At 32.6% G+C, this 72,089-nt stretch overlaps 4 protein-coding genes across 4 annotated transcripts; 2 read left to right on the forward strand and 2 right to left on the reverse strand.

Moving 5' to 3' along the window:
* Positions 1–4,876: 4,876 nt before the first annotated feature.
* LOC132742202 (TNF receptor-associated factor 2-like) lies at positions 4,877–19,320 on the forward strand. Its single transcript, XM_060730534.1, has 6 exons — positions 4,877–5,006; positions 9,344–9,372; positions 15,367–15,537; positions 15,896–15,962; positions 16,253–16,351; positions 17,173–19,320. The coding sequence occupies exons 3-6, from the start codon at positions 15,368–15,370 to the stop codon at positions 17,191–17,193; spliced, it is 357 nt and encodes a 118-aa protein (XP_060586517.1). The 5' UTR covers positions 4,877–5,006; positions 9,344–9,372; position 15,367; the 3' UTR covers positions 17,194–19,320.
* Positions 19,321–20,362: 1,042 nt separating this feature from the next.
* On the reverse strand, positions 20,363–38,700 carry LOC132742183 (arginine-hydroxylase NDUFAF5, mitochondrial-like). Its single transcript, XM_060730509.1, has 11 exons — positions 38,362–38,700; positions 32,941–32,981; positions 31,813–31,924; positions 30,590–30,696; positions 29,402–29,441; positions 28,336–28,479; positions 27,742–27,748; positions 27,043–27,096; positions 24,419–24,502; positions 22,617–22,696; positions 20,363–20,858 (listed from the first exon to the last, which is right to left on the reverse strand). Exons 1-11 carry the CDS (start codon positions 38,566–38,568, stop codon positions 20,694–20,696), a joined length of 1,041 nt encoding a protein of 346 aa, XP_060586492.1. The 5' UTR covers positions 38,569–38,700; the 3' UTR covers positions 20,363–20,693.
* Positions 38,701–43,594: 4,894 nt separating this feature from the next.
* LOC132742184 (retinol dehydrogenase 13-like) lies at positions 43,595–54,414 on the reverse strand. The gene is made up of 8 exons (XM_060730510.1): positions 54,283–54,414; positions 53,780–53,898; positions 49,539–49,694; positions 47,726–47,830; positions 46,326–46,535; positions 45,682–45,764; positions 44,690–44,898; positions 43,595–43,731 (listed from the first exon to the last, which is right to left on the reverse strand). Exons 1-8 carry the CDS (start codon positions 54,351–54,353, stop codon positions 43,632–43,634), a joined length of 1,053 nt encoding a protein of 350 aa, XP_060586493.1. The 5' UTR covers positions 54,354–54,414; the 3' UTR covers positions 43,595–43,631.
* A 764-nt stretch (positions 54,415–55,178) lies between these two features.
* On the forward strand, positions 55,179–63,932 carry LOC132742185 (retinol dehydrogenase 13-like). Its single transcript, XM_060730511.1, has 6 exons — positions 55,179–55,483; positions 58,988–59,106; positions 60,057–60,206; positions 60,929–61,033; positions 62,844–63,062; positions 63,721–63,932. Exons 1-6 carry the CDS (start codon positions 55,365–55,367, stop codon positions 63,930–63,932), a joined length of 924 nt encoding a protein of 307 aa, XP_060586494.1. The 5' UTR covers positions 55,179–55,364.
* The last annotated feature ends 8,157 nt before the right edge of the window (positions 63,933–72,089 follow it).

The following is a 72,089-nucleotide window of genomic DNA, read 5'->3' on the forward strand; positions in this document are numbered from 1 at the left end:
TCTCTGTCTTTCGTAGAACGGTATACCACTTGGACCACATACCCCCCGCAATTAACCTACTCCCTACCACAGATCGAGGAGTTCAGTGCAGCCATAGCTTGCATTAATTAATATTAATTAAGGTATGGATGGATAAGATAGGTGGATGGATGGATTGATTGTACCTCAGGTAAATAATTCCATTGATAATGTCATTGGTTATACGTATTTAATTCCCTTAGATTTTCACTGTGAGAGTCAATATACATGTATACTTTACTTCTGGTGTCATGGTATAGTTAGACCGACTGCTTAAACTGATCTATAATTAAGGTATGAATGAGTTTGTACTACACCTCTAGCTGATTCGTTTGGATGGCTTGGCAGTTATTAATTGGGGTCGCTTTATAACTGAAATACTATTGAAACGCGATATCAAACCCAAACTTTTCATTAAATCTACATTATGTGTTGCAAGAACGATATAAAAGATCAGCCTAAGACTCGAATTAAGCAACAACTGCTTGCACTCTACCTCTACACCACCGGGGTCGGTCTATTTACCCCAAGACACCCCAAGACTACCCCAAGAATCTTCTTTGGGTAGTCTTGGGGTGTCTTGGGGAAGTCTTGGGGTGTCTTGGGGTAAATAGACCGACCGACCGTGTATTAAGAAAATTATATATTAATAAAACAATTAAGTTAATGTGGCCATACCACGTGACTTTTCGGGTACGGAGCACGCCGATATTTCACCCGATTCAGGTATGTTTTTTATTCATAACTTATTTATTACTCAACCGACTTTGATCCGATAAGGCGCAGAGTACCCGTAATTATTTCAGCTTTCCACGGTTTATCAAAATTATGAAAACCCCTGAATGGTTTTTGAGAACATTCGAGTACAGTTTTCTTCTCATAGCCGTGGCCGAGGGGAACAATACACACTCAGTTGTCATAACAAGTCATATGTTTTTTGTTACTATTTCATAGCAAAATACATGTTAAATCTGATATGTTTACTATGCCCAATGTATCGAGTGAATGCAGTGATGTTTTAGCATATTTTGATACAATTATGTTGTAATGGTACGGAGCACACTGTTATTTCAAAAGATACAGTACACACACAATTTCTGTCTTTGAAATAATTCTAAAATAAAATGTATGAAAATTTAATTTAAATTATAATGTGAGTGATTTTTTTACATAGTTATATATTTTATCAATTTAAACGAGAACCCTGGGACCTGTTTTGCAATGTATCATTATGCTTACAGTTTGATGTAAACAGGATTATTCAAAAAAGAAAAGAACATTTTGAGAGTACATCGCGCAGAATTCGATTTTAAATGTTGAGCAATTAATATTTGGCTATAAAATGTAAATATTTTAGGGAGGGAAACGGAAGACATTCAAAATTTTGTTTTGTTTTGTTTTTCACTTGAAATAATTATGTATATTTTTTTTCGGATTATAAACGTCATGGACATCTATTATGTGCGATTATTCTTCCATTTAAGTTATTTGATCGAATATATAAATGACTGTCTAAACCTAGCATGAATATAAAAAACAAACAAGAAGTAAGGAGTAAGATGGAAATATATGTTCCTTGCAAACTGTTGTTTAAATAATCGAATTTGGAGAAAAAACGCTGGTTTCGATGCAAGTGGATTTTTTAAATCACGGAAAGTTTAAAGTAATTTTCTGCCACATGATATAGTTGGTATGAATCATCTGCCAGGGTCCTAAACTAACTGCATGTAATTATCTACATGATATGGACAAAGATAGTCCACAGTAACTATTTTGTAAACATGCAATTAAAATTAAAAGCCGGATAATTTGAAGAATCCATATGGGAACAAGGCCGTATATATAACGTAACGTAGTAACCTTGTTACATATACATGTAAGAAATTTTGGTAAAATTATGCCTATCTTGGACTTTCATTTAAAGATGCTTAAAAACATGAGTTCATGGATATGTGTGCATGCGTGTTTGTGTTAAAAATAAAATTTTATTTTAATAATACCCATTTCGTCAATCAAATGCTATGGATTTTGGAGGCTGCGTTCTGTTTTATATACTACATGAAGTAGGTACGAGACCACAAGTGACTTCAATGTTTCGATTTTTTATGTGAGAAAGTTTTCTAACTTCCGTACAGAACATCGGTCGTTCTACTCATGTGCCCGTTCGTACCTTTATTTATACCCTAAGGGGCACTTGTAAAACTGGAAAGTCGCCACATAATCATGTCAGTTTTGGTGAGCCGTGAAACCAAACCAAAAATGACATATATATTACCTGAATTATTAGTTATTTTTAAAGCTTCATGTCTTTAACATTAAAAATTTAAGCCATGGCAACTACATTTTTATTTGTTTGGTTCGTCAGACCAAACAAATAATGGTAGCGAAACTTCGGACTCTGGTATGCTTATTTGCTAAATCAGAAAGTAGTTCGAACTCCTCGCAGCGGTTACTTGCCTTTCTAAGTACTCTAACGCCAAAAAATAAGGGGAGATCACTGCGAAAGATTGTCAAATGACAGGCGCATTAATTTTCAAGCTTTCTCGGGGAAGATAAAGTAGTTCCCGATTGGTCAAAGATTTAAAATATTGTGTAATTCTTTACAGATATACATGTATATACTTTAAGCTTCATGATTATTTACATCAGTGTTAAACGAAATTAATAAGGGTTACAAACCCTAATTTAGATTGATATGGTTTTCTCCAGGCTGTTATCTTATAACTTCCCCGTGGTCGAGGGGTTACACGCTCGTTTAGGAAGAGAGATGTCCTGAGTTCAAATCCCAGTTAAGGCAGCTCATATGTTTTTCGTTTTTGTTTTATTTTAGTTGTTTAAACCAAATAAACATTGAATTGAATATCAGTGTTGCAATAAGCCTAATTGCCAATTTACTACAGTTATAACACTGGAAAAAGCATTGGTGGAACTATACAAAAAGAAATTGGTTTATAATCTCACAACCTTCACCTTTCTGACATTCTGAGACCCAAACAAATTCGGCGCCTTCTGTGCTTTGATTTAATTAAACATGACCATGATATTGCAAAATTGTACCTAGTGACTTACTTATTATTGACGAAATATAAATATATATAATGTTATCAAGTAATGATATTTTCAGCGATTTAGGTCATGACCTTGTTTTATTTTATCAGGATGAAGCAAAAAGACATATCTTACACTTCACTAAAACTAAAAGAAATAAAAACAACTACAAAAACAACAACAATAAACAACAATAAACACAGCATTATAACAACATTTGTTTTCTCTATAGAACAATCATTTAAACTACCTGATTCTGTGAAGATCGAAGTGTTTAACATACCCGAGATGATTTTAATTAAGGACAATTACATGGAGGTTGTAAATGTTAAGGTGATCTCTTGAAATACAATGCACAAATGCATATTAACATTTAAAGTAAGCATAACGATACATTGCAAAGCAGGTCCTAGGGTTTTCGTTTAAATTAATAAAATGTATAACTATGAAAAAAAAATCACTCACATTATAATTTAAATTAAATTTTCATATATCTTATTTTAGAATGATTTAAAAGACAGAAATTGTGTGTGTACCGTATCTTTTGAAATAACAGTGTGCTCCGTACCATTACAGCATAACTGTATGAAAATATGCTAAAACATCACTGCATTCACTCGATACATTGGACATAGTATATATATCAGATTTAACATGTATTTTTCTATGAAATAGTGACATGAAACATATGACTTGCTAGAAATCGCTTTTTATGACAAATGAGTGTGTACCGTTCCCCTCGACCCCGGCTCTGAGAAGAAAACTGTACTCGAATGTTCTCAAAAACCATTCAGGGGTTTTTAGAATTTCGATATATCGTGGAAAGCTGATATAATAACGGATACTCTGCGCCTTATCTTATCAAAATCATTTGAGTAATAAATAATTTATGAATAAAAAACAAACCTGAATCGGGTGAAAAATCGGCGTGCTCCGTACCCGAAAAGTCACGTGGTATGGTCACATTGTAAATGGTTCTTCCTCTTCGATTAGGAATAACCCATGTAATTCATTCATGGGTGCTGTGACGAAAAATAGTATATTTTTCAAAAAATTAGATGTATATATTTGGTTCCAAATGGGTTTAAGTTAACAAGAGGGCCATGAAAGCCCTAGATCTCTCACCTGACACATCGAACTCATCCGAACAATTACCTAGACAACCATTCTGACCAAGTTTCATGACTGGTGAGTCAAAAATGTGACCACTAAAGTGTGTTTAAGGATTATCCATATTTGAGCAGTGTGACCTAGTTTAAAACCTAGGTGACCAATATGCGAACTTGACCTAGAAATCATTAAAACAAACTTTCAGACCAATTTCCAGGATACTTGGATCAAAACAGTAGCCACTAGAGTGTTAACAATATTTTACTATTTTAAGCAGCTGCTCCGGTGACCTAGTTTTTTATCCGAGATTACCCATGTTCGAACTTGACCTAGTAATCATCAAAACAAACTTTCAGACCAATTTACAGGATATTTGGATCAAAATAGTAGCCACTAGAGTGTTGACAAGATTTTTCTATTTTTAGCTCCTGTGACCTAGTTTTCATCCGAGATGACCCATGTTCAAACTCATCCGAGCAATAACCTAGACAAGCATCCTAACCAAGTTTGATGACAATTGAGTCAAAAATGTGACCAGTGGAGTGTTAACAAGGTTTTTCTATTTTTTAGCTCCTGTGACCTAGTTTTACATCCGAGATGGTCCATGTTCGAACTCATTCGAGCTATCAACTAGACAAGCATCCTGACAAAGTTAGATGATGATTGTGTCAAAAATGTGACCACTAGAGTGTTAACAAGGTTTTTTATTTTTAGCTCCAGTGACCTAGTTTTTCATCCGAGATGACCCATGTTCGAACTCATCCGAGCTATCAATGAGATAAGCATCCTGATGATTGAGGCAAAAATGTGACCAGTGGAGTGTTAACAAGGTTTTTCTATTTTTAGCTCACCTGTCACAAAGTGACAGGGTGAGCTTTTGTGATCGCTTTTCGTCCGGCGTCCGTCCGTCGTCCGTCCGTAAACTTTTACTTTAAATGACATCTCCTCATAAACCACTAGGCCAATTTCATCCAAACTTCACAGGAATGTTCCTTTGGTGGTCACCTTTTAAAATTGTTCAAAGAATTTAATTCCATGCAGAACTCTGGTTGCCATGCCAACCGAAAGAAAAAACTTTAGATATCTTCTTTTAAAAAACCCTAAGAGCTAGACCTTAGATATTTTGCATGAAACATCCATTAGTGAGTGTCTACCAAGTTTGTTCAACTGAAAGCCATGGGGTTCAAAATTGGCCCCACCCAGGGGGTCATTGATTTTCCCTATATGCATATAGAAAAAACTTAAAAAATCTTCTTTTAAAGAACCCAAAGAGCTAGAGCTAAGATATTTAGCATGAAACATCTTCTAATGAGTGTCTACCAATTTTGTTCAAATAAAAGCCCTGGGGTCAAAATTGGCCCCGCCCCAGGGGGTCATTGATTTTCCCTATATGCATATAGTAAAAACTTAAAAAATCTTCTTTTAAAGAACTCAAAGAGCTAGAGCTAAGATATTTAGCATCAAACATGTTCTAATAGGTGTCTACCAAGTTTGTTCAAATAAAAGCCCTGGGGTCAAAATTGGCCCTACCCTGGGGGTCATTGATTTTCCTTATATGTGTATAGCAAAAACTTTAAAAAATCTTCATTGAAAAAACCCAAATAGCTAGAGTTTAGATATTAAGCATGAAACATCTTCTACTGAGTGTCACAAAGTTTGTTCAAATAAAAGACCTGGGGTCAAAATTGGCCCCGCCTCGGGGGTCATTGATTTTCCTTATATGTGTATAGCAAAAACTTAAAATCTTTAAAAAAACCCAAATAGCTAGAGTTTAGATGTTAAGCATGAAACATCTTCTAGTAAGTGTCTACAAAGTTTGCTCAAATACAAGCCCTGGGGTCAAAATTGGCCCCGCCTCGGGGGTCATTGATTTTCCTTATATGTGTATAGCAAAAACTTAAAATCTTCTTTGAAAAAACCCAAATAGCTAGAGTTTAGATATTAAGCATGAAACATCTTCTAGTAAGTGTCTACAAAGTTTGTTCAAATAAAAGCCCTGGGGACAAAACTGGCCCCGCCCCAGGGGTGTCATTGTTTTTAACTATATGTGTATAGTAAAAACTTTAAAAAGCCCAATGAGCTAGAGCTTAGATGTTTAGCATGAAACATCTTCTTATGGGTGTGGGGGGGGGGAGGGGGCTATATACAGGTGAGCCACCTCAGGGCCATCATGGCCCTCTTGTTATCTCCTGTGACCTAGTTTTACATCCGAGATGACCCATGTTCGAACTCATTCGAGCTATCAACTAGACAATCATCCTGACAAAGTTTGATGATGATTGTGTCAAAAATGTGACCACTAGAGTGTTAACAAGGTTTTTTTTTATTTTTAGCTCCAGTGACCTAGTTTTTCATCCGAGATGACCCATGTTCGAACTCATCCGAGCTATCAGTTAGATAAGCATCGTGATGATTGAGGCAAAAATGTGACCGCTAGAGTGTTAACAAACAAATGTGGACGGATGACGGAAATTCAACGATCCTAAAAGCTCACCCTGAGCTAGCTCAGGTGAGCTAAAATACCAGAAAACCCTGAATTTAGTATCAGCTAGCTCAGGTGAGCTAAAAATACCAGAAAACCCTGAATTTAGTATCATTTCAATTGGTTTCATTTGGGTAACTTTAGTATAGAAGACAGTTTTCAATAGTAGAAAAAACAAATGCCTGAAAACATGTACGGTCCATGTTTACTCTATCTGTGTCTCTAAATATGACTACTTTGTTTGTTTGTTTGTTTCATTCTACGCCTTTTCCCAACACTATTTCAGTCATATAGGCGGGTAGTTTCCTAACCATAGTTCCTGGAAGGTTACACCAGTACTAGACTACCTTCTTCCGCGCTAAACTACCAAAGCATCTCCCAGGGATCGAACCCATATATGACTACTTGATACCATTCTAAAACACAAATAATTATATATATAGATTATCGTGATACTACATTGTATTGTATTATTCAAAGTATTCTCACATGGTTCATTATTTAACATAATATTGTATTAAACTAGAACTATCACTAAATGTGATTAATACAACCACAAGACTGCTTCGGAAATGAGGATGTTACTAATAACAGAATACCTTGCAAAAGAATTGAAATATAGAGTTATGGTTGTGGGCAATTAAGAATAGTTGTGGTTCTTGTATGTTGCATTTCCTTTCAATGTGGTTGGCCTTTGATGAAGTTTTATTGAATTACTCTGTAATATGTCCAGAAAGACAAAGAAAAGAAACAAAGGGCAATAACTCTATAAATACTGAAGATGGAGTTATAGTTCTTGTGCACTGCACTTCCTCTTATTGTGCTTGACCATTGTATGAAGTTGTTTTGAATTCCAACCAGTACCTTTTAAGTTATGCTCTGGACAAGGAAAAGTATCAAAGGGCAGTAACTCTGTATTTTGTCAAAATGGAGATATGGCTCTTGTGCACTGCACTTCCTTTTAATGTCCTTGACAACTGTATGAAGTTGTATTGAATTCCAAACAGTAGTTTTCAAGTTATGCTCTGGACAAGGAAAAGTAACAAAGGGCAATAACTCTGTAATAAGTCAAGACGGAGTTATGGTTCTTGTGCACTGCACTTCTTCTCAATGTGCTTGACCATTGTATGAAGTTATATTGAATTCCAACCATTAGTCTTCAAGTTATGCTCTGGACAAAAAAGCAATGGAACAGTAACAAAGGGCAATAACAATAACTGTAATTAGTCAAGACAGAGTTAAAGTTCTTGTGCATTGCACTTCCCCATATTGTGCTTCACCATTGTATGAAGTTGTTTTGAATTCCAACCATTAGTCTTCAAGTTATGCTCTGGACAAGGAAAAGTTACCAAGGGCAGTAACTCTGCAATAAGTCAAGATGGAGTTATGGTTCTTGTGCACTGCACTTCCCCTTATTGTGTTTGACAATTGTATGAAGTTGTTTTGAATTCCAACCAGTAGTTTTCAAGTTATGCCTTGGACAAGGAAAGGTATCAAAGGGCAATAACTCTGTAATTAGTAAAGATAGAGTTATGGTTCTTGTGCACTGCACTTCCTCTCAATGTGCTTGACCATTGTATGTAGTTATATTGGATTCCAACCATTAGTCTTCAAGTTATGGTCCGGACAAAAGAATGGAACAGTAACAAAGGGCAATAACTCTGTAATTACTTTAGATAGAGTTATAGTTCTTGTGCACTGCACTTCCCCTTATTGTGTTTGACAATTGTATGAAGTTGTTTTGAATTCCAACCAGTAGTTTTCAAGTTATGCCTTGGACAAGGAAAAGTAACAAAGGGCAATAATTCTGTAATTAGTCCAGATAGAGTTATGGTTCTTGTGCACTGCACTTCTTCTCAATGTGCCTGACCATTGTATGTAGTTATATTGAATTCCAACCATGGATCTTCAAGTTATGGTCCGTACAAAATTGTTTGTTTGTTTGTTTGCTTCATTTTACGCCTTTTCCCAACAGTATTTCAGTCATATAGGCGGGTAGTTTCCTAACCATCGTTCCTGGAGAGTTACACCAGTACTAGACTACCTTCCTCCGTGCTAAACTACCAAAGCATCTGCTGGGGATCGAACCCACGCCAGAGAGGTAACTGGATTAGAAGTCATCGACTCTAACCCCTCGACCACGGAGGCGGTCACCGGACAAAAGAAAGCAATGGAAAAGTAACAAAGGGCAATAACTCTGTAATTACTTTAGATAGAGTTATGGTTCTTGTGCACTGCACTTCCCCTTATTGTGTTTGACAATTTTATGAAGTTGTTTTGAATTCCAACCAGTAGTTTTCAAGTTATGCACTGGACAAGGAAAAGTTAACAAAGGGCAATAACTCTGTAATTAGTCAAGATAGAGTTATGGTTCTTGTGCACTGCACTTCCTGTCAATGTGCTTGACCATTATATGTAGTTATATTGAATTCCAACCATTAGTCTTCACGTTATGCTCCGGACAAGGAAAATGCAACAGACGTCTGGACCGACCAACCGACCACCGGGTGACTCCTATATACCCCCCCAAACTTCTTTTTTTGGGGTATAATTACAAATGTACTTAATTAATAAGCATTGTCAATCCACCATTACAGTTTTCATAATAACATACCCTAGTCTTTTTTTAATAAATGTGTGCCTTACTCCAAAATAAAGGAGCTTATAAATATATTTCTTTTACAGGAATGGAGCTAGAGTTACATAAAAAAATGGTAAGTGTTGACAATTTATCATTTTGTTTAATTAATAAACACTGCATTTTATTTGGATTGATACAAAGCATTAATTTTAACTAGGAAGAGAAAAAAACAGTTCCTTTTAATAAGTACATACAATCGCATGGATATTAACAGATATAAAATTGAAAATATACATCAACAAAAATATATAATTCTAGTTATTATTTAAAATTTTCCATATCTTGTACAAAGTTGTACCTTTTTTATTTGTCTGTATCTTAATTATTGGATTATTTTGACTAGAATTTATGGACAATAATGGCTGTAAAGAGAAGAAAAACCCTTCCTTAAACTCATTTCTGACTTATAAAGAAAAGAAAATCCTGCGCTTACAATCATTTCTGACTTGAAAAGCTCTCCAAAAGCTCTCTGACTGATTGACGAATCATGGGACGGACGGACGAATGGACGGACGGACAACCCGATGACTATATGACGACTAAATTTTTTTGGGAGCATAAAAATTAATTCTGACTGAAGAAAAAGAAATCCCTCCCTAAAACACATTACTGACTTGTAAAGAAAAGAAAACTCCTCCGAAAACTCATTTCTGATATGTAAAGAAAAGAAAATTTCTCCAAACACTCATTTCTGATTAAAAAAAAAAAACCTCCCTAAAACTCATTTCTGACTTGTAAAGAAAAGAAAATCACACACTTAAACTCATTTCTAACTAGGTAAGAAAAGGAAATTCCTCCATCAAACTCATTTCTGATTAGTACAGAAAAGAATATATTCCTCCCTAAAACTTATTTCAGACAAATAAGAAAATCCCTCCCTAACTAATTCTTGATTTGTAAAGAAAAGAAAAGTCCTCCCTAGAACTCATTTTTGATTTGTAAAGAAAAGAAAATTCCTCCCTCAAACTCATTTCTGATTTGTAAAGAAAATAATTTTCCTCCCTAAAATTCATTTTAGACAAAAAAAGAAAATCCCTCCCTAAAACTCATTTTTGATTTGTAAAGAAAAAAATCCTTCCCTAAAACTCATTTTTGATTTGTCAAAGAAAAGAAAATCCCTCCCTTAAACTCATTTCTGATTTGTAAAGGGAGAGAAAATCCCTCCCTAAATCCCTGAAACTCATTTTGATTAGTAAAGAAAAGAAAATCCCTTCCAGATACTCATTTCTGATTTGTAAAGAAAAGAAAATCCATCTCTTAAACTCTTAAAGACTAGTAAAGAAAAGAAAATCCATTCCTAAAACTCATTTCTGATTTGTAAAGAAAAGAAAATCCCTCGCTTAAACTCATTTCTGACTTGAAAAGAAAAGAAAATCTCTCCCTCAAACTCAAGAAAATGCCCGCAAAAACAAAACAATCGTATGGACAGACCAAATTACTAATGTTATTTGAACTTGTTGTCAATTCCTTAGTATTTTTTTTTTAAATGTTTTATTTTATACTTTTTTTTCTATATAATTGCAACTTTACATCAAAATTGAAAGGAATAAAATATGTTTAAACTAAATTAAAATTATTTGACATGTAAAATTATTTTGTTTAAAAATTAAGAAAAAGGTCCTCTGGAATCAATAGTAGAAAAGTAGCTTTCTAACTTTCTTTCTTTCTTATTTTTCCTTTTTTAACTTTTTACTACTAAACTAAGCAATGTATCCATCTAATTTCTAAAATTAAATTTTTATTCGTGCTTATACCTCAAATAAAACAGTTATGAATCTTGATTTTAGTTCATGAATACTTATTATTAAGGTAGTATGTATGCATTATGAAGAAAGCAAGCACAAGACAAAACAAGAACTGTCGGAGGACAGTAACGCTCGACTATTCGAAAATTTGTCACAAGGGTGTTTCATTGAGTATAATAATGCTTACCTATATGAATACATAAAATTCCCGAAAAGGTACAAACTCTTCAAGTTTCAATACATTCCCTTCAGTAGTTATGCAGATACAAGCTTACATGCAAAATCTTAACCAAGAATTCATGAGTCGAAAAAGGGGCATAATTATGCAAAGAAGCAAATCAGAGTTATGGGACTTGTACCAATCATCTAAGATAATCACAGAGAACAAGTGTGTGAAGTTTCAATCCATTCCCTTCAGTAGTTATGGAGATACCAGCTTACATACAAAAACTTAACCAAGAATTTCTAAGTCGAAAAAGGGGCATAATTATGAAAAAAAGCAAATCAGAGTTATGGGACTTGTGCCAATCATCTTATATAATCACAGAGAACAAGTGTGTGAAGTTTCAATCCATTCCCTTCAGTAGTTATGGAGATACCAGCTTACATACAAAAACTTAACCAAGAATTTCTAAGTCGAAAAAGGGGCATAATTATGAAAAAAAGCAAATCAGAGTTATGGGACTTGTGCCAATCAACTTATATAATCACAGAGAACAAGTGTGTGAAGTTTCAATCCATTCCCTTCAGTAGTTATGGAGATACCAGCTTACATACAAAAACTTAACCAAGAATTTCTAAGTCGAAAAAGGGGCATAATTATGAAAAAAAGCAAATCAGAGTTATGGGACTGTGCCAATCATCTTAGATAATCACAGAGAACAAGTGTGTAAAGTTTCAATCCATTCCCTTCAGTAGTTTTGGAGATACCAGCTTACATACAAAAACTTAACCAAGAATTTCTAAGTCGAAAAAGGGGCATAATTATGAAAAAAAGCAAATCAGAGTTATGGGACTTGTGCCAATCATCTTAGATAATCACAGAGAACAAGTGTGTGAAGTTTCAATCCATTCCCTTCAGTAGTTATGGAGATACCAGCTTACATACAAAAACTTAACCAAGAATTTCTTAAGTCGAAAAAGGGCATAATTATGTAAAAAAGCAAATCAGAGTTATGGGACTTGTACCAATCATCTTAGATAATCACAGAGAACAAGTGTGTGAAGTTTCAATCCATTCCCTTCAGTAGTTATGGAGATACCAGCTTACATACAAAAACTTAACCAAGAATTTCTAAGTCGAAAAAGGGGCATAATTATGAAAAAAAGCAAATCAGAGTTATGGGACTTGTGCCAATCATCTTAGATAATCACAGAGAACAAGTGTGTGAAGTTTCAATCCATTCCCTTCAGTAGTTATGGAGATACCAGCTTACATACAAAAACTTAACCACAGGGACGCCGACGCCGACGCCGACGCCGACAAATGGGTGACTGCATTAGCTCGATTATTCTGCGAATAGTCGAGCTAATGATATTTTCAGTTTAGTTTTTACTGATATTGTATATTTTGTTACTGTTTATATAAAATTTGTGAAATACTGATTACTGAAAGAGTTTTCAAAAAAGCATTTAAGGTATTACCATCCTAATGCATTACCTCCGCTTTGAAGTGTATTCAAACAGGCTAGACCTACTGTTAACTACATTGAAAATGAGGGTTCATTCCCCAGAAGGGTAAACTTTTTTTTTTTTTCTTTTTTTTCTTTTAACATTATTTATGTATCTCTCATGACTGTCCCATTTGGAAAGAAAAAAGCGTTTAATTTTGATCTTTTAATTGGTATTTATTGGCTAAATTAAGCTGAATCTAGTGATAAATATGGTACCTGATATTTTCAAAGTGTAATTAAATCAAAACTAGACGGTAAAAGTGTTTCATATTTTACAAGATCAACCAATATACTTCTTTAAAATTTAGGGAAACTTTAAAAACAGGCACTCATTTAGGTAAATTTTAAAGATTTTTTAAATTAGGCTCCTTAAGTAGGAAAATGGTCAGACACCTGGTAAAAATGGGTTGGGTAGGGTAACATTTTTATACAGATTTCATAAATTTTAAGTAGAAACCATAATTTTGCTTATGTGGATTGTAAGCTGAAGGGTACTATTTGTTTCTTACCAAAAATTAATGGGAAAACATCTTTCATTAGAATGTTATTGCAGATTATATAAAGGTTCCTCATTTCTAAAAAAGGGTCCTCATAACATCCTAGCTTGAGTTCAGAACAAGATTGCATTTGAGAAAAATGCTATGCCACCGCATTAATACAACACTAAATAGTAGTGTAGGAACAGATTTTGTTTTGTTTCAATGCAATTGAAGATTGTCATTATGCAAAGATCCCTGACCTATCTAATTCTTATTATCAGATTAGTGGTTAAATCTATTGTTAATCCAATAAAAGATCAGAGTAGGAATATATCATATATCAATGCACTTGAGTCTGGTGAATTTGGTGGTGAAGGTCATATTTCACACAGCCTAAATTTCATGACTACATCAAAGGACAACACAGTTAGACACTTTGTCAAAATCTAGGTCAGCTGATATCACTATACAATGTTTCACGCAAAATATCTAACCTCTAGCATTTGTCAATTGCTAGAAATTTTTTTTTTAAAGTTTTTACTATAAGTTTTTACTATATACATATATGGAAAACCAATGACCCCCGGGCGGGGCCGATTTTGACCCCAGGGCTATCATTTGAACAATCTTAATAAGGGTCTACCAGACAATGCCTTATGCAAAATATCTAAGCTCTAGGCCTTTTGGGTATTTACATGAAGGTATTTTAAGTTTTTACTATATGTACATATAGTGAAAATCAATGACCCCCGGGGCGGGACCGATTTTGACCCCAGGGCTATAATTTGAACAATCTTGGTAGAGGTCTACCAGACAATGCTTTATGCAAAATATCTAAGCTCTAGGCCTTTTGGGTCTTTACAAGAAGATTTTTTAAATTTATTCTTATAATCCCTTTTGGTTGCCATGGCAACCAGATTTCTGCATGGAATGAAATTCTTTAACAACTTTGGAAGCCCTTCACCCAAGGATCAATCCTGCCAAGTTTGGTTGAAATTGGACTAGTGGTTTTTCACAAGAAGATTTTTTGATGTTCACTATATAACCTATATAACACACACACACACACACAAACACACACACACACTGGTGAATCGCAATATGCCACCGCATCGCAGATGCTGCGGTGGCATAAAAACGGCCATAACTTGTTTTCTGTATGGAAAACTTTGTTTAAATTTTGCATACAGGTGTACTTTAAGGTATGATGTCAAATTTTTAGTTCCTTATAGTGCCCATTAGGGTGGTAATACCTTAAAGCTTTCTAAAGTAAGGATTACCAATAAATATTGTTTAAACTAAAGGCATTATGCCATATTTCTATCTTGATATATTTCAACTTTATTATCAGGTATCAGAGTTCTATTGATTTAAAGAACTCGAAAGTTAAACTACCAAAAGACAATTAGTCGACAACGCTAATAAAACGCATGCGTAAATAAATTCCGGATACGTGTCAATATCATTGGACGTGGTTAAAAATATGTAAGGTATTTAAAAACAAGATTTTGGTTTAAGTATGAGGAAACTTGAAGGCTATAAAGTTTCCAAAGCTATGCAGTAAAATAAACTTTTAGATAAAATCTTAACTGACAAAGTTAGGGACCAGATACTAAAGTGGGACAACAAAATTAATGGACGCTGCAAAAAAATATGTCCTGGAACTGCATAAAAACAATAAAAAAATGATATACATATTTTTTAGTAATTTAATTCTCATTTTTGAAATAATATTATACAAATATGCTCCATCTTTTGCATTTTATCAAGGTGACACCTCCAATACTTTTTTCAATTATGCCACCCCCTGACTAACAAAACCAGAAGGATGGGCTGTGAGACAAGCCCAAATACCCACCTTTACAAATGCATTAAGTGTGTGAGGGACCATGCAGAAATTATTGTTGCAAATTAATCACAAAAATAGAAACTTTTTCGAAACTAACATTTTTCATAAAAACTCCAAGAGCAAATTCATACTGTGGTATTTTTCCTTTCACTATCTTTGCATTCTAAAATAATTATAAGTTACAATACTTTCTAGCTTATGTTATTCTATCATAATTATTGCTTATCTATAAACATCTATGTCACTTGATTCTAATGAACTTCAAGAATTTTTAGTACAAAATTATGCACTTATGGCTTCATGAATCTTTTTTATTTGTAGAATGTCTGTTGTAATAAGAAAAGCACAGCAGGGTGTCAATGTCCAGATTCTACTACCTATGACAGAACTTGAGTCACATTTGTGTGAAATGTGCAGAAGATTCCCGAAGGATCCTGTTCAAACACTTACTGGACACAGATTCTGCAAGGACTGTTTCACTCTTTATAGTTGGTAAGTAAGCAAAGCATTAACACTACTTAGGTACAATGGAGAAATTTTAGTTTTTAATCTTGATCCTATACTCTTGATCACAGGGCCAGCCACAAGGTGTCATCAAATTTTGATTATGTGTAAAGCTGAACCATTGGTGACCATGATTCTAACTGATTTTAAACACTATAATTCTTCTTGAAAAATACATGACAACTAAATAAATATTTTTAGTTAATCTTATGGGAATGAAACTCTGAGTCAAAATAAAAAATTGTATATAAAGATATATTTTCTTCAGTAACCAATGTGGAGCATTATAAATCAAAATAATAAACATTCATCTCTCATGTGGAGACTGTCATTCATACTGTTTCAGGGAAGGGACAGCTTGCAAAGCCTGTGTGCTAGAGAATATTACAGGAGATGACGACTGCTTACGTAATGTAAATATTTTTTAAAATTCAAAATAAATTTCATGTTCTTAGTTCAAATAATAAGAAACCATTAAATAAGGTAGCTTGATAAAGAGCTGTAAAAGGAGGCCAATATTTTGAAAAAGCAGTCAAGAACAGAAATTCCTAAATGAAAATAGTCAATAACAATGGAGGTCTACATTATTATGTATCTTACAGGATCAGCTTCTGTTAAAACTGTAAATAATGCATGTCACACAACACACATATTACATGATGTATTAATGAATAACATTTACAAATACAATTACATTTTACAGGGAGTCTTTAATCCCGACAATGGCTCCAAACGCGATGTAGACAAGATGCAAGCAAGGTGCCTCACCTGTCATCTAGTAACATCAATGAAAAACATGGAGGTAATATTTCATTATTTATTAGACAATAGTAGGGCTGAGAATTGTATTCCAATATTCAAAACACTACCAAATATTCAGACATTGAATATTCGAAAAAAACTGAAAATTTTTTAGTTTTGAAATATTTTTTTTTTACTTTTTTCTTTCAAATTTTAATAAAGATCGTAAATTAAACACTTGACCTTCATTTGACCAGGTGTTCATATGTTTGTATAACATGTGTCAACTATTATTGCCAATTAACTGTGAAAAGTTTGAGGTCCTAAGGGCCCTATTTCACATTTTGTAATTTACCTGTTTAACAAGTTCAAAGTAAAGCATCAAAGGTAATTCAACTTTACCAAAAATGTATTATGTCACAAGCGATTATTGCACAGTGATGCTGTGAGGAGGGTTGTAACCAATCATTTTCCATTTTTTACTTTGGAATAAACTGATATGAATTGATAAAATCCATGATGACAGGCAATGATTAATATTTTTTCTAAGACAGAATGGTCATTTCGATTAAACGGTAAAAAATTTCATAAACATTTACAAATGAAAATCGAAACGGATCTATTTACACATGAAACCGTGGGGGACTTAGCCAGTTGTAACCAGCATTAACCATTAACCAGCTGGAACCATAACCTTTGTATAAAGCAAGACATCATACCAGGCTCTGTAATGTTGGTTGACACTCAACTATAAATTTTTATATTGATTTCCCAAAATTAATACTGAACAGTCCAAAAAATGCAAGTTCAGAAAAGTCCATTAAAAATGCAGAAGGTTTTTTTTACATTATTTTATATTTGTGTTTTTTTTTCTACTTTCAGACTCACCATTGCATTATCTGATTGAGGCTGCTCTTAAAAAGGAGTTAAATATGTGTGTAGTTATGTTTGTTTCAAATGAAGAGGAAAAAACCGCTAATTGCCACATATATATTAACGCTTTGTGTATTCATTTAGATAGTTGTGTTCATTTTTTTGTTAGATAAATAGTCAGCTTCTGTAAGTGTTCATAAAGGGACCCCAGGGAGGTTTTACCATGTGACAGGACTTGATTTTTTTTTAGATTAATGTGACATTAGATGCAAGTCTATTCCAGTAACTTGTGTGCAAAATTTCAGATCAGACACACAATCTTTTTCCTTGATAACTATTTTTATAGAGTACAATGACCCCATATTGCAAACCTTTTAAATGTTTTTTCAATCTAATTGGACTAAGAATTCCGAATTAAATTAAATTTAATTCAAAGTATATTTCTTCAATATCTTCTGCATATCTTTCCATTTTAAGTGTCCCAGTTGATATGTGTGAGAAATTAAAGTTACATGTTTTTTAAACTTTTAGATCTCAGTGGAGTTCCTTTAAATAGTTATTTTTTATGAAATAGCTAGGTTATTTATATTTGTATTCAATGCTAGAAAGACTGGAAATTGTGGTAAAGAGGCGGTGAAAGTTTACAGTGCATTATTTAGTGTTAAATATTTCTACATGTAGTTTCCTGTTAAAGAAGTTGTATATGTTATGTTTCAAAATCTCTATCATTTAGTATATCCATGTTATATAACTATTATGTTTTCTGTTTATTATATTTTACAAATGAAAATTTGAGAAATATTCATGAAATAAAATGCATTTTAATTTTCTTTAATTTATTTTTTCACTGCAGTGATTTCACTGGTATCTTGCCAGAGTTCTTGTCAATGTGAATTGTATGAATTGTCTGTTGTAATTCTCTCTATGTTATTTGTTGTATTATTCCAGAAATAATATATCCCAAACAGTGATTTTATTGCTCAATTATATCACTGTTTGGAGTTCGGATATGAGGAATTATATCACGAGGGCGTATAGCCTGAGTGATATAATGAGGCGCATCCGAACAACAAACATTGATGTTATCCAGCGATAAAATCACCGATTTGGATATATTATTTCAATTCTAACACAACATCAACAAATAAATGCTGCCGTAGCTGATATAAAGCAAAATTTCGCCTGATTCGTTTCCGTACTTATTTTCAGCACATAAGATTTTTTACTGGTTATGTCACATGTATTATGATTATGTCACATATCTAAATACATGTATAGAACGTCAACAGTGATTTTATTGCATAATAACACACACTTTCTGTTCTTCTATATTCAATAGGGAAAAATGCGGGTCGTGTTAGAATGTTTTGTTTGCTATAGGGGTTGAATAAATAGAAAACCAGTGTTTAATTTCAACAAACCCTGCCACTACACAAATTTATATTACTCAATTTCAATGTATTTAGTCATGTAAAAATTTGTTGTCATATACTAAATTTTTTTTATTAAACTTGTTCAAGAAAATGTAATAAAGTTTGTCATAGAACTCATAAGATTTTATGCTGTATATCAGTTAATGGGATGTTATATGTAGCATCTTTAACAAAAATATTACTAAATTAAACCAAATCCAAAATGTAAACTAATTTTTGTTTCTATTATCAACAAATAAATAACAGTTAGTTTTACTTTTGAACTTAGTGCTGCGGATCTAACACTTTCTTGGTAAAATCTTATCGGGTGCCTCTCCCTGCATTAGTTAAAGAGAAAATTGACACACATTATTTCAGGCACAAACAGACACCTTAATAGAATCACAGACCTTCTGTAAGATTGTTTGAAAGCTTTCTCACATGAAAGAATCCAAAACCATCACTAATGTATACATTCATGTCAATTTTGATAAAAATTTACATGGAGTTCTATATTTGTACCTTATTTCTTTATTCTGCAATATTATTTATTTGTATTTTAACATGATCAGATGAACAAATTCTAGAGAAAAAGACAGTTTGGCACTCTTACTATATTGTCAAAGGGAAATCTTTATGGTAACACTGTTTGAAGGAGTGGCTATGGTGTATGTTCATTCTAACTGCTGACTGATTATAAGATTAACCATTTTTCCGTTTCATTGATAAGCGGCGTCTGCTTATTTGTAAATTATGTTTCAAAAGGCTTTCCAAAAGGCTTAGTTGTAAATAATGGCTCCAAAAGGGAACAGTTTCTTTAAAATTGTGTTTTTTTTTAATATTTAGTTATAAGGTGTCATGTCTCAAATACCCATATCGATAGATCTTAATGACAATCTGTTAGTCTCATTTACCTATTAATATTAGTATTCTTGTACAATTTCAAGACAAATTAACAAACTAATTTTAAGATTTAGGTCCGGACATAAGGACCATATCATTTCAACCCGGTAGAGGATAAATAAAAGTGAATAATCTATAACTTTGAGATTGCCTAAATGACTTAGTATAACACTTTTAGGTTTCTAGCCCTTAAATTTTTGAGTGGAACTATATATGCTGCACAACTTCAAAAACAATTGACCTTTTCGAAAACCTAGCTAAACACCGTTTTCCGGTACGTTACCGTTTTAGCTCTGGGGAATCACACCAAATGAAGTACATAACACAGTTACAAGATATGTCTATTTTTCTATCATTATTTAACCGTTTACGGTGAAATAAATTGATTTTTTTGAAAACTATCAATATTCGTTTAATATCTATTGCAAATTATTCAAAAAAATAAATTGTTTATAATGAAATCAATAAAATTCAAACAGACGTAGTGGAATCTTCGATAGTAAATAAGGTTATTTTCTGCGTAAACTTGTATATTTACTTTATTTTTTTATGGAATTATTCATACAATGATATTTAATTATTTTCTTAAGGAGAAATAAGTGTTTTATTTCAGTTTAATTTAAAAAAAAAAGGCCGAAAACATTGACTTCGCTATTGCACTCCATTACGTGAATTCCCCACAGCTTTGTACAGAAAGTACCGGAAAACGGCGTTTAGCTAGGTTTTCGAATTCGTGAATATCTTTTCCACCATCACTGTGACTAGTAACTGTGACATCATATAAGTGGCTATTCTTTGATCCATAACTGTAAATTGAGAAAAAATTCTTAAAATTTTATAGATTTAATAAAATAAACATGATTCCAAAATAACAAAAAACAAAATGTCACTTTTAAAAACTTACACACTTCGTAGGTGGTGTAAAATATTATTCCAAAGAACAGAAACCACCAAAAAGATAGCTCTAGCTGTCCATACTAATTGGACACTGACTGTAGTTACTAGTATTCGGTAAAGGCAATACATGAAAAAAGTAACAAAAACTTTTCTTCTCTCAAAAAATATATAACAAGTACATACGATGGCTTCAAATAATCACCGCAAAGTTTGTATCTACTATAAACACACATTCAAACACAATGGTTCACAATATGTAGACCTCAAAAAATATTTTGTCTTCACTATTTAAATTAATATCTATAATACACATCTTCATCAAGACTTTTTGGGATCCTCTTTAGTGTCAGAATTTTCACCGCTATCCGAGGAAGTTGACTTTAACTTGTCCAAGTCTTCATCTTTGAGTTTTTGTGTAATTTGGTCTAGGTTCTCCAAATCTTTAAATGATATCTGACCAGAGCCTCTCTGTGCAGGTTTTGGCTGTAAATAATCGCAAACTTCATCATATATTTTAAAACAGTTCAGCATAAAGGCAAAAAACAGTTCAGCATCTAAGCAGTAAATGACCATTGTTATCGTATCAATAAGTTTTATAACAGCATAATTGTGATTGAATTTGTTTTACCAGTCACCTTACACTGGCCCACAGTACAGACCAGAATATCTGGCTCAACGGTAACTGTTTTTGGTGGTAACATAGCTCTACCATAGAGTTTCTGCAAAACATCAAGCGTTTGATATTGACCATCTTCGGTGAAAGCCAGTTTTTGATTCTTTCAATTGCATATCAGATTTACATCCTATGTTTGAAAGAAACTACCGAAACAATTTTTTATACTGAGCATTTTTTTCTAATAGTATTTGAATTTACAAATTGGTTCATAACGGTGAAATGACATCATATATAACACACGATTCATTCATAAATGGCTGTACCTGTACACCATGAAATTTTTATAAACTAATATGATAAGACTTTTGCTCAAATGAAGGATTACCAATTCAATAAGCTACAGAAAGCTTGTATAACATAGATAATGGTTGAATTCAACAATTTTTGCAAATAAAGGGAGGTAAATAGAACTAAATTATTGATACATATTTTGCCTGTTCTACAATAACCATTTTTTTTCCATAAAGCAAAATTATATTTGATTAAAAAACAACTGTCATAATTATAGAAAAGATATCAATTCTTTCTTTAATTGTTTATTAACTCCATAATAAAATGGTACTTAGCAAATATACTCAGCAAATAAGTGACTTCAGGCAATACATGGGCTGAAAGATTATCTGCAGTAATATAAAAAGCTTGCGGTCTCTATACTAAAAGAAACCTATCCCTGTTCTTAAATCATTGGATGTTTGTTTTATTAGATTTTAAGTAACACCAACACTGTCAAGTTCATATTGGGTCTTTTCCAGCTAGAGAAGTCCCAAGGACTCAGGTATCTTTCTTGTATTATTTCCGGCACAAGTGGACATATGAGTAGTACCACTGATCATCCATTAGCTAGCAGGATAGTTTCTGTGCAAGAAAGAATCCAAAGTCCCGGAAGGGATTCAAAACCCACAGGGGTATGGGGCAAGTGACTTAAAGTCAGTGACCTTAACCATGAAGGCCCCCTTTTTACATGCCATTGCTGTCACTAAATAAATTATGCATTTACTCTTTACAAAAATACCAGGACTGATGTAGTATCCAAGTGGTTTAAGTGTCTGAATTTAAACCCCAGATTTGTAGGGTCAAACCGTACTGTGGTCATGACCATGCCTCATCATATGTTACCAGTACTGGTTAGTTTCAAGAGGAAAAGATGAGAGTAGATCAAATAAACTTCAAGCTTTCTTCACAATAGACTTACTCCGAAATTATGAATATTTGGGTTTTTCCCAGCTAATCCATAGGTATAAACAAACTTTTACAGCTTAGAAAATAAGTGCAAGAAGTTGGCTAATCTATTGTGACGGGTAGTTCACCTAAAAGCTTTATTAAGTTCCGGATAACATTTATAGAGCTTAAATAAGTTATCTGTTACCTAAACATATCACAATGCTACATAAAAAATACTGATGTTTTCTTTTTCAAACAACAGTTATTATAAGGAAGCAGACTAAAAATAAGAAAATATGTACATATTCCTGTTAGAGCTAAGGTAGAACCACAGATCTTCCCTTATCTAACCAGTAAATTAACTATAATAACAACAAATGAAAAACTATTAAAGTATACAATACCTGAGATGGATGGGGCCTCCATCCTATGAAATAAATTACTTGAAATGTGGCTGGAACTCCTTTGTCATTACCATACATTTCTAGACAAAAAAACAACAACTTCAAACATATAAAATTAGTACAAAGAGTACATTCTTTTTCTTGCCATCCAGTTAGCTCTATAGGTAGAGCATTAGACTGTGAATCAGGTGACCAGGGTTCGATTCCCAGACAGTACAGGTCACTTTCATTGTGACTGATCATGAAATCTTTTACACATTCACTGTTCCTCTGCTCTGGCATGCACAGAAGTTATCAGTTCCTTGCAAAGGTGAAGGCTACAACTAGTACTGGTCAACTGCTTGACAACCTGCCAAGGAACGAACTGTGCTCTGGTAAATTCAATCTGGCTTACTGTCTTGATGCAGAGTGAAAACTACCAACACCACCACCATTTTTTTGGATGGTTTTAAAGTGACATTTATATTATCTACATGTAGGTCATACGGCTTCTGTCCAGCTGTATTGGTGCTGAAAGACCTCAACGGGCACCTGAGTAGAACCACCTACCTAACATAAGTTAGCTGAATAGCTTCCTCTTGTGAAACTAGGAGCATTATAGGCACAAGGCATGTGCTGTCCTTAAGATGTAAAATGTGAAAATGTGATCAGACTCAAATATGAATAATAAAGAAAAACAACTGACTTAACAAGGATTTTAAACAAATGTCAAAGGGTCATCTACTTATACCGGTAATGACTTGCCTCCTTACCATGTATTAAGACAGCACACCGAATAATTATCAAGAAATTGAGCAGTTACTGATGTGGCTAACGGACAAACAAGCACCATAAAAGAATACTACGAAGGTTAGCTGGGCATATTAAAATCCAAAGTCCTAGGTGGAATTCCAGCCAAAAGTGTTGAGGGGCAAGCAATCTGAAGATGGTAACCTAAACCACTGCGACATATAAAGTTTATATGGCTGTAATTTTAGCCTATTAAATTATGAGGGTGCTTCAAAAAATAATGTTACTTATGTGTTTCCATACTTAAATCGGACATTTTGGTTCAATAATTCTATTTTAAAAATGTTCATAAACTGTGACGAAAGGATGATTTCTAATTTGCTAACAGGAGATGAGACTTGAGTCTATACGTTTGAGCCACAAAGAAGATCAGAAAATAGGCAGTGGAGAGGTAAAAAAATAGAAACGTCCGGTCATAGCCAAAAACAGAAAAGCGCTACAAAAGTTTTAAACACAATTTTCTTTAATTCTTCTGGTCAAGTGGTACAAATACCTTCAAAGGAAGGGACATCTATTATTGAGAAGTTCTACAAGAACACTGTGCTGAATAAAATAAACAAATTCTATAAAAAGAAACAACACAAATGTTTGATTGAAGGGCATTTGTCTGCTTCATGACAATGCTCCAGCCTAATAAAGTCAGGTGGTAGTAGACTTTTGGAACAAAAAAAAACTTATTGTCTTAACCCATCCTCCCTACCCTCCATGTGACTTTTTCAAGACTCGAAAAAGATCTTTCAGGTCGGATATATAACAACAGGAGTGCACTTGGAAGCGCAGTATGTTAGTGTCTGACACAGATACCAAGGGGGCTTTTAAGCAATGGATTTTGAGATAGCTAAGGTGCATTTCCGTTATCATTTTGAGGCACTTTTAACCGTCTTCATTTTATTAATCAAGTAACATTACACCCTTGTATATCTACTCCAAGTACCTAACTGAAAGCACCTCTCAACACCTACCTCTGAATTTTATGACTTTTGTTTAATATTTGCATTAGAAAAAAGAAATACCTTTGTATATTTCGTCAGCTCTTTCTATTGTGGATCTTCGTAAAAAGTTTTTTCTTGACCATGCACAATTATTTTCTGCCATCCCTAAATAATTAAGATATAAGTAATTTAAAAAGATAAGACCAACAAGTTGATAATTTATGTATGTAGCTTTAGTTTTATTTTATTTCTAGCTTTTTATAATGAATTATGTCAAACCGTCACTGTAAATGTCACAAGATGATCGTGTAACGGCACCAGTGGAGGGAGACCTCAGGTGCCTCACTGTAATATCTCAGCAACAAGCAACTGCCAGTAAGTCGATATATATTTCTGTAGATTCATTATAAAGTATTCTGTTTTTTTTATGCGTTAAATGTCACGGCCAGTAAACCCATATGGGTGACTGTACACTCAAAGTCAGGCCATTCTAGAGCGTCCCGTGGAGATTTTTTCATTGATTTTTTTTCCAGCTGTTATTGGTGGAGGAAGACCCCAGATGCCCCTCCTGGCATTATTTCAGGCACGAGCGGACACCTGGGTAGAACCACCGAACTTCTGTTAGCCAACTGGATGGCTTCCTCACATGAAAGATTTCGACCCGAGTGAGGATCGAACCTACAGCGGTGAGGGACCTGTGATCTCAAGACAGCGACCTTAACCACTCGGCCACAAAAAAATACTTACCATCTCAAACATAATGGTACACCTTTACTTCTAAGTACACATGTAAATCAAAGTCAATGATGAAAAAAACCAACACAGGTCAATTTTCCATGTTTATAGATATACAATGTTTATATTTATATTGTGATATGTATGCAAATTAGTACATGTACAGTTACCACAATATCTACCGTGATGTGGTACCAGCAGGGAGTACTGCACTTAAATTTCTATTTTCACTGGTCATTTAAAGGAGTCAATAGAAATATAACAAGAGCTGTCGGAAGGACAGCACGCTCGACTATTCTAAGTGCTTGATAGTAAAAGAGCCTTGATAATGTTAAATTTTTTAAGTTCACAAAAGGGCTAATTTTCTTTTATAAATTCATGTTATAGGCCTAAGAGAGAGTCTAATTATACAGTATTGGCTTGACTTATAATTCGGAAGGTAATGTCACAAGGGTGTTTTATTGAGTATAATAATACTAATTACCTATGAATACATAAATTTGACAGAAAAGGTACAAAGGCTTGTTATTAAGATGTTTTATCAAGTAAATCACTGCTTTATTATCATGAATGCATGAAATTGTCCCAAAAATGGCACAAACCCTTCAGTAGTTATTGAGATAACAGCTTACAAGCAAAACTTTACCATGAATTTCTAAGTTGAAAAAGGGGAGAAAAATCAGCCTAAATGCAAGATAGAATTATGGATCTTTGTCAGTGACCTACAATTATGACCCTAAATGCATATGTGAAGTTTTAAATAAATATCTTTAATAGTTATTGAGATATGTAAAACTTGCATGTAAACATTAACCAAGAGACTAAATAGAAAAGGGGATATGAATCAGCCTTAATGCAAGATGGAGTTATGGAACTTGGTCAGTGACATACAATTATGACCCTAAGTGCATGTGTAAAGTTTCAAGTAAATATCTCTGAAGACCTTTAACCTTTAACCAAAATTTCTAAGTTTCAAAGGGGCAAATAATTCTGCAAATATTGCAGGCAGAGTTATGCAATTTTGCAAACTGATGTACATTGTTACTATAAAAAAGCATTTTAAATTTCAATTGAATATCTCAAGCAATAATTGAGATATTTGACTTTACAAAAAACTTTAACCAAAACTTCTCAGTTAAAAAGGGGCATAATTCTGTCAATATTGTAGGCAGAGTAATCTAACTTGTCAATCTGATGTACCTTGTTACTATAAATAAGTATTTTAAATTTCAATTGAATATCCCAAGCAATAATTGAGATATTTGACTTTACAAAAAACTTTAACCAAAATTTCTAAGTTAAAAAGGGGCATAATTCTGTCAATATTGTAGGCAGAGTTATCCAACTTGTCAATCTGATGTACCTTGTTACTATAAATAAGTATTGTAAGTTTCAATTGAATATCTCAAGTAATAATTGAGATATTTGACTTTACAAAAAACTTTAACCAAAATTTCTAAGTTAAAAAGGGGCATAATTCTGTCAATATTGTAGGCAGAGTTATCCAACTTGTCAATCTGATGTACCTTGTTACTATAAATAAGTATTGTAAGTTTCAATTGAATATCTCAAGCAATAATTGAGATATTTGACTTTACAAAAAACTTTAACCAAAATTTCTAAGTTAAAAAGGGGCATAATTCTGTCAATATTGTAGGCAGAGTTATCCAACTTGTGAATCTGATGTACCTTGTTCCTATAAATAAGTATTGTAAGTTTCAATTGAATATCTCAAGTAATAATTGAGATATTTGACTTTACAAAAAACTTTAACCAACGCAGACGCCGACGCGGACGCTGACGCCGACACCGGGGCGACTACAATAGCTCTCATATTCTTCGAATAGTCGAGCTAAAAATTCAGTCTGACATGACAAAACTTGTATCTTTTTTACTATTTCAGTACAATCAATCAACGCCGCTAGTCTTGTTCATGCAAAAAATGTAAATATTGTAATTTTATTCCTTACCTTTCAGATCATACATTAACTCTTTATTGTGGGTTGAAAAAATTTCATCTATATCTGGAAAAAAAGAAAATTATTTATCCAAAATCCCCACTGATTCACCGTAAGGGCTTTTTGAGCCAAGGATTCAATATTCAAGATTTGGGAGCACTCATGAAAATTACTGTTTTATTTCTGTAGAGTGAAATTTGATTCAGGAAAAGCATATAACAAATAATAGTCGGGGGAAAATATACCTATTGGATGGCAAATATTGACAACACATCAACATATGAAATATTACTTATTTATGCTTGACTTTTATACCTGTCATTACAATTTCAAACAAACAAGGACAGGAGAGACTGTCATCAGTGACCTTCCATTGGAGAGAGGATCACTAGACACAATTCCTTCAGTTTTGTCAATGAATCTAATATTTGTTTTTATAAGGTCTCAATAAATAATTATGATAAAAATAATGTAGTATGTTTTGTTTCTTTCTTCTGACAAACAAAACAAATGCTAAATTTTAAAAAAATCAAATATCCTTTTTAGTGTTTCCATGCAATTTGTTGTAAAGGTACACTTAAAAAAGAACCCTACATGGAAAAAAAACAAAAAATTAAAAAAAACAATATCAAAGTACTTTCCAGTGTTTAATGGAAAAAAATCTATTTTAAAAAATTCCTGGGTTTTTATGAAGTAAAAGGGGGACCGAGCAGTAACCCTGCAAATATAAAAACATTAAGTTATAAATCAAATCTACATTCCTCTAAATATTATAACTTAAATATGTTGAAAGCTTAAAATATGTTTTGAAATGCACAATTACAAGGTATGTTTCCTGGCTCTAACCAAGCCTCAAGATTATTAAACTTTTTTCTGAATTCTGTCTTTAATCTCAGGATTTTCATTGGTCAGTGTACATTCTGTGCCAGTTTCTCACCAATCAAATACCTAAGATCTTAGAAAATTCTTTTTAACTTTGGACCATGTACTTATGTTAATAAAGAGCTTTTATCCTGAGAGACTTACACTTAAACCTCTAATCTACCTCTCCTCTTAAATCTACATTAAACATATAAATCTGCTCTACTTATTGAAGCTTACATTTTGACTGCTTACATTCTGGGACTTATTGAAGCTTACATTTCGACTGCTTACATTCTGGCTCCAAAGAATTATACTGTCCTCTCAGATATTCATGTATGCCTTGGTGAAGTAATGTTCAGTTAATTTCATGCATAAGGAATCATTAGTGCCACTGACAGGGCTTGATCTCCCAACCTCCTGATCCCAAAGCCAATATCTTACCATCAGACCACTGCTATCCACAAGTTTACTTACCCCTTCTTTTTCTTGCTCAGCAAGTTGTAAAGATACTCTTAGTTCAAATAAAGTATCACCACCAAATAAACACCCTAGAAACACTCCATCCTTCTTCAATGCATTATGTACCTATAATTATAACAAAATAACATTAAGTAAAATATTATTTTAGACATTATAAATATGCATAACAAATCTACTGTTTAACTTCTTAATTTTTCGGTATAATACATGCCTATAGCATTTAAAAATAGCATATCGGGCATAACTTTTCACCTGTGTATAACCATAATCTTTCAATAAACAAGCATAAAGGTTTGCTTTTATGAATGTACTATTATTCAAATTTGAAGCCAGGTGACAGCCAAGTGATTCAGCCAGCAGACATCACTATTCAGCCACTGGCTGCCACACACATAAATATATCACAATAGAAGATCAATGCAAAGATACTATACCTAAGATTTCTGGCAGTTAAATACATAAAGAAACATTCTAGTTAAATGTTGCACAATATGCATGTAAAAATGTTAAAAACCAAGCAAGACATGTCATAATGAACACTAATATGTTTAATGTATTTATTTTATTTTCATCCGTCGGCTAGGCACAGTATTATTATAATTGCGGGGTTTGGCAATTTGAAATAAAACAGAAGTAACAATTATCTATCAGGAAATCATGATTCTATATATGTTTTTCATGTACTAGTAATAACCTTTTTGCGCTACAGTCCTGAGTACAATATAAATCAAATCTGAACATAAATAATGCCAAAATATATCACAGTTATACACATATAGTTATCTTTAACTACATGTATCATACCTTTTTCTATGTCTACTTTTAGTTTTTCTATTCTACATCTATTTATTTAATAAAATGTCCAAAAAACTGAGCAATCTTTTGTATTTTAGTGACAATTTTTTGCATTTTTAAAACCCGCATTCAGATCATTTGATTTTTTTTGCCAAAACAAATAAATATTATAAATCTAAAACAGCTCTAATGTTGACAATCTATTATATTCTATTAATTTATATACATGTACCTGTCTGAAGCAACCTGGTAAGTCATTGACCCAGTGTAAACTGAAAGTAAAACAAAAATGATATAAAGTATTTAGTTCAAGTTTTACATTCAATTAAATGAAAAATTCTTTATTTTGACATCACAAACTTCTATTTTTTGTCAGGTCAATAAATTTTGGTTTGAACATTTTTTCTGTTGTAATTTCTTGGCAGTTGTTACACATTACCGGATTTCCTGGATAATTGACCAGAAGTAACCAATTTCTTCTCTGCAAGAACTCTTTATAAAAAATTTTACTTTCAAGAGAGTGTTTTTTTTTCAAATTTAGGAAAATACCACTAAACTACTGAAATTAAACAGTCTTTGAAGGGGTCTATTTGTTGGAGTGGATAAGGGTTCTTATTTCTAACTACATCCTTCTGGAAGCTGTGGTAATGAATCTGTTCACAGATATATCAGGTCAGCTTACTAAGCAACAAGTGATTCTACCAATGTGACCAGTGCCGACCATGATCAGCTGGCACATTTGTGCTTGCACTATTAGTCTGTATATATTTTGAAATTTTCCTTTAAAATGAATAAAAAATCAAAATACCCCTTTATTTAATATATATACATGTACTGTCAAATTTAAGTTACATTATTAGTTATAAAGATTACTGACAGGTTATATGGCCTTTTACATGACCCGCACATAGAAGATATTGAATGAGTGTAGGTTAAATACTAAATTTATTGAAAAAGATTAATAAAATCATAATATGCCAGCCTCTGGCGAGCATAATATTGTTTTATTCAACGAGTTCAAAAATTTAGTATTGAATCTACACAAATATAATGTTCTATTTATCACATATATAAAATAAGAACGATGAACTATTGAAAAGAGTCAACTTCCATTGACACGCATATAGTCCTTTAATGCTAATTTTATATATATATCACGTCAAAGTGTTATTACACTAGTGTAATATTGTTTTTATTAATTGGCTTTTTTACACTCCTGCAGCGCGGTTTATGTGATAAAGTCATATAACCTAACAAGAATCTTTAAAAGGAATATAGCAAACTTTCTTTTTAGAATAAAAAATTGAGATTTCTTCATAAATTGATAGCAGCCGTGTATAAATATATAAACGTCATACACCAAGAAAAGCAATCACAAAAGCTCACATGTGTCAGGTGAGCTAAAAAAGAACTATTTTACCTTAAACTACTAACAACAATATCTAGAGATTCATCTTTAAATGGCAGAAATTCTTCATCCATCACAATTCTATGTGTAGGAACCTCCTGTGATACCTCACTCTGAAGCTGTTATGATGAAATCAAATAATCATATGTTTGTTTGTTTGGGATTTACATCACACTAACACAGAAAATTCATATTGGCACATTTCCAGCTTTGCTGGTGAAGGAAGACCAAAAAACGGGCACCTGAGATTTAGAACCACCAACATTCTGTAAGCTCGCTGGATAGACTTCTCACATGAAGGAATTCAAAGACGCTGGCAAAGAGTTAATCATATGATGATTACAAATGTTGCAGAGGGGTTTACAAATATGGCATGCTTACATTAAAATAAGCTGCAACATTAATGACACACAGTAATGAGCAAGAACTCCTTTTAGTGTTAAATTTTTATTATTGTATGTCAAAAAGAATCGCAGTATTTCAAATGAATCACAGTTACCTTGGTATACATGTATCAACTAATTATTAATCAGTTGGATTTCATACATACTAGTTGATTAATAAAGGCACACAAAAGAGATAGATATGCAAAAGCTATAAATAAATACAGCCAGAATAAAATCAAAATAGTGTGTGTGTTTTGTACAATTTTTAGCCATATTTGAGTCTTTTGTTTGTTTGTTTCATTTTTACGCCTTTTTCAACAGTATTTCAGTCATATAGGCGGGTAGTTTCCTAACCATCGTTCCTGGAGAGTTACACCAGTACTAGACTACCTTCCTCCGCGCTAAACTACCAAAGCATCTCCCGGGGATCGAACCCATGCCAGAGAGGTAACTGGATTAGAAGTCATCGACTCTAACCCCTCGACCACGGAGGCTGTCATATTTGAGTCAAAAGCATTCAAATGCTTTTTTCATTTCAGGGTCATTTTTTACAATTAAAATAATTATTTCTGGACAATGGAGTTAATTATCCAAAATCACTGGTCCAGATCTATATCAAACAGTATATTAATTTTGAGAGTGTCAGCTTAGCGGCTGAGGTGTCTGCCTTACAACCCATGGATCATAGCCAACAGAATAGCCTTTTTATAGTCATGACCATGGTTCAACTCCCAACATACTAAGGTTTTGACTAGTTCAAGGAAACAAACTCTTAGCTGCTGTATTAAGCTTTCATGACCATCAAACAATAACTATGTTAAAACTAAAAGAAATCCTAGACAGCCATACCAGCATTTTTTCTGACAGTTCACACTGATATATAGTTTTCACTGTATCTTTCAGTAAGTGTTTTGAAACATAGCCTCTACCACAACCAAGATCTACTAATATGTCAAACTCTCTGAAAGCATAAAGTGATAATAATTACATTAATAAGTACATGTACATGTATATAATTATCTCCATATCACAACAACCATGGCTCAGATTTTACATGGTGACATTGTAACAATGTTTAGTTCATTTACATTGAAATGACCTTTAACCTTAACATTCTTTTCTGTAAATTTCCACTGACCATATTTTACATGTAGAACATTATATTCTGGGAGATTTCCTGCCAGATAATAAAGCTGACTAGAACACACTTGTCTTTTTTCTCTAAGAGTCTGATTATATTCACACTTGTTATTCAGAATCGCATCAACCAACTTAAATGATTAATAAAAGTATACATGTACAAAGAATATTACATATATTTTAGGCTTACAGAAAATATATGGGCAAGATAAATATTCAAAATGGCTTCCAGAATCCTGGATTTTTTTAATAATTATTGTTACTGAATTTACTTAATACAGGTCATAAAATACATTGTTAATACATTCATCATACTTAAGAGTGAGAGAATAGTAATTTTAATTTTCTTGACTCAGTTTTGTTTTTGTTATTAAATTTTAATGTTCAAGAAATACTAGTCATAAATATAGTTTGTCATTGCTTAATAATGATGAAGAATGTGGTCAGCATGGAATAACCATTACAGGGTTCGGCTACTGACCCAATACAAAATAAACAGATCTTAGGAAAATCATATCAGATCTCGACCAAGAACTTACACAAAACTTAAGTTCAACCATGATATTTGTCAAATCACATTTTCAATTTAATATTGGTTCATTATACCAGCTCAAAAATAGTAGCGAACAAACTTCTCTCTTTTACAAAACATGTATCAATATTGTGAATTTCCTTTTACAATCATGAATAAATTAGTAACCCTTAGAAATAAATATCTCTAGTACTTTAATCATTTCAAAACATACAGGTCAAAAATGAATTTACATTAAAATTTACAGAGGTCTTTAAAGCCACTGCTTTACCAATTAATGATATAAATAAATGAATAACACAAACCTTTTGACGTCTAAAACTCTATCAGCCAATCTGTAACCAAACTGAAAATAGAAATGATGACAATCCATCAAAAGGTTGGTAGAATTTTACACTGACATAGCTCCCTTTCCTTTGTTTGGGTTTTACGTCACACCGACACAGTATTGGTCATATTGCGACATTCCAGCTTTACTGGTGGAGGAAGACCTCAAGTGCCCTTTCGTGCATTATTTCAGGCACAAACGGCCACCCGAGTAGAACCACGGATGTTCTGTAAGCTAGCTGGATACCTTCCTCACATGAAGGAATTCATAGTCCCTTTTGGGATTCCAACCCACAGTGGTGAGGGGCAAGTGGTTTGAAGTCAATGACCTTAACCACTCGGCCACTGACGCCCCACACTGACATGGTTTGAATTAACCCTTAATGCTGTTAAATATTGTAAATTGCCTGCTGCACAGTAAATGGGCCAATTTTTCAAAAATACATGTAATGCAGGCTTTTTCAAAAAATATATTGCATTTTCTAACATTTTTTGTGTTTTTATATAGGACTTACTATAAAGCAAAATGTGCCCCAAATTTTTTTGTGATAGCATTACCCAAAATAAAGATACAGACATTTTTATACCCTAAAAATGTCCAATTTTACATGTAATGTGTTAGCATCTGTTTTTTTGGTGTTTTTAGAATTAACACCACTATTATCTGTTTTAATTTATCACTTAAATTTTTTTTGCACATAGAAAATTTAATAACCTTTCCAGTGATATATAATACTTGGTATACATCATCCTGGTTTTTAGCGTTAAGATGATTTTAGTAAAATCAGACTTTTGTAATGCATCAGTTTTTTCAAAATTCAGTTGTTAAGCAAACAAGTATACCTTTAAGCAATTACAAATAAAATAGTACTTTATTGTCTCAATCTAATGAAATATGAATTAAAAACATATATTAAATGTTTTCAATTCAAATTTTCAAACATTTTTACCAAAATAGGTATTTTAGTGGTAAAAAAAATTTTGTGATGAAAAAACTGTAACATCCGTCCCCCTCTCATAAAATATCCAATTATAAAACAATACTCATAAAAAACAATGTTTCTGGTGCTTAATGATAGCCTTACAATAAAAATGTTATAAAAAATTCCAATTTCTATGTTAATGAGAAAAAAAATACAATAATGTAAAAGTTGTCTGTAACATCTGTCCCCGTAACATCCGTCCCCCTATATAAGATGCTTATTAAATCTCACATAAACTGTAACTGGAAAGGGAATTTTACACTAAAACACCAAAGCAACAATGAAAAATGAAGAAATAACAGAAATAAAGCACTGAAATGATGTATTTATAATAAAAAATATTATTTGTAAACACAAAATTCCTTAATTTTGAAAAAAAATCAGTATTTTTTGCTCTGATAACAAAATTATTTACTTTAAAATAAAATTTATATTTTATTTCTTAACATTAAGTGGACCTATGAGCTTATTAAGATAATATTTAAGCTTATATGAATTTATAACAAATATAATCTTTTGTTATTCTGTGTTTACAAACTAAGGGTACAGAAGGGGACGGATGTTACAGAATTGAACTAAAAATTCTTTTTACAGTAATACTAAACTTATCTTGTTCTTATGATGCATCATAGAGAAGTAGTAAGCTTTGCAACTGTATAGGAATGTTTCACACAACAAATAAAATACTATTTAAAAAAAAAAACTAGAAGAAACAAACACAAAATCCTTAACAGGATAATTATATAGAAAGAGGTGCCAAAGATAGAGATGTTGAAAGTATCTTTGTGATTAAAATTGGTCAATTGTTAAAACATAAATTCTTTAGCCTTAAATAGTTAACAAAGCATGTATCCCAGCCGGAATACGGACAAAAGCCCCCACTTTTTACAAGGGGGGGCTTTCGTCCGTGGCGGGCTTTTGTCCGACACTCATCCCAGCCCCTTATAAAACAGTGGGATATGGATCCTAACACACAGAAGGGGCTTGCACTTTATTGAAAGTTAACGAGCTGTATATTGGGAGCTGTGTATATTGGGAAGAGTGATATATTACAAAACAGTAGGGGTTGCCAATTAAGGGTGATATATATTATGCTTAAAACAGTGGGAGGGACTACCATATCTGTTTCAAGAATGTCTGTCATTAAATATTGAAGTTGAAGATCATTTAAGTCAAAGGATTTATTGAACTTCAAAATTTTTATAGGCTAAATATGTAGTCACTGAAAATTTTAAACAAATAAAAAAATATAATTCAACACCCTGATTAAAATTTTTTAGATTTTTTTTTTCCCCCAAAAAAACTCAAGCACATTTTTTTCATACAATTTGACCCATTTAATTATTGTTAATAAAGTGAAAGAAACTTGTAAGTAAAGGATAAGGTAAGGATTCTTGTAATGAAAAAGTTGGAATAATTGTGAAAATTATTCTGTAAAAAAAACCCTTCGCCAAATTATTTTGCACCTATGAATTTTTTTTGAATGACAAATTAATTCATTAAGTTAAAGCAGTTCATGTACACTGACATATTTACACAGAGAATTATTAAAAGTTAGAAATAATGAGATTATGATTCTGAATCATAATGAAATCTTTGGATAATGCTGCTAACATTCCACATTAATTTACTTAAAATTTCATCAAATCGATAGAACTTAATTGCAGCAATTTAAAATCTTATAATTTTTAATGAAAATTTTTAATTGTGTATAATTTATGTACTTAGTAATGAGAAATTCAAGCTTGCATATGTTTCAATCTGAAAACTTATTTACTTCACACTGTATCATATCTTTTACAAATATAAATTTTATTATTTAACTAATTTAAAAGAGTTTTGTAAATAATTTCATGTATACAAAGGTACCGTTGGTATGACATTTTCTTTTTAACGTTTATGCATTATCTGGAAACAAAGATTCTTTTGTTTAATTAGCAATGTTTTTATTTTATTCCAAACATTTCAATGTTCATTCAAATGTAAGTTAAATGGAAGAAAACTAAGTCAATGCAACTTTTCATTGTGAAACGCAAATCGTAAGAAACTCCATAATTGTCTGGTATATTTCTACACTTTTCTCATAATTTGTTCAATTATTTTACATTTATTGTACTGTACAAAGCATATACTCTTATAAATTATATTACTTTAAAATAAAACCAAAAAAAAAGTATGAACTATGAGCTTTAAACATCTAGCGTAACATCCGTTCCCCCCAAAAATGTAACATCCGTCCCCCTGATACCAATTCATTTTTGGGTTATCTGACAAGAAATATACAAAAGAAAGTCCTATAATTTCTACTGTTTTATAAGAAATGAGTTTGCATATTTGATTTAAGTATGATTTGGTGTACCTATCCTTGTTTTATTTCTCTCTGTTTCTAACATGTTTGAAAATTTCATTTTGTGTGAAAAATACTGAAAATTTGAAAGCAAATATTTTTATATCTAAGATGAATTTTCTGGATTTTTTTTGTAACATTAATCAGAACACATAATATTTGTATAAAATAAAGAGGAATAATACAATTTTTATTATAAACTGTAAGATATTCAGACTTTCAGTATATCTTTGTAACATCCGTCCCCTACCCACACAGTCCGCAAGAGATGTAATATTTTGAAAATGGTATCCAAAAAGTTATCCTTTCTTTCCAAAAATATTGTCATAGACACCCTAAGGTACTTAAAAAGAGCAAATATTGTCTTGTATGTTTAACTTTATTTTTTGACTTAGATGCTAACACAATTGGCCCATTTACTGTGCAGCAGGCAAAATGGACTTGTCAATCATTCACATAAACAAAGCTTTTCACCATTTTAGGTAGGCATCAAGATTATAGTGTCACAGGAGGTATTCATAAACAATATTGTGTATATATTGTTTGTTTAATATTTATTTATTTAAAGTTGATTAATTAGCATTAAAATTATTTTGAAATAATTGGTCTTCTTATCCTTTAGGCAAGGAAACCTAGAGGAAAATTATTAATGTATTGAATATGAAACACACTCGTCATAGCAGCCAGAAAAGGTCTAAAATAATCTCGAGATGAAAGGTGTAAAAATAATCGAAAGGTTTTGACATATTTACAAATTGTTTTTCAGCTTTTCAATGCACCAGATTTTTATGAAGAGCCTGGATTTTTTATCATATCATACGGGGAAGTCAAAGGCTGGGCTTTGGCTTGCAAGGCTATAGACTACATGTGTATATATTTAAAAGAAAATCAAATAAAAAACAACTTAAGAATACATAGAATTTATTATCTATCAATGAAATTTTCAGTGTCAGTTCAAGTGGGGCGGCGCCATTTTCAATGTAATTCAATGAAAATGGGCGGGATATTCCGATAATGGACAATTGCATCTTTTCGGATAAATAATAATCATAGAGAATAATCCGAGTGAAAACGGAAGCGGTGCATATAATACAGAATGACACCTTTAAAACGGAAAAATTAACTATTTTTTTTAACCAACTTCCCCGTTCATAGGCTTTGCCTAATTTCATATTAATAAATGATATAAGGATCTAGCTGGCCGGGTGGGTTCAAGCCCCGTCAGAGGCAAGCCTTTGCTTCCTTGAGCAAAAAAGTTTACATTCATTGCTTAGTATTGCCTATTGGTTGGTTCCAGGAATTAACAACCAAACTAAAATAAATAAACTTTGCAGTCAACACTGGTCAATTCCGTGGAATCCGGGTCAGCTCGGCCCTAAAACATACTCGGCCCCCGAGTCAGCTCGGCCCTATTCCAACTCGGCACGGGTCAACTCGGCCCACTTTTAAAAATGGGTAAAAGACATCAAAGGACTCCTATTGTCACGGGCTATTATTATCAATCAATGTGTATGTTAAGGATACCGATTAATTAGGTGATAATTATGATTGACTCATTCATTCAAATTTGATAAGTGACCACCTGCAATTAATTAGAAGCTTATGCTATAAAGTAAACATGTTTTTGTTTCATGTTTTTGAAAATTACTGTACAAACAAAATGCATCAAAGGAAACACATTTTTATTTAAATTATATCTATATTCACAGGCACAAGTATCGGACGTGGGAAGAAAAAATATGAAGTCATTTTATCAATCTGTTCATATTTTATCTTCCCAGGTTCGATAATCGTGTCTGTGTCTATATTAATTTTATCGAATCTGCAAGACAAATAAATATTTTTTTTCTAAATATACTTTATTTTGGCAGAGGTACAATGTATAATTACATAATAATAATAAGATATTTCTTATTATTCATTTACCTTAACAACATGCTAAGCAAAGTAAAAATGTTATAGGCCTATATATTTTTGGAAAGTGGGCCGAGTTGACCCGTGCCGAGTTGACCCGTGCCGAGTTGGTAGAGGGCCGAGTTGACTCTTTTCCAATTCCGTGTACTACTTACTTCTTCCTTAATATATTCATAAACTTTGTAATCCGGTAGAAGCGCAGTTCTATCCCTCTGAATTCTTTTGGCTTTTCTGTCAAACACGTTCATGGTAGTTTCTCCCTTTGGTGTAGTTAAACATTTGCAAGAAACAGTCAACAAACGTTCGAACGAGTTTGCCAACCTCGCACAGCTTAGGAACCGAGGTGTCACGCTTCGAATCATAATTAGATGTTTCAAGTTTGGTTAAATGTTTACTTTTGAAGTATCATTGAATAAAAACGGACGAATTAAACAATAATTTGAAGCAAATTCAAGTTAGCCAAAAACTCGTTTCATGGGCGCAGCCATTTTTTAAAGGGCTAAACTGTTGACGAAAGAATTTAACTGACGATGTAGGATAGACATTTTTTATCCCCCCCCCCCTTTTTAGAATATGATTTTGGCGATTTATGTACATGACACATTAATCTACAAAATGCATTGAATAACATGTTGCAGTACATATGATCATTAATGGAGGAAGTGTGCTTACTGGTGTATAGGTTACTATTAGAGCACCGTCCTCAGGCGCAGATTTTAAGAGGGAGGGGCAGGTACATGTCCACTTTATTTCCCTCACCCTACCCAACAGGAAATCCTGGATATGCCCCTGGAATTCCTAACCCCATGGTTGTGGGTTAAGATGCCACTCGAGATGAGAATCCCATCTCACATGTCTTAAAAGCGCTTAACTGGTCTTAATTAATTAAGGTCAACATATAAAATCTGTGAAATGACAACATGCAGGTAAAATCATGTTTGCCATTTCAAAGCACTCCATACCTCATTGATGGTTCTCCTTTACTTGCAATCTGGGAGGTTATAATGGCTTCAAACTCAAGATGATGCACAAAAACTTACGGTTCCAATGAAACATGTATACATGTAATTGTTTCATAAAACCTTATTCATCAATGTGAGTCTCCTTATTTGCTAAAACCATACGGCTTCCAAGTTCACCATGCTTGTCTTATAGTAATGGAGGTTTTTTTTTGTTTTGGTAGCACAGTATAGTAACTTCATATGACAACATTCAAGCTTTACTGGTGGAGGAAGACCTCAGGTGCACCTCTGTACATTATTTCAGGCAAAAAAATGGCACTCGAGTTAAGAACCACCAACGTTCTGTAAGCAAGCTGGATAGCTTTCCCACATGTAGATAATCTGATGATGCTTGAACAACTGGAACCTAGCAGTGAGAGGCATGTGATTTGAATTCAACGACCTTAACCACTCAGCCATGAACGCCCCTGTGGAGTTTAGTATTAGAGGTCTACAATATTTCTATAACAGACTTGTTATATATACAACATGTATTGTTTACTGAAAACTACTTACCAAATACAATGAGTTATCATTCAACTATGAGAGTCAGCTCGCTTACAATGTTGCTCAATAAGGGGAGCATCTGAATTGTAATCCAGTGGTTATTGTGCCAAACTCTGGCGAGGCATAATTTACAGTATATTTGAAAATTGATCACAGACTTTGAATCTAAATGGTCATTTGTCTTTCACCACTGATTCAGAATCATGTGGGATAAATACCAATAAACAATTAAAATCATTCTCAGCTTCAAACCTTTTACTTTTCTTTTTTATATCGATATTTTCTTACAGAGCATATTACAATTTTCAATCAGGACATGATATTAAGATGAAATTCCAAAATAAGTCAGAGGACGATCAGGATTACTTGACAGACTCTGTAAAATATTAAACACTTTCTGTTACCATGGTTACAACTGGGTAATTATTCACAGGAGACAGCGATGCTCGACTAATAAAATACTGGACGCAGTAAGGAAGACAAAACTATGAAAGAACTAGAACTGTGTCCATAGGACACGGATGCCCCCACTGACAACATATATATGGTATATAGTGAAAAAATCAACAAAGGGCTATAATTCTGTTAAATTTGGTCGCAGCAAAAATTCCTTCCTTAACTTGCATCTACACATTAAGGTTGTTCATCCCTGGAAGTTTAAGCAAAATCTGCCATCCGGTTTAAGAGGAGTTGCGTTCACAAAATTTCTATATGGTATATAGTGAAAAAATCAACAAAGGGCCATAATTCTGTTAAATTTGGTTGCAGCAAAAATTCCTTCCTTTACTACCATCTACACATTAAGGTTGTTCATCCCTGGAAGTTTAAGCAAAATCTGCCATCTGGTTTAAGAGGAGTTGCGTTCACAAAATTTCTACATAGTATATAGTGAAAAAATCAGCAAAGGGCCATAATTCTGTTAAATTTGGTCGCAGCGAAAATTCTTTCCTTGAATACCATCTACACATTAAGGTTGTTCATCCCTGGAAGTTTAAGCAAAATCTGCCATCCGGTTTAAGAGGAGTTGCGTTCACAAGTTTTCGGGATGTACGGACGGACAGACGGACAAGTGCAACGCTATATACTCCCCACTTTGTGGGGGCATAAAAATCAATTATGTATAATTATGTATTAAGTTATAGTAAAAAAATAACATTGTTAACATAAATTCCAAGATCAAGGGGAATTATTCTGGAAATAGTCACGCTAGAGTTATAAACCTAGTCACATAACATGTGTGTAATGATAAGAAATATATATTTGAAGTTTGAAGTAGATACCTTAAAAAGTTATAATATTTCTTTAAGAAAATCCTTAGTTCAAAGAGAGATAAATCTGTAAATATTGCTTCAAGAGTTATGAACAATGTCACATAAAATGTAATTGATGATAAGGAATAAGTATTTGAAGTTTGAGGTAGATACCTTTAAAACTAAAAAAAGTTATAGTAAAAAATAACATTTTTCAAATAAAAAATCTTAGTGTATGGGGAGATAATTCTTGCAATATTGGTGCTAGAGTTATGAACTCTTGACACATAACATGTGGTTAATGATAAGGTACATATATTTGAAGTATGAAGTTGATCCCTTAAGAAATAAATGAGTAACAGTAAAAAATAATATTTTTTAAAGGAAAATTCTAAATTCAAGGGGAGATAAATCTGAAAATATTGGTGCTAGAGTTATGAACCTTGTCACATAAGATGTGGTTGATGATAAGGTACATAAATTTGAAGTATGAAATTGATCCCTTAAGAAATAAAGAAGTAACAGTTGAAAAATAGTATTTTATAAGGAAAATTCTAAGTTCAAGGGGAGATAAATATATTTATGAACCTTGTCACATAAGATGACATATATTTAAGTTTGAAGTTGATACCTTAAGAAATGACAAAGTTATAGTGAAAAATATTTTACTGCACCAAAACTTTAATCTGAAATCTGGAGGCGGATGCGGACCCCAGCGCCAGGACGAGTAGGACAGCTCTCCATATACTTCGTCAAACTCCTCACAGTGATTAACCCCCTTTACAGATTGTAATCACTGCCTTCCCAGACGTCACATGATGATGAAAGTCACATGACGATGAAAGTCACATGACATAATGTCAAAATTCAAATGTAAATATCAACCGTTACATAGAAAATCTAATGTCAATTTTCTCTTTCCGTTTTATTTTTAACTTTTCGTACCTACGTTCGTTATAGTTTATAAAAAAATTAGCAAAAGTATACAAAATAATGAAAACTAAATTCAAAAGCTAAAAAATATAAAATATCAGAAATTCTGATATATCGGACCATGGTGGCAGAGATCTCTGTGTACTGATATTAAAGGGGAGATCACTGCGTTGGAGATTGATACTTCGTATAGTCAAGCTAAAAACAGCAAGATTTTCAATAATGCTAATATCTTTATAACACATAAAACAGTTTATCTTCAATGATGAGCATAATTATAAAACATCCTTTTGGAAATATTATTTCTTCATATACATGTATGAAACATCTCAATAACCCAAATAATGAAATTTCTTTTTGGGTTTCAAAAGAAAGGTCTCCAAACTATGATTCAAGGACAGGAATGATAGTATTAACTTTTAGCCTTCTATCAGCAATTGAATGTACCCATACAACAAGAACATACCTAGAAAAGCAGGCACAGTGCCATCTGATCATGATCTGCACTGATTGTTATTTAGAAATCATGTGTTTTAAATTTTATATAAATGAAGAATGGTTTGTCCAGATTGATGAACAGGCAAGTCAATTTAAGATATTTAGCGGGATACCGGAAATTTAACGTGTTGATTTCAAACAAATTTCTTTTATAAACAACTCTTAAATAATGCACAGAAAATAACATTAACAAAACTAGAAACTATTTACAAAATCCACATACATGTTTAGTTATTACTGAAATTTGTTGGTTATATACAATTAACTTGTCCTGCTCTGAAATAAGGACAGTCAATAACAATCATACAATGCAAAACAAATAAACTCTTGTCTACATCATAAAGAATATGCCCACAATTTTTATTTTGTTTGTTTGTTTAAGGGCTTTTAGACCTCAGTTCCTTAAACAAACAAACAAAATTAAAATTGTTTATTACATAAATCAGCTGTGGCATGAAGAACAGAAAGATATTTAAAAGATGATTAAGAAACATTCTTTGAAAAAGATTGAAATATCATATTTTTGTGCTTTCTCAGCCCTAAAATAGTAAAAACCGTTTCAACACTTTTCAATTTGGGTCTTTTTCACAAGTAAAATAACTATTCGTGAAAAACGGAGTGAGCTACATGTATTGATCTGAAATATTGGTCTAGTCCTTTAAAAATTATTTCCAGTGTTATCATGTCAAAAAACCTAATTTGATTCCATTTCAGAATCTCATCATGAATTTTGTTAATTTCATGCTACAGTTATATTTCACATCAGTACTATAAAAAGTTACATTATGCCCTTATAATCCAAGTGTAAATTGTTAGTGTACTAGTAAAGGATATAAAAAATTTTATTATAATTATTTTCAATTCATATTTTTGTTACATATTAACAGTCAAACACTCACGTGACCCACAGGAATTTTTATAAATAACCTTCATAAGTTACATTTAATGTTCTTTTGATAACAAAATGGGACATTTTATTTTAGGCAGTTTTAATATTCACTCTTATCATTTGTCATTATCAATTATTGGTTAATCTCTGGTATATTTAGAATAGTCAATCTTTTTGTAAATATATACGCAAGTCCTTTCAGCTTGACAATGAAAAAAATGGGCATAATGTCAGTATGTAAATATTCATCACATATATCAATACAAAATATCACTTTTTTACCATCTTTTCTTAGTAAAAATTGCATATTAAATATTTTCATAAAGTGTTTATTCTGTATGTTGGTGTCACGAAGAAAGTTTTGTCCATTTTTCACTTATTAACCACATCCTTTTAGCCACTTCCTTATCCAGAGCTGGTGATGCTATAGAAGTCTCTCTTGAATTACTGAAATCAAATAAATATAATAATACAGTAAAATCTCTACAAAACAGCTCTCTATAAACCAATCATATCTTTACAATAAATGTCATTAAATTCCCAAAGTAAAACTTCACAATAAAGTTATCCTCTTGTGGCCGAGGGTTGCCTTTAAATGGTTGAGAATAAAGAATTGCAGCCACATCTTATCCCCACATGATCATGAGGTGACTTAATGGGTTTGAATAATTGGAGTCTATGCATCTCTTTGCTCATCAGATGAGTTGGTTATTGACCCATGGTGTTGCTTTGAAGTAAGCCAAAATCAACTTTACTGTTTTGGCACCATATGACCTATACTGTGTTGGTGCACTGTAAAATCATTCAATCTCTGTAGAGAAAAACCTGTCATCAGCAACTATAATCTTTGTAGTGTATAGGATAGTCTTATTCTCCCTACTTCTTTCGGCATAGACACTTAATCATATATAAGTTTACCATACAAATGATCATTTTCTATGAGTCTAATAAATGATATAAAACAAGCCTATAGTGAGAGATTTAATTAAGTCTAATATCAAATGATAAAGCATGCAAGATTTTCATTCTCATATTACATTACTATTAAGCTAAATAAACACTGAAAAATAACAAAATTAACATTTCACAGGTAATTTTAAAATGGCTTAGCCAATGGATAACAGTTTGTAAATGTAAATGTGTAATATAAAGAAATATGTAATGTTTGTATCACATTGAAAACAAAGAGGAGTTATCCATATAATAGTAAAAGTATAGCTTTGTTTTCCTGTCAAAAGGGAGATCAGAAACCTTAACAAGTCACAATATGAGGCAATCTCATTAAAATTATTTCCTAACTGTCGCTCCACTACCCTTCGCTAAGTAGCTCAGCTGAGAGTAATGGAGCAAAAACGATGATCTTATTTTAATGAGATTGCAATATGGGGACAAGTAAAATACTTACAAAAATAATTTTCCTGTTACTTTTTCCAAACTTGGATCTACAGCTAGATAAACTGAGGTTTGGGCAGCTTGTAGTGGTGTTTTCATAGCAAGCCACATTACTGGGGACAATAAACCACCGGAAAATTTTGCTTGTGCCATCGGTAGATGACGTCCAATTTCAGTTTTGGATATACCAGGAATAGCACAGTTTACTGTAATATTTAGTACCTATTAATAGATTATAAATAGATTAGTGCTAATTAGAAATTTATAAAATACACATACATGTATATCATAATCCGGCTAACAGGGTCTGGATACAGTGTTGGGATAGTGTAAAGAGTAATTCTGAAAAAAATATATACTGTATTATAGTCTATATATTATATATACAGTACAGTCGACTCTCGTTATCTCGAAGTCATCGGGACCGTCCAAAAAATATCGAGATAACGAAATGTCGAGATAAACATATTAGGGTTTGAATAAGGCAGAAACTGATTTTTACAAAAGACATGTGCATTCCTGATGTCAAATAAACTATGATATCCCCATGTCTTGTTTTCATAGGCCTAGTCAATATTTAACAAAATAACATTAGCAGATGTGTACCAGCGGAAATAGGGGTGTCTGTGATAAAAAACACATAGTGAGGTTTACTCAGTAATACACCAATAAAGTGAAAACATTATTATCAGGGTGGTTGATCCGGATATCCTCTCGGGCTAGTTATCGGGTCTTTCTCGAGATTGTTCGACCGCTGATTGATTTAGTGGTGATGTTGTGAAACTATTTTGCAACGATAGCGTTTCTATACTTTCACTTTTTCATTTACATTTAAAGTCATAATGAACTGATACAGTGTTCGAATATTTATAAAGAACGTATCATTCACTCATTTTGGACTTAAGTCAATCAACACGTTAATAGATTATTTTTTATAAAAACAGCTAAACTTGTAACAAACATAATCATCATTTGTATATATTTTTTTCTAAAATTCCTTTTTACACTATCCCAACACTGTTCCGAGTCTCTGTGATCCGGCCAGCGGCATGCAAAACCGGTAAACATCTCATATACAATTAACTCCACTTATAACAATAAATATATATAGAGCTTATAACGATGCTGTTGCTGGGGTCATGACTCTTGGGATTGGTTGCTTCTCTAATATAACGATGCCCGAAAATAATGATATAAATTCAGCGGTCCACAGAATTTCATTATAAGCAGAGTTTACCGTACATGTTCATATAAACTAACCAAAATAAAATAAACACTTGATCAATACTGTTTCTGTCGACGACAGCTCTAATGGAATTAAATTTTAAAAATAACTGATTTATAAAACTAAAACTAAATCTGTAGTGTTATAGTATCAAATTAGGGAATGAAACTTCTTCAAGACAACTTGCTTTCCCTTTAGCAGTAAAACTTCTCGCTGTGAACCATTATGGTTGGAACAGTTTTAGGAGTGAAATGGACTGAAATGATAACCACTCTATCAGAGCATTACATGTACCTAAATTTAAAGGTCATTGAAAGGTCATTCTTATGTTAGAATATAGGATACAACAGCCCTTTACTAACTTACTTACAAGCGGATTTTCTTTTAAAAGAATAAATGTTAGCCATGTTAATATTCTCCTTACCTTCAAGTCTTCGAGCCAATTCCTGGGAAAATAACATTAGCGCCAACTTACTCACACCATAAGCCTCTTTTGGATGATAATTTTGTACACTGTTCAAATCTTCAAAGTTTATTTTTGACCTTTTATACAAAGGACTGACAAGGTTTATTATTCTGGCACTGGGTGATTGTTTTAACTTGTCTAGCAATAAATTAGTTAAAAGAAATGGTCCTGAAATTATAAAAGAACATAACTGAGAAGAAAATTGACCTGCAACTTGAAATCAGATATTATATATACAGTCAACTATCGTTATCTCGACATCGCTTTTCTCGATATTCCGATATCTCGATAAAATTATGAAAGTCCCGATTTTCTTCCTTCTTTATCTATATTGGAAATATTTGTTTATCTCGATATTTTTATTTCGATATTTTCAGTATCTCGATGTACAATTTCAGCCCCAACAGTTATTTTCAACACTATTATTCTTTGTTTATCTCGGACTAATAGTTTTTCTTTCGTCTGTTCCCTTCAGACGTGTGAAAAACACAAACCAGACGATGATTGCTCAATAGCGCGTGTCATAATGATGATTATGTTTGTAACATGTTTAGCTGTTTTTATAAAAGTAAATCTAGATTTAGCGTGTTGATTGACTTATGTCCAAAATGAGTGAATTTTACGTTCTATTATTTATAAAAATTCGAACACTGTATCAATTCATTATGACTTTTAATGTAAATGAAATAGTGAAAGTATATAAACGCTATCGTTGCAATATTGTTTTATAACATCAAAACCAAATCAATCAGCGGTTCGAACAACATCGAGAAAGACCCGATAAATAACCTAGGAGGATATCCAAATCAACCATCCTGAAAATAATGTTTTCCACTATATTGGTGTATTACTGAGTAAACCTCACGATGTGTTTTTTATCACAGAAACCCGTATTTCCGCTGGTAACATCCGCTAATGGTTACTTTGTTAAATATTGGACTAGGCCTATGAAAACAAGACATGGGGATATCATAGTTTATTTGACATAAGGTATGCACATGTCTTTTTGTAAAAATCAGTTTCTGCCTTATTCAAACCCTAATATCATAATATGTTTATCTCGACATTTCGTTATCTCGATATTTTTGGACGGTTCCCGATGACTTCGAGATAAACGAGAGTCGACTGTAATATATTGTATGTAAGAAGAAATGATTTTTAAAATAATGAAATCAATTAGAATGAAGAAAAAATATAATATATTCATAAGAAGAATGGTCCTGATGAGTTACATGAATTCAACTGTCAATTATCAGCTACTGTATTATTTCCAATCAATGCCCCCCTCTAATTAGTGTCCCCCGCGTCCCCCCCACCCCCCTCAAATTTTAAGAGATAAAAGAAATGAAAAGAGTTACCTAAATAATTAACTCCTAATTGCCATTCAAACCCATCTTCTGTAAATTCTTTTGGACATGCCATTACACCAGCGTTGTTTATTAGTATATCTATATGTCTCTCCTCTAAAACAAACAAAAACAATCAAAATAAATCATAGAATCAAAGAGTTAATTAATGATGAAATTGCATATTTGCATACACGTTTGTAGTTCTGGCTTTCAAAACTTTATAAGCCACTTTTCAACATTTTTATTTTTCATCTGATGCGTCAATTGTCATAGTACATAAACGGGTACGCTGAAAACCTTAAGCTAATAAGCTTGCACAATTAAAATTAGCTTTAATTTTCAACTATGTCTTCAATTAAAAAACCTGCATGAAGGATCACATCTAAGGGTCATAACTTGTATATAAATAAATTCCCCTGGTTTTTGAGATCACTGCAATGTTACAGCTTTACTGCTCAAGTAAGACTTCAGGTGCCCTACATGCATTATTTCAGGCATGAGCTTGGCCTTAAGTTAAATTACTGAACGTCAATAACCTGGCAAGCTAAAATGTTAATATCTGACAGTCCCAAGTCTATTGTAGGAGTCTTGAGTGGCAAATGATTTGAAGTCAGGAACTTTAACCACTCGGTCATTTTTATGTATACAGGATTGACTATTAACTTGATACCACAATAATCTCTGACTCCTTACAACATTAAATTGTGTATGCTTAGTTTTGTAAATTTCATCAAATTAAATGCTGTACCATTTTACAACCACTCTGATTGACATACATGTTTATTACCCTTCCAGATTTTTTCCGCCTTTTTGATTGGATATTGATCACCCGAAAGAAATTGATATAACCGAGCCAGACGGGTAATATACACACTAAATTTTCCCGTTGGGTACCCAACGTTGTAAACGACATGCGCTGAGGTGATGCGCGTACGGTTCGATTTTACGCGGTGTAAATTCCGATTTACAAGCACTTTTAACTGTCAAATGATAAATATTTACTAAAGTAGAGTAATGATACAAATTCCCATCAGTATTGAAAACAAATATGACCTTGTGAAAGCTTGATATTAATTACAAAAAAGTGCTTTCAATAGACAACTCCTTTTCTCTTGTTTACATTCGTTACGTACGGGAAAAATACGTCATGTATTTATGTGACGTCATGTTGTGATGAAGAGGTACCCTAAAGGGAATCTTATTTCGACGTTTCATTTGAAACAGCAATGATATTTTAAAAAATCGTTTAAACTCGGCAGGGGAAGGGTAATAAAATTATTATTTTGGTTTTGGAGTGATATATGTGGATATATTACCTGCCAAGATAAAATATCACCCTCGCCTAACGGCTCGGGTGATATAAAATCTTGGCAGGTAATATATCCACATATATCACTCCAAAACCAAAATAACATATAATATGATTGTGTGCATTCAAGGGACTCCACTGAGCTTTTTTGACATGAAGGGAAATCCTTTAAGGGGTATAGTATAAAAATAAGCTTAATGGGACATTCCTAAATCTGTTTATAAAACCAACCAGTAATAACATGGGTGCAAGTTGAAAATTAATAAAAATTAAAACTGAAATTCATAATCATTTTCCTACATAATCTAATAGTAAAACATGATAAAATTTGGCATATGCCTGAAAACTTGCACCCATGTACTAAGAAATGAGTGAAGTTTGTTGTTCAAGGAAACTACAGCTTGGTCCCATGGAGGTTGAACCCATGCGGCTAGTAATCTTTATATTTACAAGTCTGGCGGGTAAACCACTCCCATGCTGCCATATTTAAAGGGAATAAAATTCACACTGTACCTTCTACGACCGTTTTTGCAAAGTTTCGGATGGATTCACATGATGCAAGATCTAGTTTCTTACAAACTATACTCTTATTGAAAGACTCCTGAATAATCTCGTCCTTTGTTTTCTCACATTTCTCTAAATTCCGGCAAGCTAATATTAATCTGCCCCCTGAAAGTTAAAACATAATAAATACATGTAAATTACTATTTGATGAATAAAAATAATGTAATAGAAAGAGCACCGAAACACGAGGTTATCTGATTTGTAGGAGGGGGCATAGCCCCTGAATATAAATCAGATTGCTGAGTGTTTTGGTGTTCTTTCTCTTTTGTATCATAGTCAAACATAACAACGTGTTCCCTGTAAAATGTCACAATATAAAACCCCAGAAAAAAGCTACCAATGAACGAGCATCTGAATAATAATATTTCTGCCGCTTCTCCTTTCTCTGCTGTCATAATAAGTAAACCCCAGCTAGCAACAAGGGTGCCATAGTCACAAAATACGCCCGTTTACGAAAAAGCTTTAGATGGAGATGGGGGCATTATGGATAAGTGTTATCTAGCAAGCAAGTTTTTATTCTTGGCACTGTGTTGTTAAATGAACCTTAAAACAAATCAGTAGGGAAGATATGCACAGAATGTGTGACCTTGACCTTGGTCGCAGGGACCTGAATTTTATGCACGGCACTCAGCCTCACAATGATGAAACATTTGTGCCAAATTATATTGAAATCCCTCTATGCATGTAGAAGTTTTTGCTCCAGACAAGTGTTTTTTCTATGAGCTCTAACTGTGACCTTCACCTTTGACTAGAGACTTGGTTTATGTGCAGGGCACTACGTCTCATGGTGGTGAACAATTCTATAAAAGTAAAATTAAAATTCCTCCATGCGTGTAGAAAATATGCTCCGGACAACATCTGGATATTTAATCATCTCCAGTGACCTTGACCTTGCAAATATTAACCTAAATTAAATGTGTAAACACCTGTAGTCATGATAGTTAACCATTTGTGCTACAATCCATCAATAAATGATGACTAAATGGTCCCTATAACCATCTTCAAATTTTGATCTGAACTTTGACCTCTATGTGTAACCTTGACTTGGTCGCAGGGATCTGAATTTTGCATGCGACACTCAGCCTCACAATGGTGAACATTTGTGCCAAGTTATATTGAAAACCCCCTATGAATGTAGAAATTTGCTCCGGACAAGCGTTTTTCAATGAGCTCTAAGTGTGACCTTGACCTTTGACCTGGATCATGCATGGAGCAATTACATTACCATGGTGGTGAACATTTTTCCATAAAGTATTATAAAAATTCTTCCATACATGTAGGAGATATGCTCCAGACAAAATCTGGATATTTCACCATCTTTAGTGACCTTGACCTTGCATATTATTGACCTAAAGTACATGTGTCACAGCCGTAGTCATTATAATGACCATTTGAGTTACAATCCCTCAATAAATGATGATTAAATCGTCCCTATACACATCTTCATATTTTTATCTTTTTTTAAACGGGCGTATAAAAAGTACATGTAATTGTAATTTAATAACTAAAAAAATTCTGATTTAAGATTTTATTCTAGGGAAATACATTTCATTACAATTCTTAATCTTTGAATGAGCTGAACTGATATTTACTTTGAAAATTAAAATATAATTAAATTTCTATGAGAAAGTATTTACATTTGATAAGGTAATTACTGTATGATCTTTATGAACAAATACCAAGTCTACAGAACACCATAGTTATCACAGTTAAGAATCTTGACCAATGAATGAAACATGTGTAAATAAATGTTACATTCTTTAGAACATACTCAAGTCCAAGAAAGAGGATTATTTCATGCCCTTTGATTAAATTCTATTTTTAGAATTGAAAGTGAAAGTAGATCAAGGGGAGTAATTGTGTAAGTCATTTATGAACAAAGTAATAACTTTGTTGTCGCCCTTTGATTAAATTCTATTTACAAAATCTGGATATTTCATCATCTTTAGTGACCTTGACCTTGTATATATTGACCTAAATTATATGTATCACAGCTATTGTCTTGATAATGACCATTTGTGTTACAATCCCTCAATAAATGATGACTAAATGGTCCATATACACATCTTCATATTTTTATCTGAACTTTGACCTCTATGTGTGACCTTGACCTTGGCCGCAAGGACCTGAATCTTGCACGCGACACTCCGCCTCACAATGGTGAACATTTGTGCCAAGTAATATTGAAATCCCTCTATACATGTGGAAGTTTTGCTCCGGACAAGCATTTTTCAATGAGCTCTAAGTGTGACCTTGACCTTTGACCTAGAGACCTGGTTTATGTGCTCGACACTGCTCCTCATAGTGGTGAACATTTATATGAAGTTTCATTAAAATCCCTCCATACATGTAGGAGATATGCTCCGGACAAAATTGGATGCCGCCCGCCCGCCCGCCCGCCCGCCAGGGGCGTTCCCATAATACGTCCCGTTTTTCAAACGGGCGTATAAAAATGAGCCACTCAACAGGCATGCTCTGGAGTGCGGTTAACTGATACCTGCACGCCAGTTAACGCACTGTGCGTGTATATGTATACGATTTAACTCTGACACATTTTCAACAGAAAGGTCCCCAAACTATGATAAATGTTATACATACATCACAAATAATATAAAGGCAAGTGATTAAAAATAAAACTAAGGTATTTGAGCAGAATATAAAGATTGTAATTTCAAGTTTATTATCAATTAATACACATTGTAGGTAATTACAGACATATTATTTCTTGTGCATTTTTTTTCTAAGCTTCATTCAATGTATAGAACAATAATTTCAAGGCCATAAAATATTTCCACTAATAAAAAAGATAAGACTGGTAATTCATATTTTCTTCTCATGCCTTCTTACTGATTTATAAGTGCATAATTAAGCAATTCAGAGATAATGGCCTGAAGAAACAGTTAGACCAAGAATTAATGTGTGTTACTTTACAGATGATTTAAAAGACATTTTACTAGAGTTGGGTATCACTGCTGAAAATAAATTACAATATGACCACTATATCTTGGTAATACTAATGATACAGAATCATGATACTTATATTTAGTCAATATGAATGCAAGGTTATGTTGGTAGTTTTTACTCCGGATGTCAACAGTAAGCCACATTGAATTTACCAGAGCACAGTTCAGCCACTGCATCGTTCCTGGGCAGGCTGTCAAGCAGTTTACCAGTACCAGTTGCCTTCACTTTCACAAGGAACTGAAACTTCTGTACATGCCAGAGCAGAGGTTCAGTGCAAATGACCATAGAAAAGATATCATGATCAATCACAATGAAAGTGACCTGCACTTTCCGGGAATCAAACCCGGGTCACCCATTTCACAGTCCAACGCTCTACCTATTGCGCTAAACTGACGGTTTTGAATGCAAGGTTTGCAATGTTCAAGTCTTAAAAGATAATGCCCACTATACCCTGTTTTATATCTGTTTATTCTGTTATACCAACAGTGACTATGGCTATTTAAACATTATATTTCTGGCTTCAATTATGTAATAAAGTAATAAACAATAAGCAGTTACGAGCCTCTGAAACTACAGCACTGTTCAAATAAGAGAACAAGACTTAATTAATACGGGGAAGTCAAAGACCGGGCCCGCGAAGCGGGTCCGGGCTTTGGCTTGCCCGGCTATAGACTACACGTGTATATTTAAAAGAAAATCAAATAAAAAACAATTAAAAAATATATAGAATTCTATACCTATCAATGAAATTTTCAGTGTCAGTTCTAGTCGGGCGCCGCCATTTACAATGTAACTCAATGATAATAGGCGGGGTATTCCGATAACGGAACAAATCTCAACTTTTCGGATAAAAGATAATCGTCGAGTATTCCGAGTGAAAACAGAAGCGGTGCATGTAATACCGAATGACACCTTTAAAACGGAAAGAATGAAAGGAATTTTTAACGACTTCCCCGTTCATAGGCTTTGCCTAATTCATATTAGTAAAATGTATAGCCATGTATCGATACCTCAGCATTGTATAAGCTACTGCATAATAAGATCATTAATCTTAATTCATTGATGTATCAATAATATCAGACCAAATAAACATTTTACAGTAAACATCGCATGGCTTTTTCTTTGCATCAATGATATCTGACCACATAAACATTTTAAAGTGTACCTCTCATGGCTAATGTTTTTGCATCCATGATATCAGACCATCGAAAGTTTTTATAGTATACCTCTTGTTGCTAATTCTTTGGCTGTTTCCTTTCCTATCCCAGTGTTAGCACCTGTGATTATCACTGTCTTTGCTAGAATGTCATGTTTTTCTTTGTATCTCTCTCCACCATAATAATCTCTGAAGAAACATGTACATTGAATATTACTTAATGTAAGTGAGGTAACTGAAAGGCTAGGATATAGACATACATGTTAATAGATTTTAGTTTTTTTACATATAAGTTGTTGAATTAATTGAAGTAATTAAAATTCTGATATGTTCATATGTTAAATGTTTGCTGCTTTAATGTAAACAATTCTTATTTTGTCTATGTGATTAAAAGAATATTATAGTTGTGTTGGTTCATAGCTAAATTTATTACATATTGAATCAAACTTTAAAATATTATTCTCATCAGAGGCTTGCCTTAAATGACTTTATTCAACTTTCTCAATAAATTTAGTATTTAACATACACTCATTCTGTGAATATTCTCTATTTACCTGGGTTTTTTCTACTTACTTGAGAAGGACACCAGCACCAAAGGCTGTTCCTATACCACTGAACAGAATAATATTTGTTGGTATCTTCATCTTATCAATAATATCATCACAAAACAGTTAACTTGAGAAATCTGTAAATTAAACAGATATAGCAATTCATTAATCAGATCAATGCAAAAGAGGTTTCCCCAAAATGATAAAAACACCAAATTTATCAATATCAATACAGCTTAAAATCAAATTCAATTAAATCATTACCATACTTAAGGCAAATCTGACAAATTCTAATTGGTAATGATTAGCCCCACTGACAATTCATCTCATAACAATTTGCCTCATGACAAAAAGTCCCAGATAAGTTACGATTAGACACTTTTAAAAGTAATAAAATCATTATTGGTACAAATGGATGAAAATGTACAAACACATTCAATTATGTAAAACAAGTTGTCGGAATTTGACCAAAATTTAAACAGCCAATGAATCTCACGCAAAGGATTGTGGGGTCTAGACAGGAAAATGTTCTATTTTTGGTGATTTTTTACCACTGTATTATAAGTCAATGATAAATAGGTATCGCAAAATAATTATCAATTTCAGAACATCAATTTAATACAGGGAAGTCAAAGGCCGGGTTGGAAAATAAAAAATGAACAATCATTATAACCAACTTCCCCATTCTATGAATTTCTTATATTATCTATAATACTGACATTTTCAAAAAGACGTATTAATTAAAAATAAATTGAAATTATGTTGAATATAAAGTGAGGCGAATCGTCATAAAAGTGAGGGTCGAATCGTCAGTGGGGCGAATTTTATATAAACTTTAGTGGTGCACAGCCTAGTTCGAAAACCTATCTAATAATTCATATACATCAATATAATCATGGACTTTGATTATTGAAAAATACGATTTCAGAAACAGATCTAAAGCTATCATTCCCTTCAATAATTTTGACAAGAAATATGTCATTAGAGACCATACAGACCTGAAAACAATGAAAAATGACAATTCAAAGTCACATCAAATGGAGAAATTATCACGACGTGTAATTATTTCGGTGTAATCCTCAATTTGGCATTCTAGTTTTAATCAAAATGTCTACTAAACCAAGTATGCCAGGACTTCCCCCTGGAATGCCTGATCCTGAGGCTATCTTTCAGTCTTGGTGGCCAATTATTATTGCATTAGTAGGCGGACTGTTCTATGGAATTAGGTAAAATTTAATTTGTAATGTATTTTCGCGAGTGCAATCGGTTTAGATTTCCATTCTCAATTTCCAATTAAACATGTTACATATAATTCTCTTTCAAATAATTTGTTTTTTAAAAGCATTGAATTCAAATGCATGTTAGAAATTTCATTTTATTATTTTTGTTATGTCTTATTTTCGTAACCATGTAAATTTACTGTTGGGCGGGGCAAAAAATGATAAAATTTTGCTTATGATAGAACACTGATAGAACATCATGTATGGACATGCAGGGTTATTGTGCCATTTTTCCAAAAAAAATACATGCGCAATATACAGTCTTAAAATAACTGTCTGAGATGTCATTAGTCATGACTAGATTATTATTTTTGGCCTTGCACAGGGCTCTCAGAAACACTTATTTGAGCGTATTTTTACGCATATTTTCTGCAGATGTAAGCTAAAAGAATCTGATTGTCAGTCCCTTGTACGCTTAAAAATTCCAAATCCACTTGTCATTCATGATTGTTGTCCTTAAAATATGCAGTAGCCAGCTGCTACTGTGTAAGATTTACATGTAAGGAGGGGCTTCACGTTTGTCAACCATTATGCGTCTTCAGCCAATCAGAATGCCAGTTTTTCCAATGCTCAATATTGATTGCAGCTGAAGTCGCATATGTGTTGTTGGCAAGCAACAAACACGACATAGTCAATCAGTGGTTATTGTTGTGTTGATTTTATTTTTAAGTGTTAAATGCCAATTCGTAATATTTGACTGTTTGAAGGGATACTTGTTGGAGCCATGTGAATGCTCTTTTCACAGAAGTCTAGCTAATGGTACTGAAGTTTTAAGTTACAGTTCTGTAAATAATTTAAACAATGGATGCATAAACTGCTACAAATATTGATTATTTGATTGTGAACATTTAAATTGTTAAGAAAAATTAAATGGACAATTCCGGATCGTCCAATTATTCGTTTCTATGAAAAATTATCTTGAAATTATTTTTTTATGATGACCTTATAAAATGTCCGCCAAAGAAATAGTTTACAATACAAATTCAAAACAAACTGCTTGTATGTGTTCAGAGAGCTGTTATTGAATAAATTTTTGATTGAGATATGTAACAAAATATATATTCTAATGATTTATTGAAGAACTGAAAGATGTTTTCTGATTTTAACTGATTTTGAATCAATTCAAACTAGCAACAGTGATACCAATAAATTTGATAAATTTTCCATGCTAAAAATGACAGTTAAAATTAGGTTGTAACAGTTTGACTGGTAGGAAAAAAACAGTTACTTAAATGGTCAACCCATTCACGCTTAATTAAGTAACTGTAAGTCTATGTACATACCATGTTTTTTAATGTGGAAATGTTTTGTCAGTTTGAGTTGTTAAAATAGTAATATGTATCAAAATTTTTTTTCATTACTTAACTTTTAAACGAACATGTATACTATTTTCTTGTTGACTTTAAATGTGCCAAAGGACAAATGCATAAGGACGAATCCATACTTTTCAGTCTGAGCATTTAAAAATGTATACAGTATATGTACATACGGTTTTCTGGTTGATCTTTGTTGAAATTTCATTAACAGTGAAGTTGAAACAAATCTTTGTATTTCTTAATTATATAACATGCTGCGGTATTGTCAATGTCTGAATCACTATTTTCCGAGCATCCAAGTAATCGTTACAGCCCTAATGTTATCTAGCATTATTCTTACATGAACTACATGTAGGTTATAGCCCATTGTGAACAGTTAAAGAAGGTATTAAGTTAAATATTATAAAACTTTACACATTTTTAGCTCACCTGTCACAAAGTGACAGGGTGAGCTTTTGTGATCGCTTTTCGTCCGGCGTCCGTCTGTCCGTCCGTAAACTTTTGCTTTAAATGACATCTCCTCATAAACCACTGAGCCAATTTCATCCAAACTTCACAGGAATGTTCCTTTGGTGGTCACCTTTAAAAATTGTTCAAAGAATTTAATTCCATGCAGAACTCTGGTTGCCATGGCAACCAAAAGAAAAAACTTCTTTTAAAAAAAACCATAAGAGCTAGAGCTTAGATATTTGGCATGAAACATCTTCTAGTGAGTGTCTACCAAGTTTGTTCAAATAAAAGCCCTGGGGTCAAAATTGGCCCCGCCCCTGGGGGTCATTGATTTTCCCTATATGCATATAGTAAAAACTTAAAAAATCTTCTTTTAAAGAACCGTAAGAGCTAGAGCTTAGATATTTGGCATGAAACATCTTCTAGTGAATGTCTACCAAGTTTGTTCAAATAAAAGCCCTGGGGTCAAAATTGGCCCCGACCCAGGGGGTCATTGATTTTCCCTATATGCATATAGTAAAAACTTAAAAATCTTCTTTTAAAGAACCCAAAGAGCTAGAGCTAAGATATTAAGCATGAAACATCTTCTAGTGATTGTCTACCAAGTTTGTTCAAATTAAAGCCCTGGGGTCAAAATTGGCCCCGCCCCGGGGGGTCATTGATTTTCCCTATATGCATATAGTAAAAACTTAAAAAATCTTCTTTTAATGAACCATAAGAGCTAGAGCTTAGATATTTGGCATGAAACATCTTCTAGTGAGTGTCTACCAAGTTTGTTCAAATAAAAGCCCTGGGGTCAAAATTGGCCCCGCCCCGGGGGTCATTGATTTTCCCTATATGCATATAGTAAAAACTTAAAAAATCTTCTTTTAAAGAACTCAAAGAGCTAGAGCTAAGATATTTAGCATGAAACATGTTCTAATGGGTGTCTACCAAGTATGTTCAAATAAAAGCCCTGGGGTCAAAACTGGCCCCGCCCAAGGAGGGGGTCATTGATTTTCCTTATATGTGTATAGCAAAAACTTAAAAATCTTCTTTGGAAAAACCCAAATAGCTAGAGTTTAGATATTAAGCATGAAACATCTTTAAGTAAATATCTACAAAGTTTGTTAAAATAAACGCCCGGGGGTCAAAACTGGCCCTGCCCCAGGGGTGACATTGTTTTTAACTATATGTGTATAGTAAAAACTTTAAAAATCTTCTTTTAAAAAAGCCAATGAGCTAGAACTTAGATGTTTAGCATGAAACATCTTCTTATGGATGTCTACCAAGTCTGTTCAAATAAACAAATAAAAGCCCTTGGGTAAAAATTGGCCCGGGGTGGGGGGCCTATATACAGGTGAGCGACCTCAGGGCCATCATGGCCCTCTTTTTTAGGTTTTAATTGGAGGTCATTGACCAGTACCTACATGGGATTAGTAGCCAGTCACTTGCTGAGATACTGGCTATTACTGGTTAGTTATCCAGGAGAGCTGGTTAGATTATCAACTTCTGAGATATGATCAGAATTTCAGAAATGAGTTAAGATCATCATAAAAGTAAAACCAGTTAAAACATAAATATAACTTCCAAAGAACTTGAAAAGAACCTATAAATTCATACATAAAGTAATCCATACTAGTTATAAATGCTTCCATGCCTTAAACAGTATTTATCATAAAATTTATATATTTTGTATATTTAGACAGTACTTCAGGGGTGCTAGGTGTACTAGTGAGTTGAAATTAGAGGATAAGGTAGCAATAGTTACCGGAGGCAATGGTGGTATTGGCAGATATATTGTTGAAGACTTTGCTAAAAGAGGTAAACTCTAATATTTTGTTATTCTTCTGTTTTTGTTATGACTTCTCAATGAATATAAAGTGTTAAATAAATGATTAAATTGTGCTTATGCCCTTTATGGTAGTATTATACTACAATGTATATAGGGTTTCAGCTGATTAATTTTACTAAAAATAATGACTGGTTTTGTCCACTTCTGCATACAAATTAACAGTCTAAATGAACTGTTTTAACTTCATAACAACTCTGTTACTTTACTTTAAAGTTTCCATGTTGCCCTCTTTAGCTTAGGCAGTCATGCTTCTGAGTAACAGTTACTAAGTGTGACACAAATTTATTCATAGCATTCATTGACAAGTTAAGATAACTTGAAGGTACCATGTTTCAACTTTCTTGATACATAGTAGTTATATCCCTTTGTCAGTGACAAGCAAAATGCCATTTAAGTTTTTTGTGAATGGGTTTCTGGCCATTTAAATTGTGAAAATAGTACTATTTGAGAGGACACTCATAAGCTTTCCTAGCTTTCTTAGTACCCAATCCCAAAATGTATGTATAAATATTGTTTATCATGCAAATAATACATGTATATCGAAGAAATATGTATAAGCCAAAATAGTACTAGTTATTAATTTCATACTGTTAAAATTTAGCTATTAAATTGGTTAAACAGTCATTGTGTGTTGAAAACTTAATTGACATTATTAAAGATTAAAGTAAAGTCTCATAGATAAGTGTCTCTCTTTAGTTTCTCATTTGTTTAAGGTATTGACAATTTTGTCAGTGACTATACAATTTGAAAATTGTGAATTCTCATAAAAACAAAACTGTGTGGGGAATAAAACACTGCATGCCACTATCAAAAGCTAAGGGATACTTGTAGTTTTTAAACCCATGATAAGCATAACATCAATGTGCACTGTTTCACCATTAAGCAAAATACATATAAAACAAAACATATCTTTTTCCAGGAGCAAGAGTTTATATTGCTTGTGTTAGTGATGGGGAAGCTGTTGTTAAAGAGGTGAAAGAGAAGACAAAAAATGAGAAGATATTTGCAATAAAATGCGACCTATCATCTCTTAAGTCTGTGCAAAGTTTTGTGGATGCTTTTAAAAAGAGTAAGTAATATATGATTTGTGAATGTACAGAATAATAGAGAAATACAGAATCCCTAAAGCAAGCCCAGCACTGCAAAATTGTATATGTTGCATGCTCGGTTTGATTTAGCCTGTTCATGGATGGTAGTGATGCAAGCGACCGTGCATGCCTCCCTAGCACCGGCTTACGCAGAATTCAGCATTTAACATGAACTGGTCTTATTTTAAATGAATGAATAATCATCCAATTGTTTTTTAAACCGAGGGGATATTTATGTGACAATTATCATTTGTTTTTCAACCCAAAGGGACATTTATGTCATAATAATTAATTATCATTATAAGAAAATAAATAAATGTAATTCCATTGATCGTAATTCACTTTACATGAAAATAAGAAGGGAAAAAAAAAGCTAGTATATTTAATTTTTATTCTTTTTACATGGGAGTTTTTTCTTATGGGAAAAATACTTTCAGAAGAGTGGAATGCTATCCATTTTTTACCTCAAAACTGGTCCTAACTCACAGACTTGATTTGATATGGACATATATTTATGTATAAATTAAAATGACATTTACAACTTAGTATGATAAGATATTTGCAAAGCAGTTAATCCACTAGATTTTCAAAATTTCTAGTGTTCAATTAACATTCTTTTGGGTGTTTGTAATAAATCTTTAATGTACATTAGCTTTGATTGTACAGTTATGTATCAGTTAAGATAAAAGTAATACATTTACAGAGGAGGATAAGCTTCACTACCTTATCAACAATGCCGGAGTTATGATGGCACCAAAGAGTATCACAGATGATAAGTTTGAGTATCATTTACAAGTGAACTATTTAGGTAGGTTTCTGTCTATTTTAAACCTTTTTTAAAATGCTAACTCAATAATTTTGTGAGAAGAACTGCTGTTATGAATGTCATTGTCAATTTAAATAAATTTGCAGAATTTTTTTCAGACCTCTGTTATAGCAGAGCCTGAAGACATAAATAACATTATCTACATCTCTGGTTATAGTAAGGTCTTAGTGCTCTGAGCCCATATTTTACGTAATATTAAACTGTTTTTTTATGCCCCCGCCATGTAATGGCCGGGGCATATAGTGTTACCCTGTTCCGTCCTTCCGTCCTTCCGTCATTCCGTCCTTCCGTCATTCCGTCATTCCGTCATTCTGTCATTCCGTCATCATCAGTTTCCGTTCATTATCTTAGTAACGGTTCCACACATTCAACTCAAAGTTGACATATGGATATGTTATGACAAAATACAGGTCAAGTTTGAATTTGGTCATGTTTTGATAATTTTTGGCAGTGTTATGCCCTTTTACTTTGAAAATAAAATGAAATTTTCAGTTTCCGTTCATTATCTCCCCAACAGTATTACATATTCAACTCAAACTTGACATAGGGATATGTCATGAGCAAATACAGGTCAAGTTTGAATTTGGTCATGGTATTTTGGCAGAGATATGCCCCTTTCACTTTGAAATAATATGAAATTTTCAGTTTCCGTTCATTATCTCCCAACGGTACAACACATTCAACTCAAATTTGACATATGGATATATCATGAGAAAATACAGGTCAAGTTTTGAATTTGGTCATTGGTTCGGTGATTTTTGGCAGAGTTATGCCCCTTTCACTTTTGAAAATAATATGAAATTTTCAGTTTCTGTTTATTATCTCCCCAACGGTACAACACATTTAACTCAAATTTGACACATGGATATGTTTTTGGAATGCCCAGGCCAAATTTGAATTTGGTCATGGTTCAATGATTTTTGGCAGAGTAATGCCCCTTTCACTTTGAAAATAATATGAAATTTACAGTTTCTGTTCATTATCTACCCAACAGTGTTACATATTAAACTCAAATTTGACATATGAATATGTCAAAGGAAGGCGCAGGTCAAGTTTAAATTTGGTCATGGTTCGATGATTTTTGGCAGAGTTATGTCCCTTTCACTTTGAAAATAATATAGATACATCTTAGGAATAAGCAGTTTAAGTTTGAATTTGGTCATGGTTCAATGATTTTGGACAAACTTATCTTTCTTGAATGTTGGAAAAATTTTGAACTTTCAGTTTCAGCACTCATACTTTTGTGGAAATGTATGTAGCCATTATTTTGGCTACAAATATGAAATATGCTTTTTTCAAAAGGTTAACACTGAATAATTTCAGTGCCTTGAACATTGTATGAAAATGGTTTGTGTTAACATTGAAAAGTTTTAAGGGCTTTGAACTTAAAATTAAAACAATAATTTGTGCAAACAAATTTGGAACTAAATATTATAACATCTGAAATTTTGGCTGCATGCGGGGGCATCCGTGGCATGATGACACATTTCTAGTTTTTAACAACAATTTTTGCCTGAAGTAATGCATGAAAAGGGCATCTGAGAAATTACTCCACCAGTTAAGCTGGAAAATTCCCACATGACATTATTGTTAGTGTGTAGTGTGATGGTTGGTGCCACTTCAAGGACATCATTTATGTTGATCATGAAATCACTCAAAACTTAACTGAAAAAAAAACAAGAAAATGTGTTTCATTAAAAAAAAATGTTTATTTTGATTCAAATTTATTTGAAATTGAAAGTTTCTGTAATTTAATGGTTTGCCTGAAATAATGATTCTTTTGCTGTTACAGGTCATTTCTTCCTAACACATCTACTGTACGATACGCTGAAACAATCAGCACCGTCCAGGATAATGAATACAACAGCCCCGGCTTATCAGTTAGCCGAGCTGGACTTTGAAGACATCAACTTTGAGACGAAGGAATATGTCCCTTCAGCTGCCTACGCCCAGAGCAAGTTAGCTGTTGTCTTCTTTACCAAAGAGTTTGCCAAGAGATTCCCCGTTGAAGGTAGGTTTTGTTTTTTTTGCAAAGTTTAAATTAATTTGTTTTGTAAAACAAGTTGAAAATTTGGATTTGCTTTACAGTGTTTACTAAGGGGTCTGCACTAGTTGCATAAAATATCTAGATCAGTGCTTGTAGTTAAGATGTGTATAAGCTCAGGAATCAAGAGTTTGAGCCCTGTCAGGGATCACAGCTATGTTTTCTCAACATGGTACCAGTATCGGCTACTCACTTGAAGCCGACAAAGATTTGAGAATTCTATTAAAAGTAATGACTTGCATATACCACCAGTATAGAGCTTGGTCAATGTTGACAAGACGGTGTATTGTTGGCTTCTCAGTTTTATATGGAAATCCCTTTCATGACAAATGAATTATTCCAAATTGTAAACAGGGCAAGTATATTATAAGATATAATATATAAGATATTTTACAAGGTACAGATAATGAAACATAATGCTATAATTATGATCTTACTACATGTATGTAATTGGTAGAGTAATTGTTTATTTGTATCTTTCGATTGAAAACATACCCAAAAAACATCAATATTACATTGATATTTCTTGACATCAATGACAGCTCTACCAGTTAAAGTTTTAGACAACACAAGTTACGCCAGTTTGAAAAATGATATCATTGACCCTTAATTGTCTTTTTTGCAGATGTTGGTGTTACTATGAACTGTATTATACCAGGGGTTGTTCGTACCAAAATTCATCGTCATATGCCATTCCGTCAGAGTGCGTTCATCAACCTGACATTTGCACCGTTCATGTGGTATATGATGAAGCACCCAGAGGATGGGGCTCAGACCACTGTATTCTGCACCCTAGCTGATGCTCTATCCAAAGTTTCTGGATTTCTGTATAAGTAAGTTCAAATCCCGAAAAGTTATTAATTTGAAGAAATGTTTAAAAATGTATTTTACAAATGCGTTGATTTGGATTTTTAAATACGTTTTTAACATCAACATGTCTATTTTGAAATAGGTTTTATTCCTATTTATTTTTTTTTACAATTCTTTATAATATTGCATGTTTATAAAGTTGCTTGGATAATTGTTTAAAATGTTTGTATAAACTATATGAATAAGGTTTGCTGACCAATTTATGAATTTAATTTATTTCTTTTTTCAAAAAAAGGGAATTTTTTTTGGGTATTTTAATTTATGATTTTAAAAAGGAATGTTTTGTTTTTCGGGGGAATGAAAGGGGAAAAGCGTACCTTTTAAAAATGTCCTGGGAACTTCAGGAAAAAACTTTGGAGTGAGACGTTAAAGATTTAGACATTAAGCTTTTGGGAAAGACCATTGTTTAGCTGGAAAATTTTTTTTTTCCCTCGTTTTGTCTGTTTTTTGCTCAAAAATTTTGAAATTGCTTTAAAAAAATTTAAATTTTATTCTGCTGCATTTTTTTGAAAGGGATTGGGCCCAGTTTTGAAATTAAAAATTGTTGCATTTAATGTTAAAGGGGATTTAAAGGGCCCCAAAATACAAAAAAAAAATTAGCGGGAAAATATAGAGCTTGCCCCTGGAGAAAGGTTTTTTGGGGAATGTTTAGGCCTTACTAACTCTATACTAATTACAAAGGGTAATCAATTATTATTCCAGCAGGGTATTGGTTCATCTAAATAAAAAAAAAAAAAATTTTTTTTTTTGCACTTTTACATGAGTTTTGGGTCTGAATTTTTTTTTATAAATTTTATACAAAAGTTTACATTAGTTTGTATTTTTGTTTATAAAGAATTTATATTTATCATACACCTGTATACATTATTCAACTTACACTGCTAATGAACAAATGTAACTTGACAGAAATGAAAATCCATATTGATTGTATTTTCTTTAAGATTTAAGTTGCTACAAATGTTTATTTGCTTGCATTATTTTTACACTGCTGAGACTTGGAGAGTCTTTTATGAACAAAGCATTAAGATCCTATTGTACATTTATATCATGTAATCAGAAAATATACATATATTAATAATTAAGTTTTTATAATCTCAGATTTAGATTACTTATATAATGTGTTCCTTATTTTACTTACATTCATGTATACATTTTTTTATATATGTATATATTAATCAGTTTGCTAATAGTTGTTTTATGTGATGAACCTATGGTGTGGTATATGTATGGTTGATTCACACTGTGTTGTGTGTGGTTGATATACATACACACTGTGTAATGTGTGGTTGATATACACTGTGTAATGTGTGGTTGATATACATATACACTGTGTTGTGTGTGGTTGATATACATACACACTGTTTAATGTGTGGTTGATATACATGTGCACTGTGTTATGTGTGGTTGTTATACTTGTACACTGTGTGGTTGATGTACATAAAAACTGTGTCAGTGTGGTTGATATACATATACACTGTGTTATGTGTGGTTTATATACATATACACACTGTGTTATGTGTCGTTGATATACATATACACTGTGTTGTGTGTGGTTGATATACATACACACTGTGTAATGTGTGGTTGATATACATATACACTGTGTTGTGTGTGGTTGATATACATACACATTCTGTGTTAATGTTGTGGTTGATATACACTGTGTAATGTGTGGTTGATATTACACTGTGTAATGTGTGGTTGATATACATACACACTGTGTAATGTGTGGTTGATATTATACTGTGTAATGTGTGGTTGAGTTAATACATATACCACTGGTTGATATTACACGTACACTGTGTGGTTGATGTACACTGTGTTTTGTATGCATGGGAAATTAATTGATAGAATAGTTCAATGTATACTTATGCAATATATTATTCAAAGTGACTTACACGTTCCATGTGGCATTACACAATAATTATGTGGGGGTTTTATATGTTTATTAGATAGAATACATGTAGAATATACAGAAGAATGTGGCATTACACAATATATGTTCTTAGAAACTTGAATAGTATAGATGAAAGATGTAAAAATGTAGACATATATAATGTATAGAACAATTTATTAACAATTACTACTACTACAACAGAATAAAGGGAGTGTAGAATTTTTCATTCTGAGGCAAATGTATTAAATCTATGAATTAAATAGTAAAATTGGATTTTTACATTAATATAAACTTGAAGTAAAAGATTTGATTATTTACATTTTGAATAATTTTTATCATATATCCAAGATATTTGTTGTAGGGTATTTGAAAAATAAATATTTGATATAATCTGATTAGACTTAATCAAAAATTTGTCTGATAATTTTCCACTTTTTTGTTTAAAAAAAATATTAAACATCATGATTGGGGAGAATATAAAGGTTTAAATAGTCCCAAAGGAGAAAACATTTTGTGACCTTATAATATCATAAAGGTTTAGAAATTTTTCAGAATTTTTTATAAAGTTAGTGAGCTGTTTGTTTTTCCAAATTATACCTGAGTTCTAAATGAAATCTTTTCTGAATTTATACAGTCTCCCTGTCAACAAAAATTGAAATTTTTTGGCCAAATTTATCCCCAAAACTGGTTTGTGGCGGGTTTTCCCAAATTTTAAACCCAAAAGTTAATTTGGGGTTTTTCTAAATTTATAAAGCTTAAAGTGAGAAGTTTTTTTTCCCAACTTTATACAAGCTATGAGTTATTTGATGATTTTATACAGGCTTAAAGTGTGTTGTTTTCCATATTTGTATGCAATGTGAGATTTTTTTATTGATATTATGTAATTGTTACAAAGCTTTTGGAAGTGTTGTTATATAATTGTGCACATATATACATATGTATGTTAGCTGTATACATATACAGTGAAATCGTGATGTAAAGGTTTTGTGAAGTAAATATGTAATTTATATCAAGGGTAATATTTGTATATTTCATAGAAATAATCATTTTCATTTTACTCATTTTAGTACAAAGAAAGCCTGAATGTTTTGTTAGGTTTCATTTGTCAATAAGGCTTGTTTTGGATATTATTATATACATTACATAACTATTGTGTCCTTTGGAAATGAGACTCAGTTATAATTATACTTTCAAGGCTGTGTTTGTGCTTGCATGCTATAAATGATTATGCCTTAACTCAAGCCAGATTGTATGTGTATCAAGCATTTTCTATGCTTTAAAGTTACAACTGTTACCTGTATAAAAAAGAAACCCTAAAGTTGTAGATAATTGCACAGGCAAGTAATTATTTAAGTGGCTGCATGGCTGAGTGGTTAACATGTCGGAATCTAATTATCTCTAATTATCGCTAGCCGCATGAGTTCAAACCCTGTCAGGGGCATGTTGTTGTTTCCTTGAGCAAGAAACTTTACACTCATTGCTCAGTACTGGTTGGTTCCAGGAACGAATTCAGAAGTGTGTCTATAAGCTTATAGCTACACAATTGAAACTAAAATAAATAATGTATAAACCAGGTTATTATTGCCGTCCCAACTTGTAACTCATCACTTGTCTTTTAGACTTGCAGACTTACATTTATTTGATAAATCTTTAGTTCTCTAGGATATCACGTCAGTAGTGTTATTTTTATTGAATATGTCTAGTGTTATTTAAACGATGAATAATTACTATAAGATAAGAGACCAATAGATTCATGACTGAAATGGAAATATAAGTAATATATCAGAAATCATAAATAAAAATAAACGCATAGTCAAGTGTGAAATGTTAGGTGGTCTTCCAAATGAACAACAATTCCACATTTTGTGTAAGTGGTGATTTTTTTAAAATAAGGCTGTAAATTATTTATATCTCATTGTATCGCATATCATATAAAGTGGCAAATAAACCTCCCTTCCCAGAAGGGAAAAAAGAAGCTGGTGTCTTTAGTGTATTGTTTTTATTCATTTGTAGTTGTTTATCCATATTCCAAAGATTTAGGCGTGTTATCTGTTGTGCCCGTGGCCGAGCGGTTAAATTCATGGACTTCAAACCACTTGCCCCTCATGCTGTGTCCAGATAGGGACTTTGGATTCTTTCGCGTTAGGATGCTATCCATGTGCGGAAGCTATTCAGCAAGCTTACGAAAAGTGGCCATATGACCTTTTCAGTTGGTCTTGCTCATGAATACGATGTTCTGGTGACTCACAAAGATTCTATTTTTAGCTCGACTATACGAAGTATATGGAGAGCTGTCCTACTCGTCCCGGCGTTCGCGTCCAGATTTCAGATTAAAGTTTTGGTGCAGTAAAATATTTTTCACTTTAACCTTTTTCATTTCTTAAGGTATCACCCTCAAACTTAAAAACCACATCTTATGTGACAAAGTTCATAACTCTACCACCAATATTTTCAGATTTATCTCCCCTTGAACTTAGAATTTTGCTTAAAAAATATTATTTTTTACTATAACTTTTTCTTTTCTTAAGGTATCAACTTCAAATATATGTTCCTTATTATGAACCACATCTTATGTGACAAGGTTCATAACTCTAGCACCAATATTTTCAGATTTATCTCCCCATTAACTTAGATTTTTTTTACTTGAAAAATGTTAATTTTACTATAACTTATTTAGTTTTAAATGTATCTACCTCAAACTTCAAATACATGTTCTGTATCATCAACCAGATCTTATGTAACAAGGTTAATAACTCTTGAAACAATATTTTCAGATTTATCTCCCTTTGAACATAGATTTTTTTTAAAGAAATATTATAACTTCTTTATCTTTTAAGGTATCTTCTTCAAACTTCAAATATATATTTCTTATCATTACACACATGTTGTGTGACAAGGTCCACAACTCTAGTGTGACTATTTCTAGAATCTTTCCCCCTTGAACTTGGAATTGATGTTAACAACTATAACTTCTTGTCATAAGAAGAAATATATTTATATCATAATTAATTTTTCTTTCATAGTCTTGTCTTCCTTTCTGTGTCCGGTATTTAATTAGTCGAGTTTTGCTGTCTTGTTGGGAGTTATAATTGGTATGGTTTAAAGGCTTTAACCTTAAGTTTATAAACTTAATAAAATTAATGAAATGATCAATGTCAAGTGAATTCTTTAAAGCAGCATGACTCTACATGCCAACACATATTTTCTTTACAAAAATCAACATAAGAAAAATAAGGTATTCGCAAGGCATATGACATTTTGTAATTTATATGCATACACTTTATGACTGTTACAACCAGAGAAAGAATTGTTGTGTCCACTCCGTTTTCCAGAACAATTATTTTGATTGTGAATAAATGAAAAGCGTTTAAGTACTTTATACAGAGTAGCATAATACGATTTTCAATCCAATTCTGAGTAAATGTCTTTTCTAGCTGCATGATGTTTGTTAGAAATTCGAATGCTATGTTTTTAGGTTTCTGGAAGTCAGTGTTCCTTTAAGATCTTATTTAAAGATTTTCAATCTAAGTTTTATCATTCTGTTGATATTGATTTGTAATTAAATTTCCCCAGAGAAACTCGTATTTAGTAATGAAATATCCTAATCACAGCGTTCTACAGCGTTCTTTATGTCTCTAATGTCACAAGCCTTGTTATCAAATGTAATACAATGCATCAATACGTAATATGTCTCTTCCGTGTTTCTAACGTTTTCTTAGAAATAAAAAGTAGATTATAATTTGTGAAGACCATTAAAGGCAGAGAGCGAAAATAATCTTATAAAGTGTGTTTTTTGTTAATGATACATTATGCTGATATATATACATATATATACATGTAATAAAATATGAAAATAATATAAAGGGTATTTTACGTTTTAAACCAAATAAATTGCAAGTACTCCTTGATCCTACAGTTCCGATATAAAGGTAGTTTTTTACGTTTAGTAGTAAATGATTTAAGAAGGTTGTAAGCGATTGGAACTAATTTTAAGAAGAAAAAAATCCCAAACTGTTTGCTTTTAGTTTAAAATATATAACAACTTAAAGCATGATGGAAACCAATGGATTGATTACCTGATGGTTAAAGTGCCTGCCGCCCAAGCGAGGGATCTTAGGTTCTAGTTCTACTTTGGTGGACAACAATACTGGTTAACACTGCATAGATTCGGATTCGAACCGGATTAATGTACGTTGCAATTATCTGTTTTCTAAATAAATCGGGAGTAAATACTAAAAGAAAATAAAGTAGCTGAATAATCCAATAGAATGTTATTCCGCATGGACTGAATTGTTTTAGGAGTTATAATCTTATTGAAACACTCTCGAATATGTTCCCTGAAGCAATGAATGTAAGTTACCTGCTCAACGAAACAACGGCTTGCATCTTGATGGGGTTTGAACAACGCGACCAGCAATCCTTCGATTTCTAGTCCGACGCATTAACCACTCAGCCATTCCACCACTCAAATACTTTATATTTCATTGCATCTATTTAAAGATACATGTATAAGTAAATCCTGCAACAAAATTTCCACAATATTTAAAATTTTCCTAAATTCATGTAAAGAAAACTATTTCAGATACTCACTAAAGGTATTAGTAGACGTTTTTGTTGTCTGAAATGACACCGACATCTGATAAGATAATTGAAAAGACAGATAAATCTAGCTTGAAATTGACATTAAATGATGCAACAATCGCATTGAGTTCTTTAATTTGTACAATTCATTTGTAGCAGGAAGTAAATTGCTTGTACAGATCATGCCCACGACGAATGTAAGCGCTTTATTGAACCTTTTATATGTTGTGAAGAAATACAATTTGAGATTTTATTGCAATTAAGTATTTGTTATAAATACAATTTATGCCTGCTGTCGGCAACTGATTCTACCCATGTGACCAGTGCAGACCAAGATCGCCCGGTACATCCGCTGTGCATATTTTGAATAATAACCTAAAGGATCGTACACCGTCTGCCGGTACAGACTGGAATATCTTGCTTGAGGGTAACTGTTTACGGCGGTAACGAGGGTCTGCCTCCAGTCGGGATTGGATCTAGTTTTCCGAGATTTGCGTGTAACCATTTCATTATTATTATTCTTATTATTTCCTGTAGGTCTGTAATAATAATAACAACTTGTGAGCTTATTTTCATGACATACCCCATACCCTTGATTCATTTCTATTGTCTAAAATGGCATGCAACGCTTTTCACTCAAATCGGGCTATATATAAGAAGAGCACAAAAAAAAAATCGATTTTCAGTTTAATTCTTAGTGTATTTATATATCATCCTTGCTGATTTTTTTTGAAATTTTAAGTGCTTTGCTTGATCTATTTAACAATTTAAAATCTAATACTTTTAGGCTTTTGGAGCTTCTGTAATGACGTCTATTTATAACTTTATTGGATTGATTCAAGAATTAGACCACAATCTTATCTAATAAATGCAACAATTTGTAAAGTATGCACGTCTAATGTGAATGAATGTGCTCACAAATTATCTATTAAATTGTGCAAAACATAATCCTTAGAAAAAGCGTTTCTTGATTCTTAAATGTAAGATTGGATTGAAATTGATTATCTCGATATAGCCTGGAATATAAGGATGCATTTATGACGTGCCATCTTATGTAACATACAATATATTTCTTTTTAATTAGTGCACATACACTTGGAAGTGGAGCTTTAAACGCCTTAAATAAATTGTATATTTGTCAAGCCAAACAAATACACTTACCATACATTTCTTATCGGCGTGAAATTTAGGAAAACAGCACAAAAAAGTATGATCAGAAGATTTCAAAATCATTGTAGTTTAGAAAAATATCCCAGAGACTCATTCCAAACTAGTTTTATAAATTCTATTAAAATAATTATATCTGAATATATACCTTACTTAAAGTACACGAGTTGGTTGGTGATGTTATTTTTATGTTTCTGCATGTTAAAATCTTTGATTGATACATGCTAATTTATATCAACCACCATAAGCTTTTTCCAAAAGAGTGTTAGTCGCTTTTTTTAAGATGACTGCGCAAAGAGAACAAACAATTACCGATTCTAAAATAAGTAACCACCAGTTTTTTTAACATGCATTGACACTAGGACGTAAAACCTCTTTAAAGAATATTCATAAAATTTTGTTTTTAGTTGTTTCTGAAAACAAAACAAAATAGTTCTGTCAAAGCAAAGAAAGTTATTTATCAAAAATCAAGGGCCATG

The sequence above is a fragment of the Ruditapes philippinarum genome, unplaced genomic scaffold (assembly GCF_026571515.1).
Source record: "Ruditapes philippinarum isolate M1 unplaced genomic scaffold, ASM2657151v2 ctg236_1_1_1_1, whole genome shotgun sequence".
Taxonomy (NCBI): Eukaryota; Metazoa; Mollusca; class Bivalvia; order Venerida; family Veneridae; genus Ruditapes; species Ruditapes philippinarum.

Excerpts from the sequence above, each read along its gene's own strand:
- LOC132742185 (XM_060730511.1), top strand. The coding sequence starts at position 55,365 with ATGTCTACTAAACCAAGTATGCCAGGACTTCCCCCTGGAATGCCTGAT. Across the intron at positions 59,107-60,056 it reads TGAAGACTTTGCTAAAAGAG|GAGCAAGAGTTTATATTGCT; the intron begins GTAAACTCTAAT and ends ATCTTTTTCCAG. Across the intron at positions 60,207-60,928 it reads TGTGGATGCTTTTAAAAAGA|AGGAGGATAAGCTTCACTAC; the intron begins GTAAGTAATATA and ends ATACATTTACAG.
- LOC132742183 (XM_060730509.1), bottom strand. The coding sequence starts at position 38,568 with ATGATTCGAAGCGTGACACCTCGGTTCCTAAGCTGTGCGAGGTTGGCA. Across the intron at positions 31,925-32,940 it reads AGAGTTTTAGACGTCAAAAG|AGAGTTTGACATATTAGTAG; the intron begins GTTTGTGTTATT and ends TTATGCTTTCAG. Across the intron at positions 29,442-30,589 it reads ATTGTTGTTAGTAGTTTAAG|TTTACACTGGGTCAATGACT; the intron begins GTAAAATAGTTC and ends TTTTACTTTCAG.
- LOC132742202 (XM_060730534.1), top strand. The coding sequence starts at position 15,368 with ATGTCTGTTGTAATAAGAAAAGCACAGCAGGGTGTCAATGTCCAGATT. Across the intron at positions 15,538-15,895 it reads TGTTTCACTCTTTATAGTTG|GGAAGGGACAGCTTGCAAAG; the intron begins GTAAGTAAGCAA and ends ATACTGTTTCAG. Across the intron at positions 15,963-16,252 it reads ATGACGACTGCTTACGTAAT|GGAGTCTTTAATCCCGACAA; the intron begins GTAAATATTTTT and ends TACATTTTACAG.
- LOC132742184 (XM_060730510.1), bottom strand. The coding sequence starts at position 54,353 with ATGAAGATACCAACAAATATTATTCTGTTCAGTGGTATAGGAACAGCC. Across the intron at positions 53,899-54,282 it reads GGTGCTGGTGTCCTTCTCAA|AGATTATTATGGTGGAGAGA; the intron begins GTAAGTAGAAAA and ends ATGTTTCTTCAG. Across the intron at positions 43,732-44,689 it reads GTAACAGGAAAATTATTTTT|TAATTCAAGAGAGACTTCTA; the intron begins GTAAGTATTTTA and ends ATTTGATTTCAG.